Below are 72,089 nucleotides of genomic sequence, written 5' to 3'. Positions count from 1 at the left end.
GTCAGTACAGAAGGAGGGGGAGGACATGCACCAGGCACCACAGCAGAAGTTCCCCTGTGGCCTGTGGAGAGGTCCCGGTGGAGCAGGCTGTCTCCCTGCAGCCCAGGGGTCCCACATGGAGCAGATCTCTATGCTGTGCCCAACGGAGGAGCCCCAGGTGGAGCAGGTGGATGTGGCCTGGAGGAGGCTGTGGCCAATGGAGAGCCTCTGCAGGAGCAGGCCCCAGGCCAGAGCTGCAGCCCGTGGAGAGGAGCCCACGCAGGAGCAGAGGGTCTGGGGGGAGCTGCCGGCCACCCGTGGGGGACCCGTGCTGCAGCAGTTTGCTCCTGGGAGATGGATGGACCCCATGGTATGGAGCTGTGTGGGAGCAGTTCTTGAAGAGCTGCTGCCTGTGGGCAGCCCCCACAGGCTCAGTTTGGGAAGGATGGCATCCCATGGGAGGGACCCCATGTGGAGCAGGGGCAGAGAGTGACCTTGAAGGAGCAGCACAGAGTAAGCGCTATAGACTAACCACAGCCCCCTTTCACCCGTTCCCCTGTGCTGCTTAGGGGGAGGAGGTAAAAGAAGGTGGATGGGGAGGAAGGTGTTTTCAGTTTGCTTTTAGTTCTTATTGCTCTAGGTTGTTATTAGTAGGTGATAAATTACATTAATCTCCATATGCTGAGTCTGTGATAACTAATGAGTGATCTCACTGTCCTTATGTCAATCTTTGAGACCCTTTCTTCCCCTTTTCCTTTGAGGAGGGGGAGTGAGAGAGTGGTTGTGGTGGAGCTGAGCTGCCCAGCTGGGTAAAACTAACAGAATTTTGTATTTTGGAAGTTCAGAGTCCTGTCTTTGCTCTTCCAAAAATTCCTCGAGATCGCAAACTCAGCCAGGGTGTGGTCACTGCAGCCCATACTGCCCCCAGTCTTAACCTATTTAGTGAGGTCATCTGCACTGGTGAGCGTCAGGTCTAGTAATGCTTCTCCTGTGGTTGATTTGTCTAAGATCTGGACCAGGAATTTATCCTTGACATGCTCCAAGAGTCTCCTGGATTCCTTACAACCCCCTTTGCTTCTTTCCCAGCAGACACCCACGTGGTTGAAGTCCCCCATTAGGATGAGAGTCCATGAGTGTGATGCTTCTTGTACTTGAAGCAAGAAGATCTTGGCTGCCGACACCCCTTGATCAGGCAGCCAGTAGTAGACCCCAACCACAAACTGTTCTTTACTGGCCAGGTCCTTAATTTTTACCCACAAGTTCTCCATGTGTCTTCTCCGCGTGTCTGTGGCTGTTTGTCAGCGGCAGCTCTTTCCAAACTGTCTGTTCTTTAACATAGATGGCAACACCTCCACCCCTCTCTTCCTGCCTCTCTTCTGAAAAGCTTGTGAAAAGCTTCTGAAAAGCCCTCAGTTGTGGTGTTCTAGTTGTGTGATTCTTCCTACCACATTTCTGTGGTAGCAATCAAGTCATAGTTTTCTAATTGCACCACAGTTACCAACTCCTCCTGCTTGTTTCCCATGCTGTATGCATTGGTGCAGAGGCACTTCAGCTGGACTATTGGCCCCATCACCTTTTTAGAGAAGCCATCCCTAATTCTTTTGGGACAATTCACAAGTATTGACCTGTTGCTTCCTAGTGTAATTGTTCACAGGTTCTATACTGTCACTCAGTGGTACAATCCCTTCCCCTGATGAATCTAGTTTAAAGCTCTACTAATAAGCCCAGCCAGCTTGCTGCCCAGAAGGCTCTTGCCCCACCAGGTCAGGTGCACCCCACCCGGTGTCAGCATGTCTGGTGTCTCTGGAAGGTGTGTCCAAGATTGTAGAACCCCGAACGCTGAATGTGGCACCAGCCACACAACCAATCATTCACCTGATCCATTTGTCTCCTTCTCCTTGGGTCCCCTTCTCCAACTGGGAGGATAGAGGAGAACACTAACTGTGCTCCTGAAATCTTCAAAATCTTTCTATGGGACATAAAGTCCCTTTTGATATTTTGGAGTCCCCTTGTTGCAGACTCATTTCACCCAACATGAAAGAGTAAGAATAGGTGGTAGTCCTCTGGCTTTACCAAGCTTGGTAGAATCTTTATTATTTCACAAATGTGGGCCCCTGGCAGGCAGACAACCTCTGTAGAGGTTTTTTGCATGGCAAATGGATGCTTCGTTGCCCCCTTGTGCTTTTTTTTTTTGGGTGGAACTGGTTCTAATACAGGTGGTTGGTTGATCCAGCTTCACATGATTGTTCTTTCCTAGGTCTTGACTATTATTCACACATGCTCCCTTTTCCAAAATATGAGAAGAAAAGATGACATGTCTGAGCTTTAAAGGTGGAACAGCACATTGCAAGCTCATTATGTCACCATAATGCTCCAATGCCTCCCAGCTGCTACATGACCCTGTTGTCTATTGTTCTTACAGAATAATAGACAACAGAGTTACAGAATTTTTCTTTCATAAGCTAGAAAGCAATGTTATGCAAGAAAGAGACCTGTTTTGCCTATATCTGTTTACCAATTTAGTTTTCAGATTAGATGTATTATTTAATCTCCTTTGCAGTCACATTTTCTATTTTCTTATATGTCTTCCAAAAAGAAACAAAACAAAACAAAACAAAACAAACAAACAAACAAAAAAACAGGAAAAAAAAATAAAACAAAAACAAACAGAAGAGACAGAGTCCTCTCTAATATACCTAAAAATCTCTAAGGATTTTTTTTCTTTTTTTGCCTTGAATAATGGAAGTTTTCTTGGACTCTTCCTGCAAACATTACAAATTAATGCAAACATTAATTGTCTTTTCAGTTTGAAAAGTATCACTGCAAGCTGGTGGGCATCTCTTCTATAAAGCCTTTGAAATACAGCAAATTAGGGTGTAGAGACTCAGTAAAGAGAAGCATTTTTAACTTCCTTGTAGGGAAGCTCTGACTCTCTCTCAAAGTAGAAAAAGAGAGAATTTTTAAACAAAAATAATTCCCTACTTAAGAAGCTGCTGGTTTTAGTTAAAACCTTGAAAGTCTCACTTACATGCACTTTATGGTACAAAACGGTAAAAAAATGATGGTTTATCTCACAAAAGAAAGTTATTTCCACTTTAAAAGAATTTCTGTGAAGCATGTGAATAGCATATCAGTTTGGATGAGGAAAAAGGACTGCTGCTGTTGTGACCCTATATTTATCATATCCAAGATAGTCTAACACTTCTGAGAATGGGTAGCCAGTAAAAGTTACAATCTAGGAGCTGACAGGAGGCCATAGTTAGTGCCTTAGATCTTTTCTAAAAGCATTTCAAGACTGAACAAAATTAGAATGGAATTTGAATCACAAATTTCAGCGTAGGCATTGCTGGACATAAATGGGCAATAAGGGATGTTTTGAAGACTTAAACAGTTCTAGTCCTTCTGCAGAGCCTTATGAAAATGTGTTTCAGTGGCCTAGTCTTGATTGAAGCAGATTAGATCTGGCTCTAATTGTTTACATATATTCAGCCAAGGAACATTCTGAACTAAAGCTGACTGCTTTGTCTTACGCTTCAGAAACACTCTGACCCTCAACAGCCTCAGGATTTTGAGAACCCAGCATCTTCTTATGGGCCATAATTCTTAACCACTCAAAAGTGGCACAGGTTGCTTTCACAGGAGTGGCACAGTTCATTTTAACTTTTCATTAATCATGGTAAGAGATTAGTCAACTCAGTCTAGTTGGTTTTGTTTCCACTTACTGGCTGATAGCTTTTTAAATATAGAAGATTCAATAGGCAGCAATGAATACCTCTTTGCTTTTATTCAGTGTTTGAAAACATTTCCATGGAAACATGAAAAATATATCTGGTCATGTATCAGAGACTTCTTAATGACTTATATCACATTTTCCAATGAAGTCAAGTCAAGCTATTTGGTTATGAATATACCTGAGTCCCTATGTTTCCATTACTCGTCTCCTTTAGACCTTGCAGTATTTGTTTATGAAAAGAAACAAAGAAAAACAAGAGAAAAATCTAATTCCTTATAATCTGAAGGCATACTAAATGGTTAAGCATAAGGGGGGAAAGAAAAGGGGAAAATCTTCTTCTGATATTGTCTTCTAAGTTACATTCTCAATTGCCTTTTCTAGGATTTTTTTTTTTTTTTTCATTCCCTTCCATCTACTTTTCCACTAAAAGAGCCCAGAGGCCAAATCTTGTGCAAAGGCCAGCAATGCAATAACAGGTATTGACAGTAACTTCAACAAGAATGAAGCATTTCTTGAACCATTTCTTCTGGATTGCTCACTTTATTCACCTGTTCTTGCCTTTATATTCCTTTTTTTTTTTTTTTTCTTTTTTCTTTTTTTTTTTTTTTCCTATAACAATGATAGCTTTCTTTTCAGCATATTTTGCCTATTATGATGGTACCATATCTTATAATGCTTTATAAAGGCTGGGTTGCAATTAAGTTAGGAATATATTTAGGGTCAAGGACATGAAGTCCACTTTTCCTCCTGAAGCAGCTCTTAGAGTGATTGTGCCTGTCTCAGGAATTTTATATATTACAGCAGGTTTGTTGATGTAGCTGAGGTGGTTTAGTTCTTATGGCAAATGCTTTTTGTGTAGAGAGCTTGTGCCAGGAAAGGGAAGTGTTGTGCTATAATTTATATAATTTCTTCCTGTAAAATAAACTACATTGGCAATTTTTTTTTTCATTTTTTTTTTCTTTCTTTTTTTTTTTTTTTTTTTTTTTTTATTTCAAACACAACTGTATAAAGCACTGGCTCACTGCTTTAATAATCTCCAGCAAGTTATTGTACTGGCACAGGATGACTATTGGTTTACTAGAGCTGGCTGAGAATTAAATATACTGCTCATAGAAACGTAAACTCCTGGAAGCATGGAATGCTTTTACTGGCACATTTGCTAATAAAGATTTTTATTCTGTGACTGAGACTTCCATGTTAGGCAACTCCCTTTTGCCTGGACTGATGATAATAGACTCATACATGAAAGCAGGTTTTTAGCTATGGTTATTGTAATTGTGATGCGAAACAGAAAAATTATTAAAATCACAAAAAAATTCTGCTGTGTGGAAAGACTCTTTCCAAACACCTCTACTGGTTGCTAATATTTCCTTTGTGATGGTCTTCTCCATACAAACGATGTAGAAAGGAAAAAGGGAACATGTTGCTCTCTCCATGTATCCTATACTTTTATAAAGCTGCTGGGTAAAGGTTCACCTTTCCCTTGTAGTCCTATAGAAGTGGTAACTGGAAATGGTTCTGTCCCATGGTTCAAATGTTGCTGTCATACAGTGAAGGCTAAAAAACAAAAACGAAAAATGAGATTCTGTGTTTATATAAAAATCGGGACTTTGCTAGCTGTTGTATAAGCTGCAGTTTACAACACTTTGTTGCAAAGGCTCATGTAGATCTATGGGAAAAAAATATGTAAATGCAAGACAAAAAGACATTTATTTCATTGGACTAAGCAGTCTGTATGGTTTTGGATATTAAAAAAAAAAAAAAAGAAAAAAAAAAGAAAAGATTTTTTTTCCTTGATTTATCCACTATGTTGCATATTCACAACACATTTTCCACCCATCAGTTATTTCCAGGTAATTATTGATTACTAAACATCTGCATTCCAGTGGTCATAGGAGTGAAAATGGGTTTCCTTTGACCATTTCCCTTCATTACATGACTCTCTTAACACTCTAATTTTTGTTCTTTTTTAGAATCTTTTTGACAGGAGAGATTTTGTCTTCTGCAAAATGTTCAGTGTGAACTAACTTGAAACAAGTTTATATAAAGAGCTGTATTTTCTTCACTGTTTTCTCAGCTCTAGTTTCTCCTTTTTGAGGCAGAGAGCAGAAAATCCTCCTATTTTGACCTTTTCGTTTGAATTGCTCTTAACTTGTAACTCTTCTTCTTACTTCGTCTGCCACCATTAAGCAACTGATCATATTCTCTATCCATACAAAGGATGTTTACAGCTCTGTATTGAACAGAATCTTATTAACCATACCTCTAATGAGTCAACCGTGAGTTATCTGTATTAATGTGGTTTCTAGAGCTACTGTTTTGAGGTCCAGTAAATGGATATAAATGGATATAGTGTACACAGTCCCTGTTTCAATTTAAAGATGAGGATCATGCCAAGATAAAACAGACATACAGAGTGATGATATGCACAGTGGGAAAAATTCAAATGTCTCATAAACACTCCTGTTCTGAAGTGATTTCTGCTGATATAAAAACTTTGAAGTTCTGACTTAAATTATACATACACCCATTTAATATTTCTTGAGTGATACTGCTCTGAAAATTTTCAAGTTACAAACATCAAAATTTTCATGCATGCTCAAACACCTCCAGATCAACAAATGATTTTTGGAACTTACTAGCCTCAACAACTTTTATTTTTATATGACATTTACTGATAATCTTCAGAAGACTTCCTTATTTTCTTCCTTTAGGTTCTGGTCTTAACAGAATTGGCAAGTGAGAAAGGGTGGTGATCTTTGCTCCTGAGGAAGCTCCACTGCAGACTTGGAGGTTCAGTAGGAGAAATGCTTCCCTCAGATTTGAAAACTGTATCAGAATTGATCAGGAATATTTTCCTGATGCTTCAGAAGCTCCAAATTTTTCAGAGGTGAGAGCAAGGAATTATAGGCAACCTGTCTCAAACTAAATGGGAATATGCTGAGGCTTCAGGAGCAATAGTATTGATGGGAGGTATAATAATTTACCTGGTGTATGAAAATACATGAGGAGGAAAGAGCCTGTGATCATCTGTGAGATAATCTTTGCAATCATGTAAAAATAGAATTTCTACATAATTTTTTACATGTATAAATTTCATGGAGAAGGGTAGAATCATAGAATCATAGAATATCCTGAGTTGGAAGGGACCCTTAAGGATCATCAAGTCCAACTCTTGACACCGCACAGGTCTACCCAAAAGTTCAGACCATGTGCCTAAGTGCACAGTCCAATCTCTTCTTAAATTCAGACAGGCTCGGTGCAGTGACCACTTCCCTGGGGAGCCTGTTCCAGTGTGCAACCACCCTCTCTGTGAAGAACCCCCTCCTGACGTCCAGCCTAAATTTCCCCTGCCTCAGCTTAACCCCGTTCCCGCGGGTCCTGTCACTAGTGTTAATGGAGAAAAGGTCTCCTGCCTCTCGACACCCCCTTACGAGGAAGTTGTAGACTGTGATGAGGTCTCCCCTCAGCCTCCTCTTCTCCAGGCTGAACAGGCCCAGTGACCTCAGCCGTTCTTCGTACGTCTTCCCCTCAAGGCCTTTCACCATCTTCGTAGCCCTCCTCTGGACACTTTCCAACAGTTTCATGTCCTTTTTATACTGTGGTGCCCAGAACTGCACACAGTACTCGAGGTGAGGCCGCATCAGCGCAGAGTAGAGCGGGACAATCACCTCCCTTGACCTACTAGCGACCTTGGTTCTAAATCTCTTTCTAGAGCCTAGTTTAAGACCATGGCTTCAGCACATGTGAAGGGAGATAGTGTACTCTATATGGTGCTATCCTTGGGGGAAGAAAGTCTGAAAGAAACTGGTCTGATCATAGTAGAGATCTGATTCGACTTTTCAAGTATATATCAGAGTTACTCTCAGATCTCTAGTTAAAGATCTATCACTGGCAGCATTGAGTTCACCAAGGGTCCCATTGCATCTGTATTTTCACTGTCTTTTACAGGTTTTAAATTCAATCCACCTACCAAACTAGTGATTTCTGCTAACATTTGATCCTACTCCAAAACTTGCTCAAGGGGGTCTTAACCACCATGTAGAGATTGTAGTTGTCATTCAACTTTAATTTGCAAAACTTTCATCAATTTTCTATCCTGCAGCTATAGATGTAGATAACGCTTTCTTTCAGTTCCTTATTCTAAGTGGTAATGCTACATATAAGTTACAGTACATTTTGAAAGCTGCTTTGTCCAATCTGAGATGTCTCTTATGGTCGAACCACTGAAATACATTATAGTTATGGGTAACATTTTTAAAGTGTTTTGGTTGAGCTGAAATGCATGACCTTAATCTGAAGTTCTTATATAGTACTCTTTTTCATCACTTTTAGCAGAGTTTTAAAGAATTTCATAGTTTTATTAGAATAATAAGTATATCTGATATTGTTCAAAGGTAGAGAGTATAAATATTTATTAATATTACTTCTGTTATTTTGTCTCTGGTATTAATTATTAATAAGATTTTATACAAATTCATAGATATAAAATACAAGGAAAGTGGAAAGTAGTTGCTACTTTTAGTATTGCTAGTAGTAATATTTACTGTATCAAGTGGCAGAGAAATCCTGAGCTGTGGAGTTGTACCAGGGTGTGAGTTGGTTACAGAGTTGGGCCCATTGTGGCGTGGTTCCAACCCAGAATGAATCTGGCGGAGCTTAGTCCAGAGGTGGTAGAGGAGCACACCTGGAAGAAGGTGCAAACCTGCTGTCAGGGTCCATGAGCAGAGTGAGTGAGAGCTTGCTTTTTGTGTGCATCTTTGACTGAATAAATCTTTATATTCACCATGCAAAATGGATCAATGGCATCTCCCCCAGAATAGCTGGTATTCCAATGAAAATTTAATCTTTTGGAGAAATAGATTTTTCTTCCATCAGACGATAGAAAGAAATTAGCCCAACTCCCTCTGAATTTCAGTAGATGCTCTAACTACAGTGGTATAGTATAAAGCATACATGTGGAAATGTAGTCCTTTGACTGTCATTTTCTTAATAAAAAGGAGTTGTACTGTTAGTAGATTGACAGATACCATTTAAGAAATATCAATAGAGATGAATGCTCACTGCTAGACTGTGAGATGAATCCAGCGTGGTTTCTGACAGGCTGAAAGCACTCCCTATAGCGTACCACTACTTTTTGGGCCCGTAAGTAAACATGATGACATCGGTTCTGCTTCTGAAAAAGTCTGCACAGACTTTTTCACTGTGATACAAAATATGCTCTTGAAGCTCTCTGTAGGCACAGAAACCTGACTTTATTCCCATGAAAAAGGTCTCAGAGATGTGTGCAAAGATATGTGGGCAACAGCATCCCAAAAGGAGGTATACAAAGATTCAGTTAAAATTTCTTTTAGAGGTAGTGTCCTTAAGAAGAAGAAGAAAGAAACATTCTCTGTAGTTACAGCTGCTCGAGTCTGTGATTCTGGGGACAATTTCTTGCTTTCCCAGTCTTCAACAGTTTTAGGTGCTTGGAATATACAAATACATACATATGAAATAAAAGTTAATTAAAGAATCAGAATCTTTTCCCTTCTCAGTACAAATATGGATTAAATTACTTTCTGTCACAAATACATTAGATTATTTGAAACTGAAATAAATGAAAGAAACCTTTAGTATTCATTAGATTTTCTTATTTTATTTTATTTTATTTTATTTTATTTTATTTTATTTTATTTTATTTTATTAATTAATTTATTTATTCTGTCTTAAAGAGCTGTAACCAAAAGTAGAATCTCTTTGTCTAAAGATGGTATTTTCAGGTTTCACTGTTGGCTACAATCTGCTATGTAGCAGAGGAAGGGAAGATGGTGTGATCTTTTAGTGATAGCTAAAGCACATTTTTTGACATAATTCTTTTTTAAAACTTATATTAGCTATTCATTATTCACTGTTGGAATACATTAGCCTATGTTGTAATATTTTATTGAAAACACATAATCGAAGCTTGTCCTTAAAATTAGGTGCAGCAGCAAGTTTGGTGAAATTCAGGTACAAGCTGGAAAACTAGTGTTTGCTTATACAGGAAAATAAAACATTAAAAAGTTTTTGTGACTGAAGACCATGAAAAAATGTAATGACAAACAACCTGAATGATCAGCTCAAACTGCTAAATTCTGCACTAGAGGAGAACACAGTGGAGAGGAGCGGTGCATTTAGATTATGAAACACCCAATGTTTGCCATTATATTTTTGGGGACTGTAAGAGAATAATCATTAGCTTGTGAACAACAATTACAAGGTAGAATGAATACATAGGGAAGACATTGATTTTTTAGTTTTTATTTGGTTCATGACCAATAGACTATTTAATATGGAAAATCTATCATGAAGAGCTGTACAATAGAAATATACAAACTGTGACTAAAGGTTTGTAAATGCATAATTAATATTCCTAATCAATAGATCCTGTCTGGCTTATAGTAGTAGGAAAATAGTGAATTTACAATTTAATGTAAATAGGCAAAGGTAATCACAAACAACTGCAAAATTGTGTTTTCTTTCAACACTTCTACTGCATTATTTTCTATTTTTTTTCTCAAACTTTGCCCTTCCCATTTTCTCATTTCCTCATCCTCATATTTTTGTATATAACTTTTTTTCATATTTGAAAGTCTTTTGGTCATCAACAGCAACAACAAAAAAATAAGTGTTTTTAAAAATATCAAGTCTGTTCTGTACATGATTTTTGAAAGTGTTTCCTGTAATTTTGTTGCCAAAGGAAAACAAATAAACAACAATCAAACTAGGAAAATACAAAATAATTTTTGAATGTTTGAGGTCATAAAAAAAAGATACAAAACTACATGCTTCCTATGGTCATGTAGCACAATGAGCTACTTTTCCCTGGCAATAATAAATAAATAATAATAAAATTAATTATTTTTCCCCAGAATGTTTAGAAAATGTTTGATTCTGGAAGGTATAAACCATGCTGAAATAAAGTCAGCTGCAAGCTTTCCAATACAGAAATTTGTTTGTGAGTTAGCATTTTGGGAGATTGCTTTGCTTTTGGAAAATTTTATTTTCTGACTAAACTAAAAATTTCACATGACAATATTTCCCTTCTTTATCTACTCTGGTCATTTAATAAAACTAAAAAACAAAGAAAATGTATGTAAGTCAGAGGCACACTTCATGGGTCTTGTTTCTTTCCCAGAGGAAGAAAAATGTGTGTTTTGGAAGCTGATATCCGGATGACCTGAGAGTCTTGCATAAAAATGTGGATGTCATACAATGTTACAGAATAATATTACACTTTTAATATTGCACTTTTTTAGTAGTTGTTGTTTTTGTTGTTATTGTTGTGAAAAAGAGCATCCTTGCACATTCTCATTAAGTACACAAACAGTATTTCATGTGTTTGCCAGTTCTTCATGTGTTCTTCAGTGTGTAGCTGGACCTTGTAGCTTGTCTTTAGTTATGGTCATTTTGCTTTTAAAACATCCAGTGATGATATATAAAACTGACTGAGGATGTTTGAGATATTCGTAAAAATACATATAGGGCTTCTGGTGGAATGCTCTACATGAGTTATTGTGTCCACTGCTAAGGATCACAAAGAGGACAAATTTATGGAATATTTTTAGCATGTTTTGAAGAACCAGGCTGATTAGCTCCCCAGTGAAAGGGTGAGAACAATTGCAAGGTTTTAACGCGAAGTTAACCCATTCAAAATCTTGATAAGAACAGAAACCCTGCCAGAATATGTAGTTATCACTGTGTTTGTGAAACAGACTCATGCAGAATTCATTTGTGGTTTAACTTTGTAATTTAACTTCGTACAGTTCCTGTTGACCTTTTACATATTTGAAAGTTGCACTCTTGTAATGTACACACAGTGAGCTGGCAAATGAAATGACATGCTGCTTGTCATTTTGTAAACTTTTATATACATACATACATGCATATACATGTATATTCTTCTCTCTGAGTTCTGTTGTTGCATATGGCTTCTGGAATTACTTCCCTAGGTATACCTAGGTCTTCTGGTCTGCCTTCCCTAGGATGTAGTCAATAATATGGATAAGTGAATTTATAAAACAAACAAACAAACAAACAAACACTATATTATTTTTTTTTGGTGCTGTTTTGCATATGTCTAATTTTGATATTTTATTTAATGTCCACTCTTTATCAGAATCCGTATTGCAAGTGAGTCTGTGTATTGAGATATTATTCAGTAAAATGCTCTAGCATATACCTTCTGCAACTTGCAGACAGTTGGTAGTTTCTACCGTGGTCACACACTTATTTCCCAGCTAGTGTGCAGTTTTTTGTCATTCTTTAAGATTTGTGGCAAAATCTTCCAAAATCTTCCAATAGTTCTTTTAGACCCCATATGATGCAAAGGTAAGGCAAGGTTTGAAGAGAATTAGTAGTAATTCATGAGATGAAGCCATGCAGAAATTGTGAAATCAGTGTAATCACTGGCTCATTGAACTGGATCTGTACATCATATTCTTTCCACTTCCATTTGGTTTATATATATTAGCCATTTTTCAGTAACACTGAAAATAGAACATCCTTGGTCTTAGCTTATTTTGTGATAATCCCAATGTTTAAAGCTATACATTTTCTTGATTACAGTGTTTTTGACTTGTGAAGTACTAAATAACTGGGGACTTGTCTTCTTACCTGATAGCTTGATCAATAAAAGCATTTGAACTCGCAATGTATGATCTCAAAGTGAAAAAGAAGGAAGCTCAGGAACCCAAAGAGTTTTCCTGAACTTCATTCTGACACAGCTAGGAGTCATTGATCTTCAGGGTGTTCACTGTGATTCATCTCTCTCTCTGAACATGACAGTGAGGGTGGCTGCCTTCTTGATTTTTTTTTTTTTCCTCATTTGACTCAAGTAGCAGCACTCTTTAGAGTACATTTGAAATATTTTTCCTTAAATATTTATTTGCCCTTTTCAAGTATGACCAAAGTGGAGCTATATAAAATCAATGTGACCTCAGGGTTTTTGAAATAATACTGACCTATTTTTCTTTGATGTGATTTCAGAATAACGTTCTTTCCTCTTTTAGTATATTCAAATTTCTAAGACTGGTTGTAGACATCCTTAAAATTTTGATTCAATACTTCTTTTCTTTAATGAATTAATTAACTTTTAGAAATGCCAAATACTTCCCCTCAAGATCAGAAAAAAATGTATGACTAATATACTGTGTATTCTTTCTGGTATGCTACAGTACCATTGTCTTTACTTTTTGGCAGTCATTTGTGCAAAGAGGTTCAAAGTATTGATAAATCATTTCCTCACTTTTGTACATATCATCCCTTTATTTCTGTGTTGTGACACTCTATAGGAATGCTAATTAATGCACTTCTGTGGAATGTAGAATGAACGCCTTTCTGCTAGAACATGTACAAATCACCACATTTCTACTTGGTTTGGAATGGATTGTTTTACTGTAAGCATTAGATAGCTGATGTGGAGATAAAGAAGATGCTGATCTAACTCTGAAGTTCTGGGTTTAGTCATTATGAACTTTGAAAGAATGCTTAGGAATGGTATTCAGGAATCAACAGTGGATTTTAGGTTGGTGAAATTTCACCAGCATCAGTACACAGTAGAGAATATGACCTTTGAACAGTATTGCTAATCGCTAGGTCTATCCAGTACTTTAGATCTCATCTTTAAAAATATTTTATGACAAATAAAATTTGAGGATTAAAAATATACATTTCTTTAACCACACAAACTTTTGGTCCAAAATCTCTTACCTCCTTTTGTATAAACAATGTCTACTCAGCTCAGCATCTGATAACGCAGATGTGTAGGACCTTATTCTGAATAAGCTATGTAACAGGTTCAATATCGAGTTTAATCACTTCTATGAAATTGTCGTGAAATTCATTGTTGTAACCCTGGATTAAACATAAGTTTTTATCAGCAAATTTACTTAGTTGAGGTGATGACTTTTTCCTCTTAAACTTATATACTTTCCTTATTAGGAAAAAATATACATACAATATATTCAGTGAAATTTTATAGAAATGAAGTATTTCTCTGTAATGTTAGTTGCTATCCACAGTAGAATAGTTATGACTATTTATATATCTTTAAAAAGTATAAACACATTGCTGGACAACAATTCAGGTCTGTAACACTGGCAAAATTTTAATTCTTTAACTTTGTCTGAAGAAAATCTGGATTAGATAAATAAGTAGATCATTTTCTTTTTCAAACTCTGTGGCCAGAATACTGGTCTAATATATGCATGAGAAACTCTCATTAATTTTCAAAGGGAATTTCATACATCTGGCTGAGAGCAGAATTTTGCACATGCAGAATGTGCAATATTTCTGGGTGTCAATATTTCTGGGGTAAAAGCAGAGGAGAAATGACAAGGACACACCCTTGTAATTTCTCTTTGTCCCCTCTTAGAATACACTTGATAAACATTGTATTAATTTTATTACTTCAACAGTCAAAAATTAAATTTCCTGAATTCACATGCTATTCAAATTCTAAAGAAATGTAACAAACATTTCTTGTAACAAAATGTAACAAAAATTTGAGAAAAAAATTTGAGAGTTTTTTACAACCCTTTTCACTTATTGTGAATAAATGAAATAAAGTGAAGGAGCTAGACTGCAAACATAATATGGAAGACAGAACTTATAAAGTATGAAAGAATCTATTTTATTTTTCAGGTGGTCCTAGAAAAAATACATGTCCATTAGAAAAATGCCCTATGATGTTAGAGGAAAAATGTTTATGCTAGATAAATCAAGAAAACAGTTGTTGGCTAGAAACTACTTGTATTGTGTCATTAAAACATTAAGGCTGGAAAAGAACTCCAAGATCATCTGGTCCAACCATCCCTCTACCACCAATATCACCCACTAAACAATGTCTATAAGCACCACGTCCAAGTTTTTCTTGAACACCCCCAGGGACAGTGACTCCACCACTTCCCTGTGCAACCCATTCTGTCTGACTGCTCTTTCTGAGAAGAAATTTGTCCAAATTTCCAACCTGAACCTCCCCTTGAGCAACCTGAGGCCATTCCCTCTGGTCCTATAACTAGTTATCTGAGAGAAAAGGCCGACCCTCAGATCCCAACACCTTCCTTTCAGGAAGTTGTAGAGAGCAATAAGGTCTCCCCTGAGCCTCCTCTTCTCCAAACTAAACAAACTCAGTTCCCTCAGCTGCTCCTCATAGGACTTGTGTTCCAGACCCTTCACCAGCTTCCTAGCCCTTCCCTGGCCATGCTCCAGCACCTAATGTCTTTCTTGTATTGAGGCGGCCCAAAACTGAACACAGTACTTGAGGTGTGACCACCAAAGCTGAGTACAGGAGGACAATCACTTCCCTGGTCCTGCTGGCTACACTATTCCTGATAAAAGTCAGGATGCCGTTGGCCTTCTTGGCCACCTAAGCACACTGCTGGCTCATGTTCAGGTAAGTGTTGACCAACACCCCCATATCCTTTTCCTCTGCACAGATTTCAAGCCACTCTGTCCCCAGCCTGTAGCGTTGCATGGGGTTACGGTGGCAGGGAGGGGTTCAGAGAGGACACGGAAAGCCCACCTGTTAAACACGTGGCTCCGGGGCTGGTGCCAACGCAGAAATCTTGGGTTTTTTGATCGTGGGGCACTTTACTCAGCACCTGGCCTGATGGCCGCAGACGGGTCCCTATCTTTCAGGGGAAAAAGGATCCTGGGCCAGGAGCTGGCAGGGCTCATTGAGAGGGCTTTAAATTAGGTAAGAAGGGGGATGGGGTTGAAGCTAGGATTGTTGGGGCTGTGCCAGGGGGAACGATGGCAAGGCCGAAGGATAAGGCAATTGCCCAGCTGAAGTGCATCTACACCAATGCACGCAGCATGGGTAACAAATAGGAGGAGCTGGAAGCCATCGTGCGGCAGGCAGGCTACGACTTGGTTGCCATCACGGAGACGTGGTGGGACCAGTCTCATGACTGGAGTGCTGCAATGCTTGGCTATAAGCTCTTTAGAAGGGACAGGCAGCACAGAAGGGGTGGTGGTGTGGCTCTCTATATTAGAGAGTCTTTCGATGTTGTAGAACTCGAGGCTGGGAATGACAAGGTCGAGTCCCTTTGGGTTAGGATCAGCAGGGACAACAAGGCTAGTGTCCTGGTCGGGGTCTGCTATAGACCGCCGAACCAGGATGAGGAGACGGATGAGGAACTCTACAGGCAGCTGACAGAAGTTGCAAAATCGTCAGCTCTTGTACTCGTGGGGGACTTCAACTTCCCTGACATATCCTGGAAGCACAACACAGCCCTGAGAAAGCAGTCTAGGAGGTTTCTGGAGAGCGTGGAAGATAGCTTCCTGACGCAGCTGGTTAGTGAACCTACCAGGGGTGGTGCCCCGCTAGACCTTCTCTTCACAAACAGAGAAGGACTGGTGGAGGATGTGATTGTCGGGAGCTGTCTTGGGCAGAGTGACCACGAAATGGTGGAGTTCTCTATTCTTGGTGAGGCCAGGAAGGGGACCAGTAAAACCGCTGTATTGGACTTCTGGAGGGCTGACTTTGAGCTGCTCAGGACACTGGTTGGCAGAGTCCCTTGGGAGGCGGTTCTGAAGGGCAGAGGAGTCCAGGAAGGCTGGGCGCTCTTCAAGAGGGAAATCTTAATGGCACAGGAACGGTCTGTCCCCAAGTGCCCAAAGATGAGCTGGCGGGGAAGAAGACCGGCCTGGCTCAACAGAGAATTGTGGCTTGATCTTAGGAGAAAAAAGAGGGTTTATAATCTTTGGAAAAGTGGGCAGGCCACTAGGGAGGACTATAAGGATGTAGCGAGGCTGTGCAGGGACAAAATTAGAAAGGCCAAAGCTCATCTGGAGCTCAATCTGGCTACTGCCATTAAAGATAACAAAAAACGTTTCTATAAATACATCAACACAAAAAGGAGGACTAAGGAGAATCTCCATCCTTTACTGGATGCGGGGGGGAAACTTAGTTACAAGAGATGAGGAAAAGGCGGAGGTGCTCAATGCCTTCTTTGCCTCAGTCTTTAGCGGCAATACCGGTTGTTCTCTGGATACTCAGTACCCTGAGCTGGTGGAAGGGGATGGGGAGCAGGATGTGGCCCTCACTATCCACGAAGAACTGGTTGGTGACCTGCTACGGCACTTAGATGTGCACAAGTCGATGGGGCCGGATGGGATCCACCCAAGGGTACTGAGAGAACTGGCAGAGGAGCTGGCCAAGCCACTATCCATCATTTATCAACAGTCCTGGCTATCGGGGGAGGTCCCAGTTGACTGGCGGCTAGCAAATGTGACGCCCATCTACAAGAAGGGCCAGAGGACTGACGCGGGAAACTACAGGCCTGTCAGTTTGACCTCAGTGCCAGGGAAGCTCATGGAGCAGATCCTCTTGAGAGTCATCACGCAGCACTTGCAGGGCAAGCAGGCGATCAGGCCCAGTCAGCATGGGTTTATGAAAGGCAGGTCCTGCTTGACGAACCTGATCTCCTTCTATGGCAAAGTGACGCGCTGGGTGGATGAGGGAAAGGCTGTGGATGTGGTCTACCTTGACTTCAGCAAGGCTTTTGACACCGTCTCCCACAGCATTCTCCTCAAGAAACTGGCTGCTCTTGGCTTGGACTGGCGCACGCTTCGTTGGGTTAGAAACTGGCTGGATAGCCGGGCCCAAAGAGTCGTGGTGAATGGAGCCAAGTCCAGTTGGAGGCCAGTCACTAGTGGCGTCCCCCAGGGCTTGGTGCTGGGGCCGGTCCTCTTTAATATCTTCATTGATGATCTGGACGAGGGCATCGAGTGCACCCTCAGTAAGTTTGCAGATGACACCAAGCTATGCGCATGTGTCGATCTGCTTGAGGGTAGGAAAGCTCTGCAGGAGGATCTGGATAGGCTGCACCGATGGGCTGAGGTCAACTGCATGAAGTTCAACAAGGCCAAGTGCTGGGTCCTGCACCTGGGGCGCAATAACCCCAAGCAGAGCTATAGGCTGGGAGAGGAATGGTTGGAGAGCTGCCAGGCAGAGAAGGACCTGGGAGTGATGGTGGATAGTCGGCTGAATATGAGCCAGCAGTGTGCTCAGGTGGCCAAGAAGGCCAATGGCATCCTGGCTTGTATCAGGAACAGTGTGACCAGCAGGGCTAGGGAGGTGATCATCCCCCTGTACTCAGCTCTGGTGAGGCCGCACCTCGAGTACTGTGTTCAGTTTTGGGCCCCTCGCTACAAGAAGGACATCGAGGTGCTTGAGCGGGTGCGGAGAAGGGCGACGAAGCTGGTGAGGGGCCTGGAGAACAAGTCCTACGAGGAGCGGCTGAGGGAGCTGGGCTTGTTCAGCCTGGAGAAGAGGAGGCTCAGGGGCGACCTTATCGCTCTCTATAGGTACCTCAAGGGAGGCTGTAGCGAGGTGGGGGTTGGTTTGTTCTCCCACGTGCCTGGTGACGGGACGAGGGGGAATGGGCTTAAGTTGAGCCAGGGGAGTTTTAGGTTAGATGTTAGGAAGAACTTCTTTACTGAAAGGGTTGTGAGGCATTGGATCAGGCTGCCCAGGGAAGTGGTGGAGTCACCATCCCTGGAAGTCTTCAAAAGACGTTTAGATGTAGAGCTTAGGGATATGGTTTAGTGGGGACTGCTAGCGTTAGGTCAGAGGTTGGACTCGATGACCTTGAGGTCTCTTCCAACCTAGAAATTCTGTGATTCTGTGATTCTGTGTTATTGTGGCCAAAGTGCAGGACCTAGCATTTAGCCATGTTGAACCCATTGGCCTCTGCCCATTGATCCAACCTGTCCAGGTCCCTCTGCAGGGCCTCTGGCAGATCAACACTTCACCTGAACTTGGTGTTGTCTGCAAACTTACTGGAGGTGCACTCAATTCCCAGCTGTCACGTAATGCTATAGGAACAGGAACTAGTGTACTAATACCATACAAAGATCCACTGCACCCCAAAGCAAATGACTCTGAAAAGAATCAGAATTAGTGATTTCTGTTAGAATTGCTCAGAAGATTACCATAGAACTTCTGAATGGGGAATTCTGAGTGTTCTCCAAGCAGATATTCAATCTGTTTCTTTGGAGAGATATTCCCTTCAAAGATCATCTGCTGTTTTCTGTTCAGAATTATGAACTTTCATGTGGATGATAAAAAGTTACCACAAAGTAAAAAAGCCATCATATGTTTGGATCTACAGACTGATCTATAATAGGAGAGCATTTGAGACAAGAAAAGCCATGCACATCTCAGGCAAAATATATTCAATAAAAAAGCCCTTTAGCTTTTCAATTGCAGAGTTGCGTATAGTGCAGTTTTCAATTTTGCTTTCCAGAAAGCTAAGAATCTGTATTTCCCAGCTGAAGTACACATGGTTATCCAGCTAAAATCATCAACGTTTATAGAACAGCTTTACTGCTGTTAGTCCTGCTCCAACAAGTATAGAGGCCAGACTCAAGTTCAGGTGCTCAACACAGGTGGGAGTACTAAATAGGAATAAGTCTTTGAGGGAACAAAGAAGATGAGAGCTGTTCAGGGCACCTGGGACCTTTCAAATCTGTCAGGACTCAAAATGATTTTATATAACAGAAATCACCAAACACCAGCATTAAGTTACTACTCAAAACATCTGCTTGTCTTATTCTAAATCAGATATTCTGTGAAAGGAGGTAAAGAGAAGTCATCTCCAAGGTTAAGGGCATGTCACTAAGCAGGGAATATTTTCAGGCACTGCAATCTCAAAGTAGCAGGCCTTCTGAAAAATGACAGTGTCTTTTATCTTTTTTTCCCACTTGAATTTGTAACTCACTCAATTTTATCTAAAGTAGTCTCAAGCCTCAGCCACAATTCTAAACTTCTTTTCTAGATCCCAAGGCAGAAAAACTTAATATGATCTGATTTTTTAAATTAGTCTAGCACAGTCATTTAACAATCCCTCTTTTGCTAAGACGAAATAGTAAAGAAAGGTTGAGCCATTGAATAGGGAAAAACTTTGGCTGTACAGGTAATTATGGATTTAGCCTATTCTCACCCAAACACTCAACAGAAAAAGAAAAAAATGTTAGCTCTACTTTAAAAAAATAGTCAATATATTTTTTAAAAATAAAAATCTATCAACTCACAGATTTGCTTTCAAATATGTTTAGTAAAACTCTTCATTAAGGGCAGATAGAATATGTGACTAGGGAATAAAAAATATAGGCAGTCATGTTCAGGAAAAAGAGAAGAAATGGTATGAATTGTATACACTGTGGTAAATGGTAAAAAAAGTAATCGATGTTTTCCAAAGAAAGTATGTGCCAGATTTTCTTGAGAAATTTCTTTGATGAAAGCTAGTTTTTGACACATAACATGCAGTAGATCACATCTTTTTTTTTTTTTTTTTTTTGACTTTAGAAAAGCATTTGACATAGTGGCACATAGGAAATTATAAGTTGAGAAGATTAAGATGGGGGTTACTAGCAGAACTGTAATGCATTAAATGAACTGGCTAAACGAAGATGAGAACAAGTTGCATTGACAGAAAAAAACCTGTCAGATTCGTAAGAAATTACTGGTGGAGAAATTCAAAAGTACTTTGTCAAATTACGTTTAAATATTTTCAGAAATGCCCTTGCCACCAGAAGTGTCAGTGTTGATGAAATTTGCTCATCGTGTGAAGTTCAGAAACATCTTTCATACAGAGGAGAGGGATCTCATATAGCAAGAGCTTAATGACTCTGAGATACAGTTTAATAGAAATGAAATGATACCAAGACATGATAAGATTTATTTATTTATTTATTTGCTAAGGGGAAGAAGACTTGTGCAGTAAGCAGAGAGCTTGTGAATTGGAAATAAAGTTTGGACAGGAAGAAGCAAAAGGAAATAGCTGATCTCAAGGGAACTGAGTTCATAACAGTTTGCAGTTTGGGCATTGTCCCTCTTGGGAAATGTGTACAAAGAAATACATGCATTCAGAATGGAACAAATGCAGAGAACTACTGGAATGAGAATGGTGAAAGAATGTAGAAACCTTTGCAGAGGAGACTAAAAGATCTTGGTCTGCTTAATCCAATAAGCAAAACCCAAAATAAAACCCACCCAAACCCACAAACTGTTTCTACTGCCAGACTGAGGCAAACAGCAAGGAAGGGAAAGAGTTGTTTAAAAACAGGAACGAATGATCTTAAATAAAGGCAAGTTGGAAATGAACGTAGTCTAAATATTCTAACATTCAGAGCAATGACTTTGTGGACAGAAGATTAATAGCAACCATTTTGGATAATGTTCTTCATTAAACTCTGAGGGATTTCTTGCTGAGTCCCTGAGGTAGCATGGATCCCAGATCAGTGGCTGAAAATCTTTCCCAGTTCTGTGGAATTAGGTAAATACCCTACTAAAAGAGACTGGAATACTGCAGCTAGAATTATAGAATTGTTTTTCTTCTCTGAGAACTACTGGAACAATACTGAAAATTGATTTTGTTTTGTCTGTGAGACCCACCACACGGTCTCCAGTGAGCATGGGATGCAGTGTCTCAGGTGCCCAGTTCTCTCATTGCCCTCTTAGGATGGGCATCACTGTCTCTTACTGGTAAACTGCATTGTACCTTATGAAAACTGTGGCTGGTGGAGAACTGGGACATGCAGGGATGTGTGAGAGAGCTTTGCTGCTTTTAGAATTTTTAGTTGTTATTGTTAAAAGTAATGCATTTCCATGGAAACACTGGTATTTGAGGAAATTTAATTAGTCAAAAATCCAATTTATTACAACAATATAGTTTTGATGAAAATGTTTTTTACATAGTAGTAATTAACAAAGCAGTAATGTGAATAATTCCTATACTATGGCTAACTATGAGAAAAACACAGGCTTTGGAGACAGACAAAATTTCTTATTACTTTGATAATTTGCTTTCTTAGAACTGAGCAAACATCACTGCCATATCAGGAACCTCATCAAAGCTTACTTTTGCTGTCACTGGCTTCAGTAGGAACAAGACTGGACCCCGGGTGAACTTCTGAGATCAGTGTTAGCTAGGTTAAATTAATTAACCGTCTTTTCCCCTCCAGCAGTAGCTGCTGTTAGCAAACTCATTTCATTTTCTGAATTGAAATTACAGTAATGATAAAACATTTAACTTTGTCTCTTTTATATGACACTATTTTTGACATCTAATAGGAATACTCTTCTGGCATTTACAATCATTCCTTTATTGCAAGTCTGCCTTCCTTTCATTACATTTTCATTATTCTTATGGTGACTATATTTCATATTTATCACAGTGGTTAAAATGATATCAGTCAGAATCAGCAATCATATACATTACTGAAATGTTTATTGATTTGTAATCGACAGGTACAGTAAATTTAAAAAATGTTGTTTCCCAAAGGACATGAATTATTTCAGGCATTTTGGAAATAGGCAAAATACAGTTACTGTAATAAAGATGTTAATTTATCATGCAATAAATCTTGCTTAACTGGTCAATATTGATTATGTGCAATAACTATGACTGCAGTTGTAGGCATTGGAGCAGCAGAAAAAAAAATATTTTTGTAAGATCTGTTTTCGTTGTTATTTGAAAACAACACTGTTAAATGACAATAGTCTTACTGTTAACGAGTTCCAGTAGTAAAATATAAGGAGTATAAACAGCCTGATTTACTAAAAGACAAAAGCTCTTAACACGTCTCTATTCATATTTTTAGTTGTTTCATCAACCTCTGTGTTTGAGATGAAGGGAAAAACATATGTAAGAGATGAAATACATCTGTAAACCCGTGCTAAAATGTTTTGACAAATATTCATTGCCAAAACAAATAGACTTGGTTTCACTTCCAAAGTTCACTAAGAAATTGTTTCCAGCTCTAACTAAATGAGTGTTAGAAAATAGTTAAGGTCAATTCTTTTTGGCCAATGTTCCACTAAGAGTAATGCAGTTATCCTGCTGCCTCGCTTTCTTATGAAATCCTAATTATCCAAGGTCCCTAGAGCACATATAACCAGCCTATTAAGGGATATTTCAGTTTCCTGTAAATGCTATCCCATTAAACCACTGTTATTTTAACCAGAGAGCTATTTAGGTGCAATCTTGTGTTTGTGAGGAAGGAGGGGGCTAAAGCTATGGCTGACGTAATGTGACTTTGTGCCTTTTTGTTGACTTGATCTCTCTCATTTCAGCATCTAGATTTTCCTTTCTCAATAGGTGAGAAAACTAATACGTGAGCTTCCTTGCCAGTGGGTGCTTGCAAGGTGATGGCTCTGGGGTGCTTGCTGCTGTGGATCCTCAGTCTGTAGCCGTAAACAGTGGGGGAATTCATTGCTTTAAATTTGTGTTGAATTGAAGGTAAGGCTGAGGAGAAGGTGCACCTTCCAGCGGTTACAGAGCTATCCCAGTATATCAGATATTTAGTATAAGTCTCTGAGTACCAATATGCACAGTCAGGTGACACCTTCAGCAATACCTCTCCTGTCTCCCTGCTTCCTTGGCTGATGACAGAATTGCTTGCAACAACTCGTTGTTGCTCACAAAGTGATATAAAAAACAATTTTCCATCCTGAATTATTCAAGGAGAAGAGCAACTAGCCTGCTCCACCTATGGAGACACAGCTGAGGAGAAGGCAGGACAGAGAGAAAATATACAATATTCTGAAGAGTAGAGGGATGATTTCTGCTAATAGAACGTCTGTATAAAGTAGCTTGAATGGTATCATACAGGTCAGGTGTCATCTGCTGGTCTTCACTGCTTGATGAGGACATGGTCTCCCAGTTCTTCGTACACCACTCAATGCATCAAACTATTCAGAGGTATAAAGTGTAATGGCTGATATTGGAATGGGTTCACCTGTGGTGCAAGGCTGCAGATTTTCTCTGTACTTTTTTTTTTTTTCTTTTTTTTTTTTTTCTGTTTAAATACAGTCAGGCATTGATGTGCTGCTGGAATATTAAGCACTGTTATTCACTATTTAAATAGACATTGTGCAGCACATAAAGCACTGCCTGTTTTGACAGGTGAAATGAAGTTTTCATGTTGTCATCGTTCCTTGTTTTGGTAAAATTGTCAGCAGACAGAAGGTGTCTTAGGGGAAGAGTGCAGCCCATAGAAGCTGTTCAGGGCTCCCTTATCATTCAACATCATCAGATTCACACTTTTTCTAGACCTTTGAGTAAATGTCTCAACAAACTGGCCTAAGACCTTTTCAGCATTAAGTCTTTTAGCTTAGTATCTTTGCCATCTTTCAGACTCGTACAGCATTTCTGGAAATAGCATAAATCAGAATGTAGATTTTCAATTACTTAGAAAATTGGTTGTCAAAAAAATAGTTAATATCACCTGCAATACTTCAGCTCCTGTAATCTGTATTTATGACATAAAAAGTTCCCTGTTATTTATTCCTAGAGCTTTTCTCCCATGCATTGGGTTTAGCCTTTCTAACACATTTTTTCCTTTTGCTCCTGGATGAGGTGTATAGAGATAACAGTGACCTCAGATTTCTGAGTTATCCTGATTCTTAGATATGTATTCAGTTCCTAACCTCTGTCCATTTATTTTCTCTTTTCCTGAAAGTTGCCAAACATGGTCTTGGTCAAGCTGGATCCCTAAGACAGTTTTCTCATGCTGCCATGAGCAGCAAACACTGCGAGCAAGAAATAGCAGCAGGAGGTAGGTAGCTGAAAGTGAATGAAGGAGAAAAGGTTCTCTGACAAAAAATAATTAGGATACATAAAATAATCCAGCTGTCATTGTTGTGGTATTTTTGCCATATAAATATACCTAAAATCTCAGTTTTTGATCTCAATGTGGAAATACAATTATTTTAGGGGCTGACCTCTATGCATGTATTTTTCTTCTTGAAGAAAAGGAACTTTTTATCTGAGAGATGAATCATTTTGAGGTGTCATTTTAAATTTGAAACTAGATATTAAAATGTTAGAGTTTTATGATGCCACTACAAGAACTGGACATGAATTATTTCTTTACAGGAGTGAGGCAATAGGACCTGATATATTCCTGTTATAATATTTAATAGAAAATTATTCCCTTTCAGAAAAAGTTTAAATCAGATATGGATGCTTATGTTAGCCAGAAAAAAAAAAAAAAAAAAAAAAAAAAAAAAAAAAAAAAAAAGTCATTTAATAAAAAGAAACCCCTTTAAAATGATACACTGTTGGAGTATCTGAGTTCAGATGACCAGATCTATGGTGGTTGTTCAACCTACTTTTGTAAAAATCACATTTGACATTTACATCCTGAGTTGTGTTTTCATTTCAAAGTCCATATTCACATGAGACCTTAGGCAAGCAGGGCTGCAGTTTGGTTTGTCTGAGAGTGAGATTTTTTGCTTTAGTGTGCTTTACTAAAAGCTCATCAAGAGCTTCTAGCATTGTTTTGTTTTCAGCAGATGCACATCCATTTACTTTTGACCATGGAAACCCTTCAAGGACTTCCACTTTCCCTTTGCTCCCAAAGGCTTTTCAAAGTAAAGCAATGAACTGTGAGTTCTGGAAGGCTATTGATTGATAGAAATGGAATAGGTATTAGTGAGATTTTATTTATTTTGCAATGTAATGCAAAGAACTCACATTTTCCCCATTTGGGGAACAAGATAACATTTCAGACTGAGATGCAAAAAAATAACTTTATAAAAACATATCCTTTTTATTTTTGGGAACATGTTAGGCCCTAATTGTACCAAATCAAGCTACTTTCCACTGAGTGTTAAAGCAAGACATCTAAAACAACCTGTCAAGTACATGTATATATAATTTAATGAACTTGCTTTGATTTTTTTAACAGAGCAGAAGAGAGCTAACTGTCTCTTTGATGCTGTAAATGATGACAGTGAAGAAATCAGAGACTGGATATAACTGTGAACATGGACCATAAAAGGCTGTAGACACTGCCAGGAGCTTACTTCAGGTACTACTTCTTTTGCCTTTGCAATTTACAGAATCAAAAGAGATTAAAAATGAGATGACAAGATAATCTCTCATTTTGTATAGCTGATTGAGAGCTCAAACGCTCATATCAAATACTTTGGCAGAATAAAATAAAGATTAAAGGTAAATGAGGAAAATATTTAGAACAGATAAAAGAAATCCTATCTGTTTCTTGGAGGCATAAATACCCCACATGAATCAGTAGTCTTCATTGGATTTCACAGAACCCATGCTTCTCTAGCACCAACTTTCCTCTCCCACTCCCTTTCCAGTTTCCTCAGAAATAACTTTCTAATAGAACAGCATCAAGAAAAAGTCAAGGGGTTAGCTAGTGTGTCCATGGAAACAGTAGGAGCTGATGGAGCCATACATATAGGGCTCTGGCAACTTTAACCCTGTTACTTTCAGGGCTTTTTCTATAAAGCTCAAGGCAAAGCCAAAAGGCTATAAAGAATATATCAAATAGTATTTGAAGAATTTTAAAAAGGTACAACATTCATGGTCTGGAGACCTGAGAGATGCTTGGTTCTGTCATAAGCACCCTAACTTTTCTGAACTTGGTCACTTCAATTGCTGTTTCTGTTTTCCTCTTATACTTTTATATATATATATATATATATATATATATATATATATATATATATATATATATATATCCAGACTACCTAAACTGCCACTTGAGGAAAGTGCTCTCTCCTACAGCTTGTATGCTACAATGCAGAGCACTTTGGGATTCTGACCTTTAATGCACTTTAAGATGCTACTACAGTGTTAAATCTAAGTAGTAAAAATAAGTACCAACATGTATTCTTAATAGGTTTGGTAAGATTGAAGATTGTTTCACTCTTGCTTTATTAAGGCACAGCCAATGATACTTCTCTTTTCGAAGACTGTACCAGTGAAATGAAATGATTCACTGTTTCCCTAATCTTTTCCTTCATTAGGCATTTTCTAAAGCTAAAATACCAAACAGATTAAGGTATGAAGATTGAACAGCACTATGAATTATTCACATTTCACTTTTCTAATAGATTACTGAATTTTAGTAACATCATTCATAACATCATTCATCTACATCTACCACCAGATGCCCACAGACCTGACTGTCATTTTCTGCTGAGGCCATAGATCCATGACACAGCACATTAGTTTGAGGAGGACATGCTTCTAATGTGAGCATTCTGTTTTTGGGGTAGACCTGACTTGTACTAAGCCAGGTTAGCGTGTGCACAGAGTAAATTCATCTGGCAGCAAATCAAGCAGACAAACAGATTCAGATCTTGCATTTTCTCATGACTCCATCATGGTTTTGCACTGCATCTGTTGCTGGCTGGTTTTAGGTGCAAAGCCAGAGTACAAACCTCTCAAACAGTTTCTCAAAATAAGAGGTGTATGAAATGCTTTTCAAAACGTGATTCAGCTTACAGTGAAAAGTTTTGTAGTTCAAAGCAGTTTCCATTTAAATGCAAAATTAACCTTTCTGATAAACAAACAAACAAACAAACAAACAAACAAAACGCACACACACAAAAACAAACAAACAAACAAACAAACAAACAAACAAAAAAAAAAAAACACAAAACAAAAACTTCAGTCATTCCAAAATCCAAGCCTACAACACTTTCCCTGATCTATACAAAGCAAATTTTGGAGCTGTGATATGATCCAGAGTAGAAGTTTTCATTTATTTCCTTGATGAGATTCAGTTACTTTTTATTTGTTTCTTGTGCTGCTAGTACAAATCCAATATATGGTACATTTTTTAATTAGCAGGAAATGAAATACAAGCAGCATTAACAAACAAAAGTCTAAAATCAACTCTAGAAACCTTTGTGGGAATTTTCTCTGGCACAGTTCTCAGAAGAAACTTGCATGCAGCATGTTCTTTTATGTAAATCTACTGCTTTATTTGGTACATACATGGATGTAACTTTTTCTGAAAAATGGAAAAAAAAGCCTTTTCCCATCTTTTTATGTGTTTACCTCTCATATAATTCGCACTGCTTTAAAACTAGGACGACTCACACCTGCAAGCTGCAGAATTATACCTCCTAAACTCTCCATCTTTTTTTCTGTCCAGGACGAGAATATTAGAGATAGGTTAAAAAACAAGTAAGCAAACAGAACTCAAATTTGATAACTCTATTTTTCCTGTAAGTAGTGATTGTAAAAGAAACAGTAAGGAATATATATATACCAAAGGAGAAACAGTTTAGTCTAAAATAATAGATTTGATGTGCTTTCTCTACTACATTTGTACAAAGTTTGTCTTAAGGAAAGAGTGTTATCAGAAAAGTGCTTGCAGGCTGTAGTGTAGAAGTTACTCTCGTAAGGAAAGCTACCTGAGATGAGTTGTGTTAAATCCTAATAAGTGATCAGAGTGCTAAATACAACCACAAATAACACACATTTCTGTTTTATTGATTGTATTCATGGCTCGTGTTTCATTTATTTCACAGATTCAAAAGTGCTAGACAAAGGAAAAAAAACACTGGGTATCAACTTGAGAGGAAATACCACAATATATTAGTTTGCTACAAGCTAAGAAAACACCATTTACTCCAAGATCCAAGACTTTCTGGATTTTATGCAGATGAACATAAATATATACATATTTCTGCACAGACTAATGAGATCTTGACTACTTTTGCATTGAGATCACATAATTAAACCTGAGGCATTTTGTTTGTTTGTTTGTTTGTTCTTGTTTTTGTTTTTGTTTTTACCTTGTTTTTTTCCATATGTTTCCGTATTTGAGGCCTCATCCTGCATGGAGAACCCCAGGAGGGTGCTGTGACTCTTCAGCTGCCCCAAGGAGTAAGAGCTGCTCCCCTGGATGTGCTTACTCCCATGCATCCCAAACAGCAGAAGCAGCTGAGGATGACCTAACATATTCTTCAAATGCCCAGCCCTGACATGCTAATATATATTCCTGCAGTACTGACAAACACCCCGTATTATGGGGATAGTTTGTGAGAGCAAGAGTGAATGAGTAACAACCCCAGGCTCATCCAACATTCTTCTTACCTGTAAAACCTTCTATCCCAGAAAGGGAAACCAACAAAAAAATGACCAGGGTCATCCTACCCATTCACCCTGGGTAGGAGACAGTAGTACTACCTCATGATGGTGAAGGCACGGTTTAAAGAAGTATTTTTATTACTTCTTTTTCTCGCTTATTTAATTTCTTCCTTCATCTCTTCCCTGTTATTAAAATGTATTCAGCCATTTATTTATTTAAAATATCCCTTTGACTTCTAGTATCATGTTTCAGTTCTCATCTGATTAAAACTTATTTTAACCTACTTAATATTTTTTATGAAAATCTACACATTTCTCCTGACTTGATGAACAGATAATATATATATATATATATATATTTTTTTTTTCCCCCTGTAAAAAAAGACACAGCAAAGGAAAAGTGATGGGTATGATTAAACTCCATATTTCACAGCTAATTGTTGTACTTAGGAAAATTAAAGATTTGATATGGAAATTTAGCTTTACATTTCAATATAAAACCATTGTAGGAGATCAATCTATACAAGTCTGACAATATGATTGACTAATCCAGTCTTTGTGTCTGTGGTAGGTATTTTAGCCTAAACTTTGTACTGTAATCTATCATGATAATCAGTAAAATGTGGATATTTTACATAATACTTTAATAAGTGTGTTTGCGCACTGAATAAATCTTTAATTGCTCTTTTGAGCAGGCCAATTTTAGCAGTTCTCTGTCATACTCATTATGATGAATCAAGTTAATTTATGCAAGTAGCTTACTTCTGTGTCTGAATTCACCTTGCATTTCTACTGTCTTTTATTGGAGGAAGTCACATGGGAGATCTCCAAGACCTCAGGAGATGTTGCAAGAGTGAAACAGCCACATCTTTCTTCCAGGTGGGCATTGGGCAAGGTGGGTAGAGGTCACAGATGGCAAGCACAGACCCTGAAGTTTGCATGGTGGGTCAGCAGATCCAAAAAAACACTCTTCATGAGTGCATTCAGAAGAGTTTAAAAGTTGTTATGTTTTATGTGGAGGATAACAATGGAAACACATCAGATTTCCTTATTTAGGTATCCTTTTGGGGGGAGAGGGAGGAGATAAGGTCTTTCCTAGGTAAGGTTGAATCTGTCTTCTCTGCTTTAGTAAATCAAAATCACCACATACAAATATGGGCGCAGTCTGGCAAGCTCTGATAGATTATTGTGTACTCTCACAAAAAAGCGTATTCCTGCAGTGGCCCCATTAAAGCTACTTGGGACCATTTCCATGAATAAAATTAAGCATATGTATAAGTATGTGTGGGATCAGTGTTTATATCTAAGACAGCTGCTGAAGCACAATACAGCCATGAGCACTGATTTATAAATGCAAATTTTCTTGGCTAATGAATAATTCTCTTGATAAAAGAGAAAGATAAGGGTCACTTAGTAAGCATACCTGCACCTTTTTTCATGAGTTGTTCTGCATTCTGTTATACCCAATACTAATTTTTCTCTGTACAGCCTGAAAACAGAGCAATTAATTTATGGTGATTTCAATTACCATTTCCCACACTGACTAGACTTAAAACACAGTATCAGGTCAGTATATAGTTGTGAAATTGTAATTTTCTTGGAGCCTCTGTAGTATTCAGACAGCTGGTGTAGGTTCATTAGGAAAATTAGAAAAAAAAAACAAACAAAACAACAAAACAAACCAAAACAAAACAAAAAGCAAAAACAGAAAACAAACTACTGAAATTAAACTATACAGTATTTCTCACTCTTTTTTTTTTTTTTTTGGGGGGGGGGGGGGGGGGGGCTAGATTGTTGCCCTCCATTTGCCAGTCTACTAACTTGTTCAGTTCCATTGCAGTAACTGCAATTTTGTAAGCTTTAACAATAACTGTTAGACATACTATAGCATAAAATCTCTAGGAGAGACTGGGACTACAAATTTCTAATGGCTTCTTCAATATGTAAACACCAGGTCAGAAAGTTAAAGTGTTGACCTCTTAGCAGCAGCTGCTTACCCAAAATATAATTCAGCTTTAAACGTATAAAAGTGATCCTCTTGAAATAAAATAAATTGAATAATTCACTGACATTATTACATGTCCTCAAAGGTACAAAAAGCCCTGAAAAAAAGTAAGTTATAGGGACATTCATGGTCCTCACACTGAGAAAATGGATACATTTATTGTGACAGACCAGGAATCACTTGTATTGAGGACACAGCATAGTGTGTCTGCCTGACTGCAGAGGCACCTGATGTAACTAGAGCATCCTAAGAAGCATGCTGAATGGCAGCACTTTCAACATCTTCAGGAGAGAGAGCAGCATTCCCTTGAGGCAGATGACGAGGGGAGAGATGGGCTTATCTACATCATGGCCCAGTGGACAAGGTCCAGTGTGTGGATGTAGAAACAAGAAACTGACAGGTCCCTGCACAAGTAGATCATAATGGAATGAAAACATCTTTTCTTCCCTTCTGACCTTTTCATACATTTTGACAGTCACAGGCCTCAGCTGAAGCTCTGTATATGACTACAAAGCCTACAGACACAAGGAAGCCCTCACAATTATGAGTTTGCTAGCTGAAATCAAAGGAGCAAAGATCCATGAGTGCACCATTGCACACAGTAGGAACTTTACCTCTGGCTTTATGAGCATTAAGTTGTTATGGCAGAGCTGACCCTAAAATTGATAATAATTCAAATGAGCCGCAAATATAACAAAACCACATCTGACTAATATGTATTGTTTGCAAGAATGTGACATTAAGATGCTAAAATTCAATGGAATTTGAAAAAACTAATGAATTAATGGGTATGAAGCACTGTCCTTTTGAAAGAATGATTAAAATCATTCCATAGCAAAGACCAATGTTTCCCTTCTCCTTGTTTGCAATGACAACAACACTATCCACCCTTAACCTCTCTGCCATTTGCAACATTTCATACCATAGATACAGACATTTGTTCCAAGGCTGAATTTATGTCATACAAGTTCTCAGCTCTGTAACAATTTGGGCTTTGACTTGTGAAATAGAGGTACCCCTGGGGTCTTTAATCTATCTGTGAAAAGGCTTTTCCAACTTTTCTGAAATGTCATGTAGGAAACCGATGTATATAGGGACCAGATTATGGCCCAATTACCACCCGTGCAAATCCACAGTGATTACACTAGTAAAGATCAGTGGAGATGATGAGGATTTAAAGTGATGTCAGCTGGGATCAGAATCTAGCTTGTTGTCTCCTGTTCTAGCTTCAGTACTAAATATTACAGTAGAAATATTAAAAGTTTAATTATATCTTTTTTTTTTTTTCCCTAAGCTCAGGCATTAGGAAAATAAATCTCCCCTTTTTTATACATTGCCATTTCATCTTTTTTTTTTTCTTCTTTTTTTTTTTTTTTTTTTTTTTCCCTAAGATGGGCGATAGTGGGGAATATAATTTTCTGTTGGAAATTTGTTCTTTAATAAGCTCTTTAACATTCAAACTATTCAAAGCTCCATGAAGGAAACTTACTGCAGGTTGTATTTTACTCTAAAAGATAATGATGATTATCAGCTAGGTAGAGTGCTGTAAGATAATTCAGGTAAACTGAAATGGCTAATGTAGATTAAACTGAATTAATTATTTAGAGATGTTCAAGCAAAGGATTGTTAAAACTGCACTGTAAACTCTCTGGGGCAAGGACTATGCTTTTCTTCTGTGCAAAAATCCCAGAACAGAAGCACCCATGACTGTGGCAGCTAGGCACACATATACTACGAACTGCAAAAATAGAGTATCACACAACCAAGTCAATAACAGGTGATTTTGATCTCAGAGCAGCAAGACGGTATTGTCTTTAATGGTGTTATTCCCAATTTACTGCATTGTAACTGTTGTCTACTATACTTATTCCCTGACCCAGCGTTTTAATTTTATACCAACAATAATGAGTGTGTCACAGGGCATATTCAGAGGGTCTTTATTGTGCTCTGTCGCAGCTTCAGTGCTGCTGTGGGAGATGCAGAAACATTTCTTTAAAGTACCAGCTGCAGCTCTTTGTTGACTCAGAGTGATTTGTCTCGTACAGAGGGAGGCATCCAATAATGCGTCCTACCCAGCGGACACCACACAACCAGCAGCATTCAAGTGGTTAAGAGATTGAACACATTTAATAGCCTCTGGCTGCACCTCTGGCCATCAGATTCCTCCCATCTGGTCATTAATCCCTGGAAAATGCCCTACAGAGAGATCGTTAATACTTACATATACAATTAGGGATTTACAGTATGCTGCTGTCTGCTGAAAAATAACAGAGAAAAAGGTAAGAGTTCAGAGGCATTTGAGTAGAAATGTAAGTCAGCTATAGTAGTAACTGGGGAGTCCATGTACAAAGGCATGTAACTGTCTGCCCAGAGCTTTGTGAACGTGCTGCAGTAGGCTCCTACAAGCTCTCTTCACCTTCAGCTTTTTTCCCCTTTGCTTCATGCTATTTCCCATCACTTTCCAGATCCCATTTGCTGTGGGGAAGGCTAGAAAAACCACAGCTCCTTTCCCACCAGGACTCTCTAAGGCACTGGTGCACTGGACAAGACTTGTACACAGGATCCTCAGTGCTCATACTGGCATGGACCATTCTACTGAAGGTGTAGCTGCATGGCAAGAGACTGCACATAAACTCTACCCCTTGATTCTGTTTCCCCTGGGACATCTCTCTCCCACATATATATATACATATATATATATATATATATTTTTTTTTTTTTTTTCTGTACACGGGAATAATCCCTCCACAAAAGGTTTGATATTTTAGGCTACAAATGAAAAGCTTTAACACAGACAGTCATTCATCTCTCTAGCACTTTTGAAACACCATCTTGCACAGAAATTTGCTGTAGCAGCTTCTGCACAGAACAAAGTAGGATGAAGGAGTGATAAAGGATGGCAATCAGCTTTTGACATAGAAAGCTGTAAAGGGTGTACCGGGGACTATTGTAGTAGGAGCACCTCTAGACGGAACTGCTTTATGATTGTTCTCGCCCATACTCCATGATATTTTTTTCCTAAACTGTGCTCAAGGACAGGGTTTTGGTTCACATGACAGGGTTTGGCTCACCTAGTGAAGAGAGGGTGCTGAGCCCCAAGGCTGCAGGCAGTCGCAGTATGCCTGGAAGCATGTCTCTTCTGGGGGTGTGCATGGCCTCATTAGATGGTCAGGCCCTGCAGGAGGTGTATGATGCCTTGCTGGCCATTTGCTGCCTGGCACAGAAAATGTGAAAATGTAGTAATTCATTCACATGTTCCTAAGCTTCGGGTACTGCAGGGGGAAAGCACCTCTGGAGAATATCTCAATTGTGCTGCCAATTGCATGATAGGTGGGAATTTGAACGATTTCTCAGGAAAGTTTTCAGTGCAAGTTCCTTCATTTGGTTCTCTGGATTGGGGAGGATTCCAGGTGTCTGTCCTTTTCCCGGCCTAAAGTGCACAGAAGGAAATTCATTCCCACACTGGAAAATCTTAAAGAACAACAACAGCTGGATAGAGCACAATGAGGAAGGGACATTCCTGGATTTCACACTGTTTGGAGTAGATGCTATTTCTTTATTTAAAATGCTGTGCATATCTAAGATGCCGTAACAAATTCTTAAATAATACCATTTTAAATAAGAACAAAACAGGTTATATTTGCTGGGAAGATCTAGAATGCCTCAGCTTTCCCAGATTTAATAAGGGATAAAAAGGATAAGATTTGTTTTCAATGAAACATATTTAAAAGTCCTTAGACAGGAAGGAAGAACTGCTAAATTATTTGTAAATGCAGCAGGATCTACCAGTCTCAAAAGAGAGAATACAATTAAGCTCTGGCTTGAATTCTCAGTGAAAGGAGTGAATACAGACATTTATGTCACTAGTCTATTATGCGGACTTTTTCTCTGAGAGCAAAGACACACCAAACTACATGAACAATTTTAGTATGATATGGGAATGATTTAGATACCTCTAAAACAGAAATCCTAAGTTTTCTGCTTGAATGTAGCTTTACTACAAAGATGCTTATGTTTTGGTTTTTGAGCTTGGCACTTTTACCTGTTTGTGGCATGACATCAAGTTATCCTGTGTGCACCATACGGAGGACTCAACTTGCTCTTGTTATCTAGATGCACTTCATAGATTCAAACCTACAGGAAATGCAGCTACTTCTTTCCTTTAAAACAAGACCTTTATATATATGTATAGATGTATATGTATATATATACACACACACAAACAGATCAATTTTGGTTTATAAAATATTAAATGGGTTCCCTAACATCGAAGAGGTTCTGGGAGAAATGGGGCAATTCTTTCTCCTTCCAAAGGGAGGTACCCTTCTCCAGCCTGTGCAGTTACTGGCAGATTAAGATGACTGACTGATTATATGGCCACTTTGTCCACTTGCAGGGAATTGGGTTATCTAAAAGCTCACTGCACCAGAATGTGAAGATCATGAAGAATGCTAAGGGATAGGACTCTCATGTGGAACTGGGGAGATCTGGCCTCAGTCCCTAATCCAGGGGGATTTTTTATTTTATTTTATTTTTTTTTACACTCAGTTTACAGCAAATAATCAGTAAATAAAAGAATTAGAGTAAAGGCATAAGTCTTCCCAAAGGAGGCTGCTTACCACAGCTTTCTCACTGAATCTCTGAGGGCAATGAAAGGTGAAGAGCTCACAGGGAAATTGCAAGTAAGCAGAACCTTCCCTTAGGAACGATGGGTGCGGTGCTGACATGGTGTGTAAGACATTCTCCTCAGAGATTTTGAAATTCTTCAGGCAAAAAGGGAGGGGAACAACTGGCTGCAGGGCTGTCATGTTCTGAGAGTGGGCACTGACGACAGCTTAATGCAAAAAGAGCTTTGCTTTCTTTTGTCCCGTGCTTTTCTCAATATTAAAGTTTTGAAAGGAAGAATGTTGTCTTACAACCTCAAGTGGGAGTTCAGGACAGTGTGTACATGTCCAGGAAATTTTCTGCCAGCATGCCTGAATAAAGGACATATTCTGTCAGGTAGGTAGTTCACAAAATGCACTCCCTGTTCAGCCTGACTTCATGGACCCTATTCTGATGTGACTAATTCTTCCCATTCATGAAGCTGGATGGAGAAGGCCTTATTTGGTCATTGTACTCATTTGTGGATGTGGACCTAAGAGAAAAAATACAGACTAACCCTTTCTGCTATACCCCTTCTGCTTCATTGGACAAAAGACATTCTGAACATTGGCAACAAAATTTGCACTGTTCTAAAAATGATGTGAGCAAGAGCTAACATTTATGTTACATTACAGAGAGCGAAAATGTCCAAAACCAGAACAAAACAACGTTGAATTTTCCCATGAAATAAGATTGCATTTTTTTTAGCTTGACACAACAAATTGCAGAAAAATTGAAAATTTAATTCAGGAGTTTTTCCTACAGCTTCCCTCTTTATTTATTTATTTATTTATTTATTTTATTTTTATTTATTTTTTAATTTTTAATATAAAAGCCATTTTGCCCCAAAGTGATTTAAAAAAAAATAAATGAAACATTTAATTTAACTAATGTAGATATTATTGAAAGGTTTTGCTTTGTTTTTTCCTTAAACAAAATGTTGTCAGAATTGACATTTTTTTCAAAATGTGCCAATTTCAGTAAAGTTTTTTTTGTGTGTTTTTTTTTTTTTTTTTTTTTTTTTTTTTTTTTTTTGTTTTTAACCTTCTGCACCAAAACGTATACTTCTTGTGCTTTTGCATATGATGGCCCAGCTGTGGGGATAAACAACCTAGGCAGTTTATACAGCCCAGTCCACCTGGGACTCTAAAGGAATAATTCCCACTAAGCTTCCGTCTTAGAGAAACACGACTGTAGGTTTGAATAAACTCTTAGTCCATGACTGCAGATAATTTCCATATAATTTCCTACTAATATAAGACATGGGTTAGACGATTTTGGGGAGGGGGATCTGTGAGTCAAGTCAATTACTAGCATGGAAAGTAAAATCTGGCAGTGTATGATACCCTGTGATCATGTCTGAGTTACTTCTGGCATGCTGAGCTCCACCAAACACTTGTATGTGACACCGTGTTAAGACACTGAGAAAAAGGTTTTAGGAACATATCAGAAGATGACCTGTACTTGAGATTTCCACTGAAAAATTGAAACATGACACCTAAGTGAGAGTCTGTAGGTGTGCTTTAAAGGCAGGTGTTCTGACAGAAGAGGCTGAGATCTCCTGAGGTTTTACTGTGATGTATTTAGTTGTTGGTAATTTATGTTTTAAAGGTTTCCTAAGAATAATTCACATGTACAAAGTGCAGACGTATAGGTCAATAGTGTACATTTGAAAGAGTTCATAAGCATGCAAGATCTATTAGAGTTTAAAGGATCAATAATTCTCTAAAGAGCCTATATATATGCATTGACAAGACAGGGAGGGTTGTTTTTATAGTCTATGAAATCAATAATCCACATTTAAGAAGTGTATGAATGGTAGTTTTAAATGTGTATCAGAGCAGGTGTGACCATGTTGTAAGAGATCCAGGGATCAATATAGGTTGTAGCCTATATGTAGGTGACTAGCCAGGAATGAGTTCTGATCTTCTGTGTTGTTCCGAGCATTTTGGGATCAACTGTCAGATTATATAACTAATATTATGGCAGTACTGCTATTTTGTCTGTACTGATGATATTTTTTGACAGCCCCAAGTGGGCTCTGTACACTACTTTTCATTTGCAGCAGTACTGCATATTTTCTAAGTTCTCAAATACCAGACAATGTTTAATATGCTGTTAATAAATAAATTCAGACCTGGCATCCTTTTCTTGTCAGCAAGGTATGTTTTTTCATCAAAACAAACAAGCAAACACTACAAAACAAAGCAGACTTCCAGCAAAGCTCCAGCCAAATTAATTTTTTTTTTTTTTTTTTTTTTTTTGCTTTTAATGAATTGATGTAGCAGAGAAACATCCTGAATTATACTGATTCCTCTAGATTTCAGCTACAGAACTGGTATTTTTGAAGGTCAGATAGAGGTCCAGCCCTGATAATTATCATTATCTTCCCCTGAGAAATCTGATTATTCTAGGCAGAGCTGCCCCAGAAAGATTTGATCTATTGATTTGATCTTGATTTGATCTATTTAAGAAAGAGTCTATGATGAGGCAAGTATAGGAGAGTATTGCTCCTTTTGTTGAACCCTGTTGTGTTTCTAATTCATCTATAGAACACCAGATTCTGTGGAAATGCACATAATGATGCAATTACTGAAAATTAAATCATAATGATGCCAACAGATACTCCCACTAGGGCTCCTCTCTGGGGAATCAACCCAGGGGAAGGAAAACTCCATGTTCCTTCTGTTCATCTTCCTTCAGTTTGACACTAACAGGGCACATGATTAGAGGGACTGAAATGGGTTCACTGACCTGTCTCAAAATGTGAGTTAAGACTGAAGAGCAAATGTTGTCAAAGGAGCTGTCACCGAGGAAATGGGAAAGAAAGAAAGTCAGGAGGAGTCTCTGTCTGGGTAATGGCCAACCCAGAGACATAATCTTTTCCCACTGCTTTCTTTGCAGGTTGTGAATAGACATTAATTTACATCTACCCAACATGATGGTATCTGTTTTCCTGTAGTATCAGGCATGCACACTCATATTTAAAACAAACCATAACAGTATATCATGTCTTCATAAAGACAGTGAGCAAGCTCTACCACCTGTGTTGGCAAGCCCAGACTAGCCACAGTAAACCTGCTTGGCTTTTGAGTCTGTCACAGAGACTGAAAACCATAGGCTCTGTCAAGAGTATGGAGTCCTCCCCTCTCTCCTCTTACGGAGAAGCTGCTTTGTTTTTGATTGTACTAGTGAATATTTCATCTATAAACAGGCTTGTCTGTCCTCATCTGAGCAAATATGTCCTAGGGGTATAGATGTCTATACCGGAGTGCATAACAGTACCACAGAGATGACTGATTTCTTCTGCATAGGAAGGTCTTCAGCCTAACTGTGATTAGAAGCAAGTTTTGGATGACTGAGTACAGGGAGTTCTTAGCAGTAACTTCCAAAATATAAAGGAAAAGGAAATAAAAAAGATATTTCCGACTTTTGAAAACGGTACACTAATCTAAATGAGAAGAAAATGCTAAATAAAATAAAACATGCTGAAAGGAAATTCCATGCATTAAAATCTGAGCATTCTTCATATGGTAAAAAAGAATACATTAAATATAAAGCAATAGGAGCTCTTCTAAAATATGTTCCTCCCTTCTTTTTCCAACGTTCCTTCTACTGCATTTAGAACCTATATTTGCACAGTATATTCTGACTTCTTCAAATAACAGTGGAAACAAATATCATCCAATATTGCAGTCTTACATGCTATTTTATTTACCTGAAATAAACAGCAGTCTTCATTTCTCAATGGCAATTCATCAGAAAAGGTACATAAAATCTTGCCAGTGATAAACCTAACAGATCATAAAAGAATATTAGTATCATAAAACTTTAAAAAGCATAAATGAAGAGATACTATGAGGGGTGGGATTTTCTAGTTGAAAGGTGGGGGCAGAATCTAATAAGAGTGGTCTACTTGCTTCTTATTAAGTTTCTGGTAAAAATGCAAAGATGATGATTTTAATAAAAGAGATGTTGGCTGCAGTCAACTTTTTTGTCTCAGAGGTGAAATCTTAAATAGTCAAATGAGCGTAAGAATAATATGGCCCCCATTAAAGTGATTTTAAATTTAAGCATAATTTTTGCTAATACCACTGAGCAATGGGAATAATTAGAATGGTTTCAGTAATGCTGAAGATTTGAATAATTAAAGACACAAGATTAATTTGAGAAGAGACATCATTAACCTAAATCAAATATTAGATTTCTTGTAAAGGAGAGGGGGTTTAGCCATAACCACATTTTTCAGATAGGGAATCTCATTAAATACTATGGTTTGTGTTTTACTGTGCACCCACAGGATTTACTTGCATGAATATTAAATCTGTGTGTATTGAATATAAGCTTTTAAATCCCATGATATGGCCCAACATTTTTGTACTATGTACAGTATTAATTGAATAATCTTGTTTTCACTTTGGATGATGTTAGCCACCTAAAGGTCACTTTCAAACAGTTTTCTTTTTTTTTTTTTTTTTTTTTTTTTTCCAGGAAAAGACTAGTAAAATATTAAAGGCTGATCTGGTCAAAGCCTTTTATTCTACCTGAAAGTATTTTTTCTCTAGGCTCCATTTATTAATGTCACTTTTTTTTATTTTTTATTTTTTTTAATGAAGTAGAAAGCATTTTTATGAACACAAAAGTAAAGAGTAAATACAAGACAGAATGTATATGTGCTGTACTGGGAACTGCATTTATCCAGCAAGGGAATGCATTCCTCAAGGGAATAATGAATAGAACACTTTTGTTACTTGGTTGTTAACAAACATAGCGAATTTGTGTTGATTAAAATGCAAAATATGGAAATTAAACAAAGAACTCACGATAAAAAAGCAAAGTTTTTTTCTCTATTTATAGGAAAGCAGTCCTTCATAAATATTGATTTGGGCTATATTATTTTCCCACAATGTGGTGGTTTTCTATAAATATCAGTATCTGATAATGAGCACTTCCACTACTCATTATTTCTCTGCTTGCAGAATTTAATGAATAGAAATACATTCATTATATGGAAATCTATCTACCTGTTATACCTTTGATGAAGCCAGCCCCTGATTTGAATTTTTGACCACCATTAATGATATGTAAAGAACTCTTTCTTATCTTTAATGATATGCCTGAAGAATTTATCAATGGAATTTATCAGATGCTAATATGCATTGCTTAGGCAGCTGCATCTCACTTCTGCATCACTTTTTGGGACATTGGTTTTCTCTTTCTCTCTCTCTCTCTTCCCAGAGAGGGTTTCCTGTGATGGAAACAACCTGCTTCTAAAACAAGATGGAGTTCATTGACTCAAAACACCCATTTCCTTAACTTTGAAGCTTCTGTGAAGTATTGGCTGGTTGTGATGAATTTCCCAAGCCTGTGGGTCAGCCAGCTTGAATTTTGATTGAATCAGCAATCCATAGTTTATTCACTAGTCCATTAGAAAGTCAGCTTCTGCCACCTTTGCTGCCACAAAGCATGATCTTACATTTCACCAGGTTTATCTGACCAAGTGCTAAATCCCAAATGCAGGTGCTAATGTGGCAGCACTTACTGCTACACATAAAGTTGGGCATTTTCGATTCCTGAAGGTCACTGTTTCCTCTGGAGCTATTTCAGTAGCTGTGTTTCTTCCATCTCTCTAGTCTCAGCAGTCTGAACACCAATTGCCCAATGAAGCTGGACATTTATGTCACAGTTGATTGGCTTGTATTAACATAAAGTTTACCACATTTTTTGCCTTACCACAAACAAGTCTTTGCAGTTTTGTACACAGTCCCTCTGTTGGACTTGGTAAATTGTCTCTGCTCTTGAAATATCTAGAGGATGAGCCTTCAATGTGAATAAAGAGCAGAAGATGATTGTCTATTTAGATACAACAGAGTCTTCCTGATGTATTCCTAGTATAGCTTTCTCTTTCTTTCTCATTTTCTCCAAAATAGCTATATGTAAGTTGTTTTCATAGAATCATAAAATGGTATGGGCTGGAAGGGATCTTTAAAGATCCCATGGACACAGATGTCTTTCACTACGTCAGGTTGCTGAGCACCCCATCCAACCTGACTTTGAACCAGTGGTGGGGCATCCACTTCTATGGGCAACCTGTACCTCTGTCTCATCATCATTTTTTTCCTTATATCCAATTGAAATCTAACCTCTTTCAGTTTAGAACTGTTACTCTTTTGTTACAAACTGTTACTCTTTTGTTATAAAAGAATGTCTTTCTCCATCTTTTTTATTACCCCCCTTTAATTATTGACATTTCATATATTGAAAGAAATAATATTTCTCTGGAAACTTCTCCAGGTTGAACACCAGCTCTCTCAGCCTTTCTTCATAGGTGAATCCACCCACTCTAACAGGTCCATGTCTCTTTTGTGCTGCTCAGTATAGAGCTGTATGCAGTACTCTAAGTAGGCTCTAACAAGGGATGAGTAGAAGGAAAGAATCATCTCCCTCAACATGATGGCCATGTTTCCTTTTATACAGCCCAGGATATGATTGACTTTCTGGGCTCCAAGGGCACATTGTCAGCTCATATTTGGTCTACCAGTAATGCCAAGTCCTTTTGATTGTGCTTCTATCATCATTGGCTTGGCAAGCCATGTCAAAAGGGATGTCTATCCAAAATATGGAAAAGAATCCTGCAAAGAACAAAAGAATCTATCTAATTTGAAATTGTCCAAAAATCTATTTCCTGTTTGTGAATAATCAGACCAAAAGGACTAGCCTTAAACTGTTCCCAGGATATTCAGATTGGACATTAGAAAAGGTCTAATCTGCTCTGAGAGTAGTGAAATATTGGAATGAACAGTTAAATGAGATCTGTGGAGGCTTATAAAAAGGAGTTAAACATTTATTGGGAAGTGAGAAAGGAGTGTGGGGCTTGTTTTCTGTGGGAGTAGGAGGGCAAATATAGATTAAATAACTGCATCTTGTAGTGGTTCCTCAGTAAGGGATCTAACATCTAGCAACTCTCATCTGGAAATGCCTCTTCAGAGCTGCTCTTTTTTCATATTATTTGCCTGCATGGGTACCTGCATCAGTGGAGGTATCCTGGAGGAATCAATGTGCGTTTTTCTGTTGTCCTAAAAAAGTGAAACTCCTATATTCCTAAGAAAGAGAAGTGGCTACATGGGTGTCATCTGCAAGTACAACCTGGTTGGCAAGTCTCTGTCCCCGCAAGCCATTCCTGTGATTTAGCTAGTGAGATCATGATTCTTGCCTCCAACACAATTCTCTGTTTTACCCCCAAAACAAATCTTGAGCTGTTTTTGCTGTGCTCTGACCGGTTGCTTTATCCACCCTATCCGGCCCTTGATCTCATTCACTTTCAGCACAAGCTTTTCGATCAATTAGTACTGATGTTAGTTTCCCAGGAGTGACAGGCAGAGCAAGTACTTATGCCCATGTTCCCCCTGGGCATTCATATTTTTAGCCCTTCCTCAGTCACCTTCATTGTCACCAGCAGACACAACCAGCAGCAGAAGCAGCTTTTCAGAAGAGACTGCATCAGCTAAAGCTGTCTTTTCTTTTCCTGATGCTTTTTGTCCCAGTCAGTGACTGAAGAGCAGACTGATCAAGCACCGCAGCATTTATTTATTGCTGAGTCTTTTTTTTTTTTTTTTTTTCTTTTTTTATGTGTGGAAGCTGTCACAGTCACAGAGACAGTTTCTTACAGAAATGTTCAGGACAACTCTAAGCTTCAAAGCAGATGTGCAGAGTGAAGCCCTCTGTTAAATTCTCTACACATGCTTGATCCGGTTTGCTTGGACTACGTACACACATGGCTTGTCCTATTCCTCATGAACCTCTCCATTTTGTGAAAAATGAGACCTCGCAGCCAGTTTTGAAAATGTTATATTTCTAGAATCATAAAGACATTAATATAAATCAGCAGTGTTCTGTTGCAGTTTAAACTGAGGAAGGATCTGGGTTATATTCCTGTCTTTATGGCCTCACTTTTCCACAGACTTCATCATGCTCCAAAGCCATCAAGGAGTGGTTTCATTTCAATCTTATTTTTCCTTCTCTAAGGGTCCAACAGCTGCAGCTCCTCAGGAATGAGATTGCATCATTTACCAGATAATTTCTCAAGCTGCTGATTGTCTATGACATCTACATCATTTATAATTGGCCTGGTCCCAGACATTGCAGACTTCAGATCTTCACCCCAATGGGCAGAAAATTCCACAACCGCAGCAGCTTTAGCATTGCTTTTACATCTTTCATTAATACATGTGCATGGGAAGATTCACTGTGTGATTAAGTGTGCTGTGGAGATCCCAGCTGGTGGTGGTAATGGTGTCTGGCCTGTGTGTCACCATGCCCAAGGCAGGCAGACTTAGGATAGCTGCTCTGGTTCAGGGTCCCATGCTGCTACACCAGCATGGGCTCATACACTCTGTATATCCCAGTGTCTTCTGCACCACCGGGGAACTCAGCAACATGGTGTGACCTGATCTTGACATGCCTTAAGGCCTCACCTGCAAGTTCAGAAAGCTGGGAAACTCTAGGGAGCAGAAATTGTCCATCACTGCCTTTTATTCTAAGCCACATTGTTTATTTTAACCTGTGAGACTGACTGAGTAGGGAGATCACTAAGCAATTACACCAGCATTGGGTCATCCTTATAGTATCACACCAGCATGAAGAACTTTCATGGGATCAAGACTTTAACAAATTAATCTGTTAAAGTTCCTTCTCACTGATTTTTTTTTTTCCTGTTCATCATGTGTTTAAAAAGAATTCAGCTTGTGGTACCTGAAGCCAAACTTAAAAAAATGCATTTCTGCCTGCATAAATATTTAGAGGACCCTGACTTAAATTGCAAAACACCTCTCAGAATGCAAGATTGTGATTGCCAAGAAATTTGCTTTCTCATCAAAATCCAGCCTCTACCCACTCAGTAAACATAGCTTGCATTTCAGAAATCATGACTGTTTCTGTTTGTGGGATGAAGCATGTTTCAGGACTTAGCATCATCAAACCCTCTCATCAAGCCCTCCCATCAAGATTTCAGATATGTATATCCTTTAGGGTCAAGTTTTTAAATGTGTATAGGGATTTACACATATACAGACAGTACTTCTCCACTCTGTGTTAGGTAGATGCTCCAGGAAGTATCTTCAAAAATATGTTGATGCCTGGAGAAAATATCTAGAACTACAAGATGTTTAGATCTCCAGCTACTACCAAGCTTAAATTAGTCTCTAATTACCTCCTTGGAACATGGAATTAGAACACTTCCATAAATTCTGCTGCAAGTTTATATCTGTTTATGCCTTTAAACATTCTTATATTAGGGTTTTATGTATAGTAAAATCTGGAAGATGATAGACATCATTTTGCTTTATCAAATAGGCAGACAGCCTCTTAGGTTCTGAGTACAGTAGGGGATTAAACAGTGTTTGGAACCATTGCCAGGCACTGCTGTGTGACTATGCATGCCATGTTCCCAGCCTGTTTTTGGCCCATGCAGCTTATCTCATTCACAGACATGGCTCAGGAACTTGAATGCTTTTGGAGCAATTTCTAGTAGGCAGTTGCACATTGACATCCTTGATCTAAAAAAAAAAAAAAAGTGAACTAGTGGGCTTAGATACAGCCTATTCTATGCAGGCTGGCCTTAGTGACAAGGAAAATTTCACTGACTAGTGAAAAAATATAGCTGTGTTTACCAAAGCTGACCATTTCAGAAAAGCCCTACACTAACACATTGTACATACATATCACATACTTCTGGCAATATTAAAACATATATGTGTTATATATAAGCTATATGTAGTTTTTTTTGTTTGCTTATTTGTTTGTTTTACACATATGTTAAAAGTACCATATAATTTCATAATCCCACAGAGGTTTAAGTCTTCATGTCCAATAAAGCTTAGAACCATTAAACATGATGAGACCATCTAATTTGCTTGTCCCTTCTTGTTCTGGGTCACTAATAAAATAAAGAAAGCAGTTTCATGCAGTAAAAACATGCTTTGCACAGAATGGGAACTCATTTTTTAAGTATATTCAGATGGAAGAATATACTTTCTACCAAATCAAAGCTCCGGAGATCAGTTCAAAGAAACTGCGCCTTCAGGATGCTTTTATTTTTTATTTTTTTTCCCCAATAGACAGTTGGCAGACAGTTCAAAGAGTTTAACAACAACCCAAACAGTAATTATTATTAACAACAACAATAATAATGATTTTATAATACCCAGAATATTTGTCTGGGAGTAGCATATGCCTTAATTGCAAAACTACTGCTGGTGCGAAGGGGAAAAAAACAGCTCGTAGTAAGTAAATGTTACTTTAGAGATGACATTTTTTTTTTCTTTTTTTTTTTTTCTTTTTTTTTTTTTTTCCAATCAATTTCACAGCATTTTGGTGACTTTGTTGCTATTCTGTTTGCTCATCTTCCAATTTGCCAGATGCTAAAGGCAAATTGGCTGAGACTATATCTCTCTTAGTAGGTAATATAGACCCATAGATTAGATCTTTACAGCAAAACAATTTGGTGCTGAGGACATTATGTCCACACTAGGGGAAGTAGGAAGGAAGGAGAGGGCAACAGTTTGGGCTAATCTTAGACTGGTCCCATTAAATGGATGCCCATTAACTGTTAGGTACCTCCTGGAGTGTATCTTCCAGTTTCCAGGTATATTCTAGATTGCATGCTCTGAGGCTGTCCAGTCATCACTTACTCAGCAGTGTAAGTGGAGATACTTAGGAATTTGGCTTTGTAAGTCTGTCCCTATTCAGAACTAAGGTGCTGAGGTAGGTGCACCCAATTACCCTGTTGCTATGAAATTAATACAAACTGAACATTTTTCAAATGCTATACATTACCATGTAGAAAAATTATATAAGCATGGGCTTTGAGTGCAAATCCTTGTCATACTTTCCTTATATTACTGTTGCAGTCTGAAATAAAGCAAATCAAATGCCCTTATTAGAAATGGGAAATGACCATGTTGGGTGACTCCCCTAGTAGTGAACTGAGTGCTTGTATTTTCCATTTGTTGACAGCTGAGGACTAGCAACATCAGGAGGAACACTGTTTTTAGCAGAGATTTGGGCGGCTTGTGACTGTTCTGTTTTCAGGGTATGTGTTTGCTATGGAAAAGGGGTGATTTTTTGTGAGTTAAGTGCGCATGTCCCTATCCAGTGGGCAAATCATTATGTACAATTATAGGCTAGGTGTTGGCTGGAGATATACATAGCAGTGGATTATTAATTATTATTATTATTATTTATTATTATTAAATCCCATATGGATTATTTTGCTCAGGTTAGCTGGTGTTACAGAAAAAACAACAACAATACTTGGGGTTGCAAGCAGCTTGTCTGGTGCTGGAATTTTGTCCCAATGTCAGTAAATCCCCTGAAATGCTGACCTTTCCTTCTTCTAGGTTAGTAGACCATGGGCTTTACAGGTTTCATGGTTCTGAGCTCAGTGATGTCTCTGCCTTCTGCACTTTCCTTTCTGGCATGTCAATATTACTGAAAAAGAGAAAATAGAGACAGAGGCTCAGAAAAAAAGAAAGAGAAAAGTAGAATTCAACCCCAAACAAGCTGGAAATACTTATTATACTTATTCCCTTTTATCTTCTTCATTACCTTCATGAGTGGAAGTTCAGAGAATTTTCATTTCTGGAAATACTGAAACAAGTGTTTCTGGCATGAAATAGCTCTCCAGAATCTGAAGCTGCCCAGTAAAATTGAGCCTTGTCAAACAAGAGACTGCTTGCAGCTGTCTTCTCTCTATAATCAACCCTCCAGAAGCAGAAATTAGGTCTCTGGGGAAGTTTTACATCAGAAATTAAGTTCCTGAAAACCACTGGACACCTATATGTAGTGTCAGTTATGCAGGTTTTAAGATTAAAATTTTGACAGTAGGTGCTCAAGATACTTAAGTAAAACCTTTCTTGCAATAAAGAAAAACAGGCACATGAGAATTTTATTTTTAATAAAAGAAAATATTCCTTATTTCTGTGAACACATATCATATATCCAGACACCGTGAGATTTACAGAAGTTGTGTCATTTACCTGGCTTTGAGTGACATCTTTGTTTCTCCTCTAACCTTCTTAGTTAAAATCACAATCTAGATTATGGCACATAGAAATAAACAGAGAGTTATGGTAAAACTAGTACTTCAAAAATGCCCTACTACACAGGGCAAACTCTTTCCAGGTTTGAGATTAAACAGGTGTTGCATCTGACATTGTGTCCTCTGGTTGGCAAAAAGAATAGAGGCATCAGCTGTTTTCTCAGTGTCACTGTTTCTGAAGCAAGGTTTGACACTGAGAGATGTAGTGGCTGACAAAGCATTGTCAGAGCCAATGCTTCAGATGGTGTAAACTGGCATCGGTTCATTGCCAACTACAGAGATGCTACCTCAGACAAACACAGGGAATGTTTTCCAATTTGCAAACAAAATCAAAGATTTCCCCTATTTTAATGGCTTTCAATTTCCAGTTTGAGGGCTACCCTGAACAGTTACTTGACTAATTTTTGGCTGCCTGTATAACCCCTGAGAAAGCAGACAGAAATGAAAAATAGCATGGCACTACTTTTCTATCAGCTGGTGTCACTATGACTCATGTTTCCAGAGCAATCTCAGTCACGGAGAAGTAAAAAGGAACTCACTGGGTGTTTAGCAAAGCATAGCAATCTGTGCCCTGTTGAAAAGACCTGATCAACAAGGGACAGGGTATCATAGGATATGAGCACTATTGACATTTCTCTTGGAAGAGGTGTCCTATCCCAAGCAGCATTTAAGGGGACCTATCTTTTGCACAGCTGTTAGGGACAGTCTCAGAATTTCTGTTGCTGTCAGGTATGAGCAATCTACCTCCCCGTGGAGAACTGAGCTATTTTCTGAGTATTTTAATTATCCTTGATACATGAAATGCTAATAGAAGGTCTTAGATGTTCAAAAGCCTCTATGACAAGGAACGTAATCTGCTGTGACCAAATGGGAAAAGGCAAATGGGATCTAAATGATCTTTCTGTTTAAGATTCAATAAGACTTATTGTCTGTATTAACTCCTACTTCATGAAGTTTCATATGAAAAATGAAAGCATAGAAATCTCCTCTGTGCTGTCTACATGTATATCTGGACACTAAGGGTGTCCTTGTTTTGTTATCTGCTGCAGTTGTGCATAACTTGAACCTCTATGTATTATGACAATACACACAATTTAAGGAGCTATCTTCAATTTTAAATGTGTGCGAGATAATGAAGTCAACACCAGGAAACTGCCTGAAAGTACCTTTTTAATGAAGACTATCATCTTCTTTAGAAAGCCATCAATGTCCTAGAAAAATGAACCTTGTCTCATTAAAACATAGGCAATATAATCATAGGATTACAGAATAATTCAGTCTGGAAGGGACATGAGGATGTCTATATTCTGACCTGCTCAGAGCAGGGTCAGCTATGAGGTTAGACCAGGTTCCTCAGGGATTTATCAGTTGGGTTTTGGAAACGTGTATGTACGGGTACTGCACAGAATCTCTGGACAACCTTACCTATTCTTTAGCTGTGCCCGTTGCCTAAAATCTTTTAGTGTTACATCTTCCTCTTATCAGTGATCTTTAACCTCCACTTCAGAGAAGGAGTACAGTAGAGAGAGATGTTAAGTGAATAATCTTTTAAAAAATAAACACAGATTTACTAATTCTGCTTAGAATAGCTTGATTAAGTATTGCAGGACAGACATTTTTCCATTGGATGAAGAGCAGTTTTAGGAGGAACAGATCACAATTTTCCTTACAGAGCAAACATCACTAAGTTGCATGTTTATATTATCCCTGATTTAAAGACAATTCTCCAGTATGCATACATTTGCACTGATTCATAACACAGCATTTAAAGAATCCTGCCAGTGTCTGATGCACCCACTGCTCTAATTTAACAAACTTATTCTCACTAAATTGCATTTCTTTATAGAGAAGGCGAATGGGGTGTGTAGTAATTTAAAAAAGGTTCTCACTATGAAGTCAGGGACTGTTGCCTTGGTGAAATCACATATTTTAAAGTCTGAAACATTGGAAAATTGTTTTATCAGGAAAGGTAATTGATTCAGCGGGTAGTGAATAAAGCTGAAGCCTGATGGTAATACAAGAATAATTCAAATAAAGTACTGAAGTCAAGGTAAGATTAGCTTTATATTTTAAGATTTCTCATATTCTGGGAAAAACAAACCAAACCAGCCAACTAAAAAACAAAACCAAAAACAAACCAACAAAACAAGAAAACAACAACTGTGCCTCAAATTCGTTCTGATGGCAAAACAACAATTATAGTATTGACATTTACATATATTTGATCAAACCTGGTATAAGTTTATAGTTTATAAAGTTTAAGTTTATAAACTTTTCAAAACAATTCTCTTCCACTGAAATTACCCATGACTCAACAATTTACAAAAGTGGTAGGAGGAAACCGTGTTGGATTCTGCATTCTGAATGCCAAAGGATGGGACAAAACTTCTAAATTGAAAAGAAAAAGATTTTCACAAAAAGGTGATTTGCTGCCTCACAAACATTCTTTTTAGTTCTAGTCCCTCTTGCATTTTGAAAAAAGCAATTTCTCTTTTTCCAGAGGCAAACTTTCAAAAGATAAGGCAAATAAACAAAGACAATAATCAAACCAATGAAACAAAAAACCTGCCTTAGAAAACACCCTGAGAAAACAAAGTAAGCAAAACCAAATGGTGTGCCATGGTTAGGAGTTCCTTTTATGTCTTGCCAGCTTTTCAGCAGCATCCAAGCCATGTTTCTGCAGATCTCACTTGCAAGCTGGAGCAGCACAGGCTCTCTTTGGGTACGCTGCACTCTGGCCCCATTGGAACAAATGGGACTCCTGCCACCCGCTTCCCTCTGCCCTTACATTTGACATGGCAAATCTTGTGTGGTTTTCTCCAACTCCATTCTCTTTTATATGCAAAGCAGATGAATCCCTTTCCTCTTTGCAGTAGAGAAAGAGCTGCAAGCACCATCACTGTCGAATAACTGCTAGTGAATAAACCAACCACAATGGTATCTGGCCTAGCCATATAATGGCTAGTACTTCCACTTTTGGCAGGAGGATTCTGATATCAGCAGTAGCCTTGCACCCTGTGGAAATGCGGGTGCAGTTTTATAGGTAACCTATTTTCAGATGTTTTGCAGGTGAAGGTGCTGGTAATACAAAAGCTTCATAAAAACAAATTCGCATGGTATCACCAGCACATTTATTAAGGTCCTCTCAAAGCTTTGCTATTGTAGTGGAAATGGCATGTATATAACAAAGACATGTACTTACTGCAAGGAAATAAATTGTCATCTTGTGAACTCTTAGAGAAAGTATGGAAGAAAACAAAGAGTCTCAATGTTAGAGATTGAATGGGGGTTGGGGAGGGGCACTTTCATCACCCTTCAGTACAAACTCCTATGATACTCCAGAAGGCAATGTTGCCAGAGTAAATTAAATGCCATAGTAAATTAACATAAAGTCTATAAAACTCACTTATTTACTTCCTGACGTAGATAATAAAGCCTGAAGAAGTGTCAGTCAGTCAAATGGCATTTGAAGATAACTACAACACTGCTGGTTCTGGTTTGTTCCTTGAAAACTATTCTTATTTGTGTCCTACAAGGTAAGCAGCTTTTAACTGTCTCTTGTCTCTTTATTTATTTATTTATTTGTTTATTTGTTTGTTTATTTATTTATTTATCCTTTACAATATTCCTTCTAAAAGGCAAATGATCTTGATAAATATCAAGTTACGGGAGCTGATATGCTAGTCTCATTGCCTGAAAAATTTAACAAGCAACAAAAGTAAGAGTACTCATCAATTAATATTATGACAGACTATGTGGAAGAAAAAGAAATTACCTACTGCACGAGTTTGTTTGTTTTTTTTTTTAAGGAATACAAAAATTTATTATCTCCTGAAGTACATAGTGCTCCTGGTTTGTAGTAAGAGATTCTATCAAACCTTTTTAGGTCAATGAGACTATTTTTTATTTTTTTAATAAAATCAAATAATCTGTTTTTCACAATGTACTGAAATCTTATTGACAGAACTTACAAGAAATCTTCCTTCAAAATTCTGTTATTGTTTTGCATAATTCTGAAATAAACCTAAGCCCACTCTCATATTTTAATGAATGGAGTTTAATCAAGCTCAATGTTTATATCAGGGCTTACTGAAACTAAGAATATGGAAGGTTCCATGTTGTAATACAACAGGGGCTGTAGGAATATCTAGAATGAGTTTGGTAGCTATCAGTAGGCATATCTAAAACATATCTGGTAGGTCTCACTGAGAATAACTAAATAAGGCATGGTCATTCAGATGCTGAAACAGTGTTATGCACACACTTTTTTTCCAAAACATTTTAGAAAGCCTTCTTTATGGGTACAATTCTGGTTTCCTCATTCCCAATTCTCACATGGGAAAAAGCTTTCCAAGTTCCAATAAAATCAATAAAAATAGCCCAATTTACAGTACAGGTTTATCTGTAGTATTCTTATTATTCTCATATAAATATTCACTAGATATTTTTTTGTTGTTGGTTTTGTTTGTTTGTTTGTTTTTGCCATAGAACAGTAGGACAGCAACAAATCAAAAAGTAGAATTAACCGTGCTTCTTGCAACATAGGATTTTCTTCTAGATTAACTGATGATTCAGGAATCTATGTTATCATCATCTTCATTCAGAACGGAATAGGAGATGGAGAAAAAAAGGATTGCTGCAGGTGTGGAGGAAATACTTAGAGAAGATTGTATATCAAGTTCCCTTAAACTAGTTAAAAATCATTTACTGTAGTCCAGCTGTTCATTTACTTATTTTCTTTTAAACTTGGCATGAAAATGAGTATATTATTTTTGCAGTGTTTTTCTTTTCTCTCTCTCTCTCTCTCTCTCTTTTTTCTTGTCATTGAGAATTATCAGATGCAGCTGGGGTATTGCAGTACTTGGGAAGCTGAGAACAGCAAACTTGGGAAAGAAGGAAACAGGATATGGGATGCCAAGAAAAATAAATTTCAGTAGCACTAATATGTAGATTTTCAACACATTTTGTTCACTTCAGGAGAGAAAGAAAAGAAAATCAAAATGCAAAGCAAAGACAGCTGTTAAATTATGTATCAGAAAACTATACTGTATTTACCTCAAATTGCCTCTGAGAATTTCATCTGAGTAAGAAGTTATGCACCTTCAGCCATGAACTATTGGATAATGGTGCTGTATACTGCTGGATAACTGTCTCTTCCATTCCAGTTGTGGTTTATTTCCAGTGAAATAAGAAATGTTCCTTATAGTCAGGTCTCTTAACTATTAAGGCCAGGATTCAAAAGAGTGTTCCACCTCAGGAAAATGTTCACATACTTATCCTCAAGCATCTGACAGCAAGATAAATAGAGATAGAATGGTTATGTATCACTTCTTGTGATAATTTTCCCTTTGTTAATAATTTAAAAGTTAACCATTTAAAACTGTTAAAGCTAGCATAGAAAATATTTTATTTCAGTACTGGAAAAGAATCAGGATTTAAATTAGTTGGTCTCAGTTTCACCTCTTTTTGTATTTATAAAAAAAATGGTCCCTAAAGTCTGATGTATAATTAATTATTTACTCTATAGTAACCATATAACTAAAGAGAAACAGAATGAGGTGATCTGTCTGTTTTAGTTATCAAACTTATGATAAAATGAATCTTGCTAGGTTAAAAGCAAAGAGCAGACATGATACACGTGTTCAAAATGATGAATACTATAAAGAAGACAACCCACATCTTGGAGTATGAAATCAAAGTAACAACTGTGGAAATTACAGAAAGAAATGCTTTTTGACACGTGTTCGTGAAACTCCTTCACACTTCCTAGTGCTTCTGAAGTGAAAGGCAGAGGGTAAATTGCTGTTTTTACAAAACCACAATTTGGGAACATCTCCTTCAGAATTGCTTCAGCTGGCAGGATTGGGAGCATCTCGTTTGGTGTCTGTCTCCAAACATTTATTTTATGCTAACCTTGCTTGTGTCCTTTACATACACCAATCACTCATTTGCTAGGTATGAGGCAGGCTAGGTATGTGCAGAATGAGTAATCAGTGTGCACATTTTTGCACATTAGTTTTATGCTTACATTAATTGGAAGCTTAAATTTCTCTTAGCTAGATGTTTAGACAGTGAAATTCCAGCCATGTTCATATGCTGCTCCTTGGACACTTTCTGCATCATGAGATACATAAACCTAGATGAGTAGCAGGCTGAAAGTAGGTTGAATACAGTGAACCATGAATTTTCTGTCCCCATAGGTGGTGAGAAGCTAAGTTGTGCCTTACATTCAGGTATACACCCTGGGTGGATACAGTGCAGTTTTCTGATACATAATAGAACAGCTGTCTTTGCAGGTAACTTGGCATGAAATCCTCTCCTCTCCTCTCCTCTCCTCTCCTCTCCTCTCCTCTCCTCTCCTCTCCTCTCCTCTCCTCTCCTCTCCTCTCCTCTCCTCTCCTCTCCTCTCCTCTCCTCTCCTCTCCTCTCCTCTCCTCTCCTCTCCTCTCCTCTCCTCTCCTCTCCTCTCCTCTCCTCTCCTCTCCTCTCCTCTCCTCTCCTCTCCTCTCCTCTCCTCTCCTCTCCTCTCCTCTCCTCTCCTCTCCTCTCCTCTCCTCTCCTCTCCTCATTGTTTTAAGGTCTTATGGGACAATTTGCTTTTTCAAAATCATACCACTGAAACTGAATTTCCATCAACTCTAGTTCATTGGTACAATAAAATAAAAAATATATTTATTTTGAAGTATTAGATTGCAACTGGCTAGCTGGCAGCATCTAAATAACACTTAAGGTGTTAAATGCCTGGATCAATTCTATGAGATTATTAAAGTAGGTGAGGAGTCTTTTTGTTTTCTTTTTCTCTGTTATCAGACAGTTTTTAAAACTGCTGTGTCACAATCTTCTCAGAGGAGTGAATATGCATAGTCACCTCACTTTTTGTGCTGTGTTCCTTGTTCTTCTTTTCCTATGACTTTTTGTCATTGTTGGTATAATCCAAGATCAGAGAAACAAAAGATAAACAGTTTATTACTTCCTTCTTGAGCTGCTGTGGTTTCCAATCTTTTTTTTTTTTTTTTTCTTCTTTTTCTTCTTGATGATCCCAGAGTCCCGTTTACCCATTTTTCACTGTTACATATCCATGTTAAATTTCTGGATAAATGTTCCTTTTTTTGTTGTTGTTGGAAAAAAAAAAATAAAAATAAAAAAAAAAATTTGCAGCTAAACCTGTAGAACAACAAAAGCTGAATGATTAACAGCCACATGTTGGATCATAAACAGAGAGAAACTTTGTCTTCTATATGTATATGTATATGTAGATGAGTAAAATGTACAATTAATACAATTAAAAAAGAATCAGGAAAACAATAAATTAATATAATGAATTTAAAAATCAAAACCTCTACTGTTTTGAAAAGGTCTTACAAAGAATGATATAATAACAACAACAACAACAACAATAATAATAATTATTATTATTGTTGTTGTTGTTGTTGTTGTTATTATTATATCATTTATTATTATTATTATTATTATTATTATTATTATTATTATTATTATTATTATTATTCCACTTATGAGAAATATGGTTGTCTGGTTTTGACTGGATGTTGCTATACAGAATACGATTTACACGGTATATGCATGTGTGTGTGTATGTGTACACATTTGTGTTTTCATTAAAAGGGCAGCAGGAATATTCATTTTAGCTATTATCTTTCACATGATGCTACAAATAATAAATATTCATCATTCATTGTTTTTATAACAGGTAATGGCTGATGCAGTTAAAGTAGACCACAAGAAATGCCGTAGCACCAGGAGGTGAACTGATACAGGCAGAAATAATTTTATAGAATTTTTAACCTAAATTAAAGCAGAAGAGGTAAACGTTATTGTTTTATGTTCTGCAAGTGAGCAGACCAATACAAGTTTAGTAAGGTATCCGCATTAGACCTTGATCTTCTGTCTCCCCTGTAAAATGCTCCTTATTCTCTGGCATCTGGAGGGATGCTTTATGAGGAGAAGACTTGGGTATACAGAGAGGGCTGTCTCTTGTTTGCTGCTCCTTGGTAGTTTATAATGCCAGCAGTCCCACAGGGCCCACAGCTGAGCTCGTTGAAGCTACCCCATAATGTCCTTTGGACTCATGGGCCAAACATCTGGCTATCAATACTTTGCCTAAGATGTGAGGAAGTAAGGGATCCTAAATTATTGACTAAAGCAAACATTACTCTCAAGAACCAACCAACCAAGGACACAAAACAAACTTCTGTCCCTCTGGGACCTCTGTTCACCTCCTTTTGTGCATTGCTGGTCAAGGTCCAGCAGGGTGAAGAGTGAATTGTCTGGAAACACCACTTTGAAATTTGAATGGCACAGGGGATGCTGGAGAAAAAGCAAAAATATGAAGAAGTTGTGTTAATTTCAAGGTCCATCAGGCACAGAGGACCCTCTCTTATTCCCGATTAACTTAAACTCTCATTGATTCTAAATCTCTCATTGGCTGCAATGGCGCAGGATCAGTCCATGGAGAAAGAATAATCAATTCTCTGAATGAGAAAAGAATTTTATTGAGCCAGATATTTGTTGCAATTGCTAAAGGGGCTATTTTCCAAATTACCAGTGTGGTAGATACAAAACTTCAGTAAGACAATTTACCTGAATATGGTTGCCATGTAATTACAAGTTTACCCGTTTCACGGCCTGAAGCCAGCCAATAATTTAATATGGATGTCCGTATAATAACACTGACTCCTCCACCAAGTGTCCAGTCTAATGCATCTGCTTTTATGACAATGGCCTAAGGCAAGTATAAAAAATTAGAATTACACTGAGAAAATCTGACCAAACAAAACCTTGGCTGTGTTTCAGTCAGGAGCTCCTGATTTCCTTCCTCACACATGTTGTATAATTATTGCAGAGCTCATGTGTGACATAAAGGCAGTAAAGTAGCTATCCATCAGTACCTTTATACTTATTTGACATTTAGAGACTCTCCTGTTCCATTATCTTTGCTTTACTTTGTGACATTTTTATCAACTTCAACATTAACATGGCAGATTTTACAACTAATACAACTTAAAAGGTACAAAGATGTCAGCAACATCAATTATAAAAAAAATTACAGCTCCTGCTTTATCTCAGAGGTAATTAAATGAGCTGTAATTATTAGCCTAGATTCATTAGATTCATGTTCTCATGACCTCCTCAGATTGGATTATTGTAATTCTGGGTACGTCTGTCTGCCAAGGTAAAGCATTGGCAGCCTTTAATACAGTCAAAGAGGCAGAGGTAAGAGGACTGTTAAAAACCAAATGATTTAGACCCTTTATAATTCACTGCAAATGAGTTCTCTATTATCTGTTCATGATAATATTGCTGTAATTCCTTGGTGTTTTGTGGATAAGGACCCCTATATTTCCAGGCTCTTGTCACTTGTGAAGTTGTCATTTAACCAGTGTTACAGATCTGCTCAAGTGGAAGGAAGTTGAGTGACAAATCTGATTTAGATGGTGGTATGGAAGTTATGCTTATGGGCAATACATGAGACATATTTGTATCTTAAACACATTAATTTGGCTTATATTATGTTTATACTATCTTACCTGGAGCCCAAAACTAGAGGTACTTGAATTTAGTAACAGAAGATATACATGTAAATTGGGGGGGTTTAGTGTGTGGAAAGTGAGAAGATTTTGTGCAGAGTAAAGAAAGGATATACAAGAAACAAAAACATGATCATTACACAATAGCTATAAGATTGGAAGTAGATCAAAGTGTTTGGAATGTGGGTTCTTGGGCATCATTTAATGTAAATTTATTTATTTATTTATTTATTTATTTATTTTTGATAAGCATTATTGGTTCTCTGTCATTAAGGGCAAAGTTTTGCAGGTAACATTGCCTGCAAAATTCATATATAAGGCTTATCTTTATTTTTTTATTTTTTTTTTTTTGGCTAGGGATCAAAACTTAGTCTATTAATAACATTGTCCAGGTGATATCTGGATATCGCATAGAACTTCCTGGGATCCCTTCATTCTAGTCAGGTACCTGTGCTTTAGATCTTAGCAGCTGAAAACAATGTTGTTAAAAGACAAATATTGCTTTAGCTTTGAAGTGCATGTCCCAAATGTTGTCTGTTTCAGGTCTGTAAGTAGAATGTAAGCACTCTAGGAACTGGTGGAAGAGCTAGAAATCCAAATCCTTAGAATTTCTATAGAAAATTAATAATATTCCCTTTGATGCTATTGCATGTGAAAACCTTCTAAAATAAAATAAATAAAATAATAATTAAAAAATACCAAACCCAGCTCATATGAGTTAGAAAATTTAATATGGAGAGATACAGTGGAGCAGCCTACAGCAATGTCTTTGGATCAGATAAAGTCACCTTTACTCTCATGGAATAGCACCTTACTCAGAAATTAATTTCATTAAAATTAATGAGAGTGTTCACAAAATATCACCCTGTTTGACTATGTGCAAGATGATTCTGGACATTTGTATTCAGAGAAAACAGGAAACTGCCTGTAGGACCTCTGAAGGTTAACCGGTTGTTGTGGTTAAACTTCAGCAGGCAGCTATGTACCACACAGCTACTCCCTTACTCTCACCAGGTGGAATGGGAGAGAGAATCAGAAAAGTAAAAATGTGAGAACTCATGGGTTGAAGCAAAAACAGTTTACTAGGCAAAGGAAAACCTTATTCAAGCAAAGCAAACAATTTATTCACTACTTTCCATCAGCAGGCAGGTGTTCAGCTGTTCCCAGGAAAGCAGGGCTCAGCACACAGTTTATTGGGAAGACAAACATCATCACTCCAAATGTTGTCCTCTTCCTCCTTCTTTACCAAAACTTCTACTGCTGAGCATGACACCAAGTGGTATTGGATACCCTTTTGGGGAATTTTGGTCAGCTGTCCTAGCTGTGTGCCCTCCCAGCTCCTTGAGAAAGCCCAGCCTCCTCGCAGTCAGGTCAATATGAGAAGCTGAAAAGTGTTTGGCTCTAAGTGATACTCTGCAACAGCAAAAACGATTGGTGTGGTATCACTACTATTTTTATCAAAAATCTAAAATGCAGCACCATATGAGACTCTATGAAGAAAATTAAATCTATCCCAGGTAATACCATGACACCAGTGAAAGCAAATATGTTTTAGCATTTGCAGAGCTACATTTGAACATATCCATTTTTGTAGGTATCTACTGTACCTTCAAAATGAATACCAACATAAACCTCTGTGCTTGTGTCTGTTGTCTACTATTCTTAATTCATCTTAACTCCAATTCAAATGCATAACTGGATATGTAGATATTCAAACAATGTTCAAATAATGGTCCCCCATAGAGAACCATTGTTTGAATTTTTGACACTTTCTGTGTATGGTCTGACTTACTGTCATTATCAGGGCTACAAAGATGGTGAAGGGCCCAGAGGGGAAGAGGTATGAAGAGCAGCTGAGGTCACTTGGCCTGTTCAGCCTGGAAAAGAGGAGGCTGAGGGGAGACCTCATTGCGGCCTACAGCTTCCTTAGGAGAGGGAGTGGAGAGGAAGGTAGCCATCTGTTCTCTTTAGTCACCAGTGATAGGACCCATGGGAATGGTGTCAAGCTGAGGCAGGGGAGGTTTAGGTTGGATGTCAGGAAGAAGTTCTTCACCGAGAGGGTTGTTGCACACTGGCTCCCCAGGGAAGTAGTCACGGCCTCAAGCCTGTTGGAGTTTAAGAAGCGTTTGGACTGTACACTTAGTCACATGGTCTGAAATTTTGGGTAGATCTGTGTGGTGCCAGGAGTTGGACTCGATGATCCTTATGGGTCCCTTCCAACTCGGGATATTCCATGATTATATAATTCTATAAATCCAGTTCAGGGTCCTCATCTCAGAGTGAAGCAGACATCATTTAGGTAACATGTACCAATAAAGAGGTGAGATTATATTAATTAATGCAATAATTCATAATAGTTAAATGTATCTTCTTAAATTGCTTCCTAATAGAGTGCAAATATCTCATTAATCTTAAATATACCAACCTGAGAATCCTAGGGAGGTCATGTGGTAACTAAACTTTGACAAACACCATGTACAGAACACTGAAATATTCAACAACATAATTTAGATATCTCAGCAAGGTGGATATCTGGGCATGTAAAGAATTATTATTTATTAATGAGTGACATAATGAGAAACAATTGTAGCTTACTACATTCTATATTTCTTCCCCAAGACAGAACAAAGTAACTTAAAGGCTAAATTGTGCTTGTTTTTCTAAGCCAATTTCCATACCTTCAGTAAGATGACTTCCAGGTTCAAGACAAGAGGAAATTGGTCCTCATACATGATTGTACACAATACACCCCTGCTCATTTAACTTTAAGTCTGCAACAACAACATAATATCCAGACATTATTTTTTCTGCTCTGACATTAACTTTTTAATGTTTTCTACTGAACAACCTACTTAGTACTGTATTAGTGCAAGAGTTAGCAATCCCGAAAGCTGTATGTGTGAAATTCATACAGACCAAAGCCCTCTGTTCTACTACGTAAATTCCATTTCCAGGCGTAAATAGAAATTTTCTTTCCATCTTTCTTTCTGTCTTTCTGTCTCAGGCATCAGAAATAGTGAAAAGTGAGTTTGCACATTATAGCTGTTTTTCAGGGATGTGCCCCTTGATACTGAAGGAAAGTTTCCCACTGAATTCAGTGGGCTTTGGTTCAAAGTCTAAATGAGAGCTTCAGTTGTTAAGGACAAGAAGGACCATAGTAGACAGACAGCCTGACTTCTTGTAATGCAAGACATAATTTCAACAAGTACTTCATATATCAAGACTTTAACTTCTGATCAAGGGACTGTACCTCTTTGAGAAAGACAGACAATTTTGTTATAATAAGATATTGAATGATAGAGAATCCATAATACCCCAAATAAAGGCATTAGTTAATTAATTTTAGTAAAAAAAAAAAAAAAAAAAAAGGTAATTTATTTCTAGCCTGATTTTGTCTGCAATTAGCCAATCTCATTATGTTTTATAATGTAGAATTTTTCAAGGCATACCCAATGCCATAGTCATGTTACATTCCTACCCAGTGAAGGATCTGCCATTATGAATAACAGGAATAGTTTGAAAAGAGTAAAATGTTATTTCACTTCCCAAAAACATTTTACTGACGTACTTAGTGTAATGCAGTCAGTTCAATCATTTGAAGAAGATGACTCTTCAAGGACATAGGCAAAGAGTTCTGTGAATAAACTACAAATGAAAAATTGATGCAGAAGACAAGTGATACATGGAAACTATGCCATGCATTAATGAGAATGCCTTAGGTAGCCATAAAGTTACTACTGTCTAGAAGCATGAATAAGACCAAATCAGAGTTGACTTTACTAAGTCTTACATTTGAGAAGGCTGAGAAGCAAATTCAGCTTAATTTTTTCTCAGACATTACCTCGTTACATACATGTATGACCAGATTTACTTTTGGCTATAGCCATACAGAGTGATTGATACTTCTAACTTCACACTAAGTAGTACCATCACAGCCTGATCCAGCTTCCTTTGAAACTGAGATTTTCCACTAGGAGTTAAAAGGGTCAATTCAGATGCCTAAAGATGTCCCTAGTATAGTATTGACTAATGAAGGTAAATTCTGTGTGAACTTTGATTTAAATTAAAGGTGGGGATTAAGATCTGCTGACTTTCAGTATCACTGCCGTAGGTGCCTACACCTCAGTCTAAAGCAAATCTCTACATCTGATCAAAGGAATCATGCTGCAATCTTCACTGAGTTTGTTGATTAGATTTTGATTTGCTGGAATCAGAATCTATGTTCTTATCTTAGCTCTATATACTTAAATTGGAGACATCTGAATTTTGATGTCTTGAATCCTACCCTAGGTACCTAGCTGTTTTTGAAAGTCTCTCTAAACACTGCCTGACTGACCAAGGTGCCCTTGTTAAATTTATTGCAATTGAAGGTAAGGGCTTAAAAGCCTGTTAGATTGTAGTCTTAAATGATTAAATATCTGTATAAAACTGCCCCATGGTGCAAGTTAGTCACCTGCAAAGGGTGACGTAGGATGCCATAGGCATGAATCTTTCATGAGTTGCTCCTCTCTCCACATTTGCAATACAGAACTGTAACAGGGACTGCCTGAAGCCGGGGGCATGAATCCTGACTATAACACTTGATCTTTTGTGTTCATGTGTATGTCCTCACAGCAGTGCCTACTTTGTACTTGAAGCAGAATATTTGCATCAAACTGTGCAATGAAGGTGCTAAAGAAACATTGTTAACCGGTATACACATCTGTAAGCAAAACAAAACAAACAACAACAACAAAAAAAAAAAAAAAAAACAAAAAGAAACACCAACCAGTAGATATTAACCAATGAAATGTGTTAAATTCAGCTTTGGTGCTTCCTTGGTTCTAATACTTAAGACATATTTTTGCTAATTTTCTCTTCATTGATAAATATACAGATATACTGCAATATTATTATTTATAATAATTATTATTTCAGACATTTTGAACAACATATTCCACAGAGATGTATTAGTAAAATTGAGTAATAGTCAACATATAATACAATGAATAAAAATTTATTTATTATCTGCTTGGATTTGCCTGGCTTGAAAAGGAAAATATCGCTGCCACAGTAATACTGTACTCAGTAAAGGGATTGCTAAAAATTAAAAGCTTTCATTCTCCTTAGGAGCCATGTTGTAGCAAAGAGGTTTCACAGTCTCCTGACTTTCATGCTGCTGATAGGAATATGTTTGTAGTCTAAATATGCCAGGAAAGTGTTCCAGTAAAGATTATGGGGTAACTGGAGTGCTACTGTGATTTACTTAAATTCAAAGTGCTTGAAAGAGACTTTTAATCTGCAGTGGACAGAAGCTGCAATACTGATACTGAAAATGACACAGCAACAAATTCTGATGGCTTTTTTGTAAGTGGCTTGGGAAAAGCATCTGAGTGATACCAGTAGTGGAGTTAAGCTTCTGAATTTTACATATGAAGATGGTGGAGGCAGAGCTATATTTAGATGAAAGGGATTCACTTGTTTCTAATACCATGCAACTGGGAAATCTCAGGTTCTCCATTTCAGGCCTGACTCAAAATGGTTGATGTTAATTTTTTCATTAGTTTCAGTGACCTCTCTGGAGGCCAGTAAAAAGGCCTCCAAAAGATTAAAAGTCCAGAATTAAATGTTATTTATGTATATAACAACCATTCTTTTCTCAAAGTGATTTCACAGACTTTAATTGAAAACTAGTGACAATACTCTCAAAGATCTAAGTAATTTTCTGGAATAAAAACAAACCAAAACCAAAACAACAACAAAAACTCCTTTGTTAGGATTGTGTTTCCTTTTTTTCTTAGACATTTGTGTGAACAGTTTCATCACACCTGTATTAACGCAATCATCTTGCACACCCACTGTGCTGTCTCACCATGTGCACATTAAGGGCTAAGATGGAAGTTCATAGAAGTCAAAAAAACAAAAACTTTTTTCTATGTTGCAATCACAGCAATGGGCATGAATTACTGGCTTCAGATCTAACACCTGGGCCCATCTGCTGCACCCTAATCATGTTTGTCATGAAATCTAACTTGTCAGTCACTTTCTAAAATTCAGCAAAATGCATCTCTTAGTTAAAACTGTCTGCCCTGAAATTTCAATGTGCCATTACTGTAAGTGCAGCTGTAGATAGTGACAGAAAAGGAAGGAAGGGTTAAAATAGAAGAGGTAGCTGAAAACTCATCAGTAGCTATAGTATAAACAGATTTTAGAGAATTCATCCAGACTAAAGTAAACCAGAGTTACTGTTGTTAGTAATCCTCTTTAGACATAGACATGAGATAGTAGGTATGGAATATAACTTCCTGAGAGACCCAGTGAACCTAAAAAAAAAAAAAGAAGAAGAAGAGAGAGCAGAAAAGAAATCAGAGCTTGAGGCTTTATAGGAAAAATGTTACTGGAGGGGGTATAATAAGTCAGAGAAGATTGCTGATTATAATAGGAAGCAATCCAAGAAAAACAAGTTTAAAAACTACTGCAGACAAGTATTATTAAAAGATTACCATGGTTTGAAAGCTGGTTGAAGACATTAATGGGATCCACAGAATATTTTGCTGAATAACCTGAAACTGAAAAAGTGAAAATCATGCACCATCCATGTTTCCCACAAGGGGCATGTGGAATTTCTTGGGTAAAAATTTACAAAAGATGAAGGAAAGAGGGTTTTAACTCACTGTGATGCACAGTAAGTTTGCTTTACTTTTCAGTAAGGCTGGCTGATAGAAGGAGAATATTTCTGCATGCATAGAAATGTAGGGAAGGGGGTAGGAGTAAATTTGAGTGAGTTACATTTTCAAGAACCAAAGCAATTTCTGTCCAGGCACAAAGAGACAGGAATGAAGATTGATCATGCAGCAATAGAAGCAGGAGCACAGTGCAGAAAGATAGTTATGGATGGTTAAGTGTTTCTAACTAGTTACAGATGTCTGTTGCCATGAGAGCTTATTTTAGGGCTTTTAGCACGTGATTGATTTTAATGAGATTTTTGCTGAGGCTAAGTGTTAGGCATGGTGTAAGGTTTTTGCTGAATGGGGATCAAAGAAAAAGAACTCTTGTTTTATGTAAGTATAGTGCTTTTGTCATATACTTCTACCCCCCCCTATTTTTTTATTTTTATTTTTATTTTTATTTTTTTTGACAGAGGTAGCAATTAGATTAGTGGGAAGATAAAAAGGGGATTGACTGGTCTGGTTTGCACTTGTACTTGTGGACATGTGATCAGAAAGAGTTTAGTTAAGTAATTGTAGAAATAAAGAAGCAATAAAAACAAATATTGTCACAACTTAGATGAGAAGCATGAAGAAATAGGGTTGAAATGATGACAGAACAAAAAGGATAAAAGCAGTGTATGAAGAGACTTCAAATACAGAGGGATATGAAAAATGAACAAATGGTGAACAGTCTAGACACAAAGTTAGCCAAAAGTGAAGTCCAGGAAAGAGTAAAAGAGAATGAATCTCATCAAAACTGTAGGGTGTAAAACATACAATAGTGGTGACCACTGAGGTTGACAAAGTGAACAGCAGTACAGATTTTGGTACCTCCAGGGAGATACCTTGCCTTACATTCTCATGTTACTGTGAAGCCATGTGCTGTTGCTTGCTTGCTTCAGCCAACTTCCCCCCTTGCCCTTCTTAGGTCTCTGCTCTTCACACTTCTTTCCTCATTCCTCCCTTTCCTACCTACTACTTTTTCTTACCTGCATGCATGTGAAAGTCCTAGTAACTCACACCCATATTTTCCACCCTTCATCTCATATTCCACTATAAATAACTTGGCATGAAAATGAGAACTAGAAGGTGAAAAGCAGTGCAAAGACCAAGACATTTCAGCTATACTCTGTCCTATATAGATAAGCAGTTGAAATGAAGGAACACTATCTAACCAACATGAAACACCTCTGACTAACTTTTCCTCATCCTCCTTCTTTCTTTAGATCATAGGGTTCTTCTGGCAATAGGGAATATATTTTAGTATGTTTTTACAGCAGTTAGGGCTGGAGGGCTTTCATATCATTATAGCAACATCAAGTGCTGCTGGAACATCAGTAGTATTTATGATACTGATAAGCAAAAACGTATGTCAACTTTTATTTTATTTACCTAAATAAAAGAATAATGAAAAGAAACAAAGATGTATGTCAAGTTTTGTTTGTTTGTTTTATCTAAATAAAGAAAAAGAAACATCCCACCTGTCAAAATGCCAGAGATGTAAACAAGCAGAATATTTAAAACTTCCTCATTGCTACTAGGCAAAACAGTGAGGCCAGCAGCTGACATCTATTTTGAAATCCCAATCAATTAAAAAAAAAAAAAAAAAAAAAAAAAAAAAAAAAAAAAGTTTAGTTAGGAACAATTTAGTATTAGTACTACTTAAAGAATAAACAAACAAGTTTGACCTGTTTTTCTGTCCAAATGAACAGAAACAATGTTCACAAACTTAATAAAGCTGCAGGTATTTCTACCAGCTTCCCTGTTCCTGTATTACTCTTACTAAGAGAGAAGAGTTTATTACAAAACAACATTTCAACTGTAAACCAAAGTGAATTACATATGCAAAATATTATAAGGTTATTAGTAACTGAGTACTGCATATAGTATAACCCTTATGAAATATAAACACAAAATGTAATTACACAGAATGTTTGCCAAAATACACATTTCAGCCCTGTAGGCATCTGTGTTCTTATGAACCCCAACATTACTCACCCTGTGGAGGTGACACAGACTTTTACCTCGTTCTACATAAAGATAGTGAGCTAGACCTGTCAGCGCTCCAGCTACAGCCTGAACAATTTAAAGACAATGAAACTGCTTCCAACTTCTTATCCAAAGGTGAAGGAGAAGAGAGCTTATTGCAAATTGCCCAGATGCCCTATGGAAGGAGGGTCTGGGAGACCTGCCTTCTGCCAGGAGTCCTTGTACACCCTCAAAGGTGAAGGTCAGTGAAGGCTCATCTCTTGGGCAGACCTGCTGGGACAGCTGCACAACAGGCTTGCCTGAGAAGAGCTTGATTAGAAAGCAAAATAAATGACCCCCCTCTGATTCACTCTGTGGGGGTTCCTACTCTTTTAATTTATTTCCATGGACAATATACTGAGTGTAAGCACAATAGGCAGGTAATTTAGGTAATCGGAATCATCTTGCTAGGAACAGGCAAGGGCATTTCAAGTATTGATTGTAGCATCTATGTGAGACAATTAAAGCCAGTAGGCAGAATCCAGCCATAAATCTTGGGTGAACTGGAACCATTCTTCTGCCCTTGCATGAGGATATACACAGTTTTGTAATGTACCACAAGTATCTTACCATGGCATTTTCCTTTTCAATAGATAATTAGCTGCTAGTTTTCTCTGTGTTACAGATTTCCTTTAAAGAAATATTCTGCTACTGAAATCAAGATAGCAACCACCCCATCTAATAATACCCACCTTTCTGTGGGTCACTGGTAAGGTCATTGGATTGTAATGAAATATGCATTTCATTATACTTGATGAGATACATGCATTAATTTCAGAGGTAGCAGTGGACAGTTTGTGATGGCATCTATTAATTTCCTTGCTTTTAAGTGTTTGTGCTTTGTTGATAGAGAGATAGCTAACTAAATTGGTTTTTGAATTCAGGTTTTAAATATACTGCAGATGCATTCCTTAATACTTTTCCACTCAACACTGGAAGGCTGGGAAGACAAAAGTGCTGTCTAGGTTGCTGTCAGGCACAGCACCTGCATGGTGTAAACATAGAGAGCCACAGGGTTCAAGGAGATGATATGGAAAAAAAATTAAAAATAAAAATAAAAATAAAAATCATGCGTGTTCTCTAGATAGAGACTTAATTACATGTACAGCATATACGAGTCATGAGGGCTCATTCTGTTGGAACTCTAGAGAAGACTAGGTACCTCCAGAGAGTAATGCATACTTATCTCAGACAACTAGCTAGACAGTTAGTTTGGATTTGTTTTAATAAAAGTAAGTGAGGGCCATCCAGGCCAAAGTGTGCACATTTCCTGGCCCTGTTTCACATAATCAGCAATGCTTCCTAAAGACTCTTAACTGACTGCATGTTATATATAAAAATAGTACTTCTCAATGTTAATAGGCCAAAAGAACTCTTTTGAGCATGTCTGCATTCATTCTTGCGTTTTGTTAGGCTCATAACCTTTTCATGTCTTCTGTTCATTTTTTAAGCTCGTGAATTACAATTTAGTCTTTTATTTTTGATTTCTATTTTCATCGTGCAGAATGGTCATGATCACAAGCACTATATAAATATGCTGGCATGGATCCAGCAAGATGGATTTCTGGGACAGGGAAGAGTAGAAGAGTGAGATAAGAAAGATTTTTTACTTTTGTGAACATCATGCCATGTGGTTCATGTTCAGGTTATATTGACAACATGTTGGTGTTCACATGCAGCTCCCTGAATTATTATCAGAGCTGCAGTAAGTACTGACTTAGGGTGCTTAGTTTCTCATAAGAAGCTTAACCTCCCAATGAAATATATATTGAGAGCTCATGTCTAAATGCTCTTGGGAATGTGGCCACATAGCACAGAGGACAAAAAATACTGTTTGCCTTCGCTGAGTCCATGAGGAACTAAGGAAGTGTGATAAGAATTGACTTCTTTCATGGTCATGCAACAAGGTTTTGTAGTCAGGCAGAGAAATTAAAACCATTAAACTTGCAGTCCATGGTCCATGGAAGAAGAATGTGAAAAGAGGGGGGCACATTTGATATACCCCCTGCACTTTAATCTGTTACCCACACATACATGTGTAGTACTGTATGAGGTATAGTAGCATCCAACCCTCAGCTGGAGCTCCAGAGGAAACGGGTCTTCTTTAAGCCCTGCGTTATATTTGCCATTTCTATGTAGAAACCCTGGATTCTCTCAGGTGTCTGAAGTGGTATAATAGATCTATGGGCAAGCAGCTAAATCAAGTCCTAAAAATCATAAAACAATGCAATGATGAAAATGGACTAGAGCCTTAAATATTTGATTGGCTTACTTGAAGCAAATTTGAAGAGTAGAGTGACCTGAATGAAACACAGCAAAATAGAATTGTTCCCAACTTACTTACCCAATGCAGCTTTATTTATTATTTATTTATTTATTTATTTATTTATTTTTCAGAGAAATCTGGAAGAGAGGTTTTATATATAAAGTAGACAAATAGGCTTTGATAAATAGCACTTTTTAAATGACAAAAGGGACAAATTATGATACCTAACTTATGATACCTAATCTTTAAAACCTTTTAGAATCCTTCAGAATCCTCTAAGGTACATTTACTGACAGCTTGAAGCCATTTACTTTACCATTAGTTACTCTTAGAAACTATGATCTATATCTCTAATGTGAATTGTCTTTCCATGATGCTACTGCCTTCTGCTCAATTAGGAAATTCTTCTGAAATCTGGCTGTCTGCAGTTACTAAACTAAAAAAAAAAATAAATAAATAAATAAAAAAGGATTCCAATTCTGCATTTTGACAGTATAACTTTCTGAACATTCTTCCAAAGGAAAAAAAAAATCCTTCTAAACTAGGATTATAGCAAGGTAGATACTTTCTTATGCAAATGTATATTCATGTACAGACATTATAATTCACATTGGAGGCTTTCTTGAACTCTAAAGCCACTTTATTTTGGATTCACAGACATATAACTGCAAAACAAAATAATCTATGAGATAAAGTTTTAAAGACTGAGTAGAGAAAATTAAGTGGATAGTAAAACTCAGCAATTTCAGTGTTTTCTAGTATGAATTTGTTTTGCCTGAGGATCAATCGTTTTGGAAGGTGCTGCATTTATTAGTTTTTTGTTTGTTTGTTTGTTTGTTTGTTTGTTTTCCCCTCCTGGATGAGTCAAAACATGAGTGTAAGTTCATTTCCCATTTTGCATTAAAAAATCTCTTCTCTACTTGAAAGTTTTAAGTATCCTGTTTGCAAAATTCAGTTACAAAAATAATCTCGATATCCTCTGTTTCTAGAATATAACTCTTCTGATGTAAATGTTGCCCAGAATCTACAGTAACATTTTTGGTTGTGTAGCTGAACACATGCTAAATGACCACAGTGTTCTTTACCTGACCCTAAGGTACTGGTGGTTTGTTTGGGAGCTATGACTCAGTCTGAACATGTGGGTAAGAGTTCTCTTCAGTGTTTTATTTCTTTCATAGAGTATTTTAAGGATGGTAATATGCATGTTGTTTATGTTTCCACAGGCGCCATAGGTGTTTATGTACACCTATGAATAAATAAAATACACTGGTAAGAAAGCCTGAGACATTTCTGTGGTTGTGATATCCCCTGCATTTTTACAATTCAGTTTTATGTATTCCTGTGTCTGAAGCAGGAAGATATTACCCTTTTTTTCTCAGCTGAGGTATTATGTTGAATGTCAGCTAGCTGTCACTTCCTCCATGTAAATATGTGTATATATATATATATATATAATTATTATTATTAGTGGTAGTAATTAGTTAATTGCATTGGAGGTGCTTTGATTGATATTACGATTATTAAAGGGAGATTGTCTAGAGATACAATTATTTTGGGTGTCTTGGTACCTCAGAATTTTACTAGATCTGTCAGCTCTGATCTTCAGGTAGCTGTGGTAAGTTGGTTTCCCTTCCTGATGCACCCTGTTACTGTTATCCATGCCACTGCTAACTTCAGGTTAATCTGCTGTAACATGGCTTATACCAGTCTTTCCTGTGCAAGAAGACAGTCCAGCGTCTTTTGCTGATGTACAACACAGTGTTCTCCTTGTTAAACTGATACAAGTGGATGCCCTCTGTACTTCAATTTCTTTAACAGTTTCCTGTTCCTTTACAGACATCATTCAATGCAGAGATGACTTTCTGTAGAGTCTTAAATTCTGGCACATGGTACTCACTGAGTATATTCTATTTGTTTTCAACATCAGAGAGCATTTTACCAGACATTATTGATGCAGAGTCCTATGAGAAACTAATTATATTAATTTTGGAGATGCTGGAGTATAAATGAAGATACAAAAAGGAATCTATCATACAATAATATAATAGATATTTTCAAGCGTTTTCCATATTATTCAGTAATTCTTCCACTGTTGAAGTTAGTGGGAGTTTTACAATGGATGCAATTTTGATATTGCTGAATGGTTTTGAAAAACTACTCCAGAAAAGAGTGTGTTTCAATATAGAGCTTTTTGGCTTAATACTGAAAACCAGTTTCAGCTGATTTCTCCAAAACAAAACACGTCTTCCAGAGGAAGAAAACAGGTCTCAAACCACATATTTGAGTTGGTGAGCTTGTACAATCAGCTTGTCTTGTCAAGGATAACATGTATGGATAAAATAAGTTAAAGCTAATTATATTCCACTTAGCATACTCATTTACTTCTCATAATTTATAGTACTCATTTTCCTGTTCGGTTTGAAATTATGTTGTACACATTTCTTATATGCAATGCTTTTTTTTTTTTTTTTTCTTATTCGAAGATGTGGAAAAAACTATGCACAGATTTGTGTTGCATGTGATTGCATTTTTAACATATAGAACCATTACAATGTGTTTATATATATATATTTTACCAAACCAAACCAGAAACCAGCTCAGTAGATCCTACTAGTGCCTGGACAGCACTGTACAAACCATGGCTAGAAGTAATCCATTTAGTTCTTTTAACCCACTAAGGCCCTGCACAAAACAAGGGCCTGAGCCTTCGTTTGCATGGTCAGCAAAGAAATATCCCCCAAAGATTCTAGGAAGTCTGGTTTTCCTTAGTCTACATTAGATATTTGCAACTGTGCATGTACCATCACACTAGTTTGAATATTCTCGAATCAGCCAATACTTCAGTAAAGTTCTCTCTCCTCTGAGCTCTGATAAAAGCTTGCAGTAAATGATTCTCCCAGAAGTGATAGCAGTTGAACTCAGACCAGGGAGCAGATCTGTCCTGCTGTGTCCCATTGCATAGTGATTAGAGCAGTACAAAGCAGATATACAGATCCTGGGAAATTGGGACCCTGCAAGGAATGTGCAGGGGTGCTTTCCTCCCTTTATCATATTACCCAAAGGAAGTGTCTCATTAGACACTGTGAGGAGGTCATCTCCATTGGTAAATCATTTTTTTGGCCTATTATATTGTCAAACTGAGTGGTTTTATTGTACAGATGTTTTGCCTATTGATAAAGAGAACAGCAACGACAGAACAATAGAAAATGAAGATTCAGGGATTCAGCAAACTTGGGTTCAGTTCAAGAATTTTATTGACTCTTAGAGCTTGGGACAGATGCACAGACTTCTAGTGCCAGGTATATCCCATCTGATATTTAGCTGGCTCTCCATAAAGTTGGTAGTCTCCCACAGATTCCTTGTCACATAAGATTGATTTCTCATGTACCACAGGGTGCTTGAGTTGGACACTAGAAGTTTATATTAAGGCAACTGAATTTAGATGCCTGCATTAGAACAAATGCTCTAAGCTTCACATTCCATGGGTGGCTGATCTCATTGAGACACAGAGGAGACTAAAAAGTGATTCACCCTGAACTGAAACTGGGCACTTAAACATGGGTATTAACACTATTTCAGATTCCCTAAGATATCTTGCGTGGGGCTATTAATGTGATGAGCAAACTGAGACACCCATGCCCCTCCAGAGAGTCACACATTGTTGTTATCCATTCTCAGTATGAGGGGTATATTCGAATTCTCAAATGACAAATGTGGCATTTAAACAAACGAGCTGTGTCTGAGATTTGCACTGACAATATCCAGAACTGCTTCTTCCATATTTAGTCATCTACATGCAGGTATCTAATTTGGGGTGTTTTAAACTGCACACTATCTCCCCAGGATAACTGATCACTTATAAGAAGATAGGAGTTAAAATTTTAATTGAAAGCGTATGCCATTGGATTAGTTGGATTAATGATCTCAGAGGTCTCTTCCAACTGAAATGACTCTCTGATTCTGTAAGTATTTCTCATAGCTGGAGCAACATCAGAAGCAAGGAGAAAATGATGTTTAAAAACAAAAAGGTAAACAGATTTTTAGTGAAGAAACACAGCAGCAGCAAAATATTTTATTAAAATTAAGAATACACAACTAAGGCTCTGTAGAGTCCTGAAGATTCTTTTCCATAGTCATTTATGTTACTTAAGGATTACAGTATTGAAGAAATTTCAACTTTTGATGTGAACACTTCCTTTTAAAGCTTTTGGAAGCT

At 37.6% G+C, this 72,089-nt stretch overlaps 3 long non-coding RNA genes across 3 annotated transcripts; 1 reads left to right on the top strand and 2 right to left on the bottom strand.

Moving 5' to 3' along the window:
- The first annotated feature begins 19,610 nt into the window (after positions 1–19,610).
- Positions 19,611–55,172, top strand: LOC311429833. Its single transcript, XR_014688389.1, has 6 exons — positions 19,611–19,656; positions 24,206–24,301; positions 25,436–25,558; positions 29,408–29,478; positions 50,772–50,881; positions 55,054–55,172. It is a non-coding gene; the product is annotated as an uncharacterized lncRNA (long non-coding RNA).
- LOC311429834 lies at positions 46,697–59,588 on the bottom strand. The gene is made up of 3 exons (XR_014688390.1): positions 59,569–59,588; positions 55,580–55,670; positions 46,697–46,735 (listed from the first exon to the last, which is right to left on the bottom strand). It is a non-coding gene; the product is annotated as an uncharacterized lncRNA (long non-coding RNA).
- Positions 59,589–59,610: 22 nt separating this feature from the next.
- LOC311430579 lies at positions 59,611–65,610 on the bottom strand. Its single transcript, XR_014688884.1, has 3 exons — positions 65,578–65,610; positions 63,373–63,438; positions 59,611–59,661 (listed from the first exon to the last, which is right to left on the bottom strand). It is a non-coding gene; the product is annotated as an uncharacterized lncRNA (long non-coding RNA).
- Positions 65,611–72,089: the final 6,479 nt, after the last annotated feature.

Source organism: Aythya ferina (genome assembly GCF_964211825.1).
Source record: "Aythya ferina genome assembly, chromosome: 1".
Classification (NCBI taxonomy): Eukaryota; Metazoa; Chordata; class Aves; order Anseriformes; family Anatidae; genus Aythya; species Aythya ferina.
The sequence above is the reverse complement of the archived record's forward strand: the minus strand, read 5'-3'. Positions and strand labels throughout refer to the sequence as shown.